This window comes from Diabrotica undecimpunctata, chromosome 9 (assembly GCF_040954645.1).
Source record: "Diabrotica undecimpunctata isolate CICGRU chromosome 9, icDiaUnde3, whole genome shotgun sequence".
Taxonomy (NCBI): Eukaryota; Metazoa; Arthropoda; class Insecta; order Coleoptera; family Chrysomelidae; genus Diabrotica; species Diabrotica undecimpunctata.
The window spans coordinates 42912570-42984658 of NC_092811.1; the positions used below are offsets into that span (position 1 = coordinate 42912570).

A 72089-nucleotide genomic window follows, 5' to 3' on the forward strand; every position below is an offset into this window, starting at 1 on the left:
GCTGCTGCTAATAGCTTGAAGAAATATGTTTATTACGACCAATTATCATTTTTTTAAAAAAACTGCCCATCCAAATAAAACAGAAAATAGTTTAGGTGACACTCTCAACCAAGAACAAGTGTCTGTTGACAATAATACAACACCAACAACTAAAAAACGTAAACTTGAAGAGCCACAAATACAATCGGGTTCCAAAAAAAGGATGACTGCATTTGAAGAACGAATAATTGCAGCACTGGAAATACCTCCACCACCAGCACATCAAACTTTTACAGATCGACATATGGCATTTTTCGCTGGAATAGTACCTTCTTTAAACAATTTTAACGACGATCAAATTTGTGAATTCTAAATTGGAGTACTACAATTAATTCAGTCTCTAAAGCGAAACGATTTTTCAAATTCAGAAAATCGAACGCATGCAGGTAATCCCAACTTTGATTTAGGACAAGCAGCAGTTCCCACGCAATCTAGAATGACACACTACTTGCCTTCTGAACACACAGCAATGCAAATATCGCCAATACCATCAATACTGTCAATACCATTAGATTCTCATGGAACAACATCCAACTTTCGTAATGGAAAAGGATCTTCGCAAAGCACCGCACTGCAGAATAATTCTGAAAGAACTTATACCCTTTTGCTACCTTCAGGCACGCTTCAGGAAAAAATAGCGCTGCCGCTGAATTAACAGATGAAACAAATGTATTTTCCACATCGTATTCAACCGTTTCATCTGACGGCTCACAAGGTATTAATTTGTTTGATTAATGATAGGTATATACTGAAATTGCATTATGTATTTCTAGTTTACATTTCTTTGTTGTTGTTTTTTTCGTACAGAATAAAATCATATGCATTTATTAGAATGTTATTACTTACCTTAGAGTAACTGCGAGCATCTCGATTGGTGTTATGCAATTTCGCATATTTTTGTCCTGTTTCTGTAAATCACCCTGTATCTTTATACTTAATTCATCGAAACTTGCAACAGACATTCGAAAGTAATTAAAAAATTTGATGTTGTCTTCTCGCAGATCTTGAAATAATGTGACAAATTCGCCCACTAAATACCTATTTTCAAGAAGCGGATGAGTCCAATATTTTCTTATTTTTCGAGCGTTTCGGCGACAATGCCATAATGCCAACACTATTAAACGCTTTCTTTTTCTTTTATTAATCATACAAGACAACAGTTCACAGCACGACTACGGCAGAAATAGAAAGCAACCAAACTTTTTTTCACGACACGACAACGACAAAATGTCGTCCGTCTGAAAGAAGCCATAACTTGATAGTTATTTAGATCTTATCCAATATTAACAAATTAACAAGTAAGGATTAGTCTAGATTATTTATTATGTTTTTTTTTTCGAAAACTAATTTTTAATTGCAAATTGTTTTTGCAGTTAATGTTTGAATCCAAGAAACACGATTAGCTCACAAATTAAAGCAAGTATAAATAGGGAATGCTTAACCCAGCGTCACATACGTGGATTTTTCTGTCATTAGTACATATGTGGGGTGTGACAAACCCTAATTTCTAAGAAAATCAGAATTTTTTCTGGAAGTTTTTTTATGTTTTCTAATTTCATGGTCTGAAGTGATCATCTAAGGACTATTTAAGCAAAAAAGAAATAATCAGAACACCTTTATTCAAAAGAAATTAAAAATAAACTAATAATAGGCAATTCTCTATAAGCAAAAACCACAACTTAACTGAACAATATTATCAAAAAATATAAACACCATATGATCAAAAATACAATAGTAAATGAAAATCTAATAGTAAGATAATACAAGGAAAAACTCTGCCCGGTTGTACAGTGAAAGAAAAAAAATTAATCGCTATTTGAATTCATGCAATTTGACAGTTTATGACAGCATGCTCTAGGCACAGTAATGATTCACAGTTTGAACAGAAATATTTAGTTTTCTGATCTCGGCTTCTTGGACATACTCAATATCTTCCCATGAGTTTTGGAATCTTGGCAGGTGGCACTGCAGGGGCATCTTGGCCAAAATGTGCAATGTTTTGACGAATAGTCCTTGGTATTCTTGGATTATTTTTTCTTTCAGATATGTGGTCCTGGATCAATTCAAAGCCCAACATTTTAATAAACAATCTTCTGGCAAGTTTGAAATCTTGATTGTTTTCTCTGTATATCACCAAAGCATTTATGGCGGTTGTATTCAAGAGAGAAAACACGATCGTAAGAGGCCATCTCCGTGAGTTTCTAGATACGTTATATGATGCAGACAGTTCATCCACTACATCTACTCCACTTTTAGTAAAGTTGTAGAAGCTTATTATTTCTGGTAAATTTTTATCGCCAGTTGCTTCATCAATAGCTCCATCATGGTGCATGGTGGACAACAGTAGGGCGTTTTTATTTTTTTTTCGACACATACGATAAAAGTGTAATATCTTTCTGAAAGCCAAATAAAGATGTCATTGTTCTCTGTCCTGGACTGTCAAAAATTGTGCTGGGATGCATCGTTTGTTCTTTCTCAGCGTGCCTACTGACGTAAGTTTATGCTCGTTCAGCAATGTTATTATTAATTCATAACTAGTGTACCAGTTGTCAAAGGTCACATTTCGGTTGGAACCAGAAATAAGTTGTATTAGCCTCTCTACTATATCTATTGGGGAATTACTAACACTGTAGGGACCTTCTGGATGTTTTCCTGCTTACACTTCCAAATTTAACACGTTGTACGAACGGGCATCAACTAGGGCTTGCACTTTGATCCCATACTTTGCAGGCTTGTTGGGCATGTACTGTTTGAAAGCACATCTTCCACGAAAAGACTCCAACTTCTCATCTATCGTCACATATTGAGAAGGAGTGTAGGCCTGCTTACAATTTTCAATAAATTTGTCCAGAATTCCACGAACTGGAGCTAATCTGTCAATCGCCAATCTGTCTTTACGATTCTCGATGTTATCAGACCATCAGGAATTGAAAACGATTTATAGACATAGTATTGCGGAATATATCGACACCAGTCCCATCTGTTTGCCATAAGTCTCTCAAATTCTGAAGATTAGAATGAAACATACCTGCTAAATAAAGAAGTCCGATAAATGCTTTAATTTCACATTCATTGGTTGGTTTCACCATGCATTTATTTTGATATGCAATTGATTTTTGTTGAATTTTGAGATTGGTCCAGCGCACTATGTCTTCGATCATTTGTCGGTCAAAAAACAATTGCCAACAATCTAAAGCACGTTTAGCATTTTTTGCATAATGCTTCACGGCCGGAAAATGAGTAATATTGTTCTCTGATATTGTTCGAACCCGTTTATTATTTGAAGCAAGTTTGTTCCATTGTGTTCCGTCTTTTACGAGATATATTTCTTCGTTTCTTGGAGGTCCGTCAGTGCTTTTATTTTCCGTCTCATTCTGAAGTTCTGTTTTTAATGTCTCCATGTCTGAATCTCCGTCAGAAACTACATCTTCTATTGCGATATCCTGCTCCTAGTAGTGGGGTCGACGTGCGCATAAGTCTGCGTTTGATTTATTTTAAGAGCGATATTTGGGAGCTGGGTTTTGTGAAACCCCTCATATGTAGTGCCGGGTTTAGAAATAATAAAGTACCATAAAACAACATTGGTCATTTTAGAGGTCATAGTCATCTCTTTGGAGGTTATATCAATATTACTGTGTTTAAATTTCCACGAATGTGATTAGCAAAAAATAGATTCAATCCACAAAGTTTGGGATATAGCCTTCTGATATAACTTTGTTATTATTATCGAAATGTAAACGAATAAAAAATCCTACGAGATGCTATTGTCAAGTCATAACTGTATAATATATATTTAATTAATTAATAATTATTGCGTACTTTGCGCAATGATCACTTTGAAATAGCTTAAACAATTTTAGTGCTCCCAAAACAAAAAAGAAATAGTTACTTTAAATAAACCTACAATTATTGTTTAATTTGGTTTTTATGAGATCCATAAAAGTACATTTTTATATTCTTTTATTTCATGTGAAATTTTTTACACATATAAGTATAGAAATGTTCATTAGGATAGCAGTTTAAGTGTATGTGTTCTACTTAGTAATATACAACTAGTAAGTTGACTAAATTTTAATTCTACAACTTTTTGTAAACCGGCTGATTTTTGATTTGTCTGGTATTTATCACTTTTTTATAATTCTATTGGCCAACTTATTCTAAATTTACTTATTCCATCTTCCATTCCATTCCATCTATACTATATATACTTCCTCAGGGATACCATCTGATCCAAATGCTATACTTTGTACATAATATTTTAAACTTTTAAAATATGGTTATTTGGGTAACCATTCGATGGCTTAACTTGCAAAGCGGGTAACTCCATTTTGTACTGAAATACAGGTTTTGACGTTGTCGACTGGGTCCAATTGTCACTCACAATATGTTCAATAAAATATTTCCCTAGCTTTTAACATTACGGAGAAAACGGTGAACACGTAAAACGGTCAACTCCTAACACTAACATAACAACACGGAAACGTGGCTAACTCCAAGGTCAACCGCCGTTTTATTTGTACTTGACGGTGAGTGCCACGTTTAGGTACGCGGCCTGTTTTAGAAAACTATGAATTAACAAATAAAATAAAGCTGATTAGATAACGATACAGTGTATAAGAATGGTGGTAAGTACTTTTAATGAAAAAATATACCTTTTTGTGAGAAATATCCAGCTCCAGTTACAGCGTACCATGGTACAGCAGGAAGACAACAATACTAACTTGATTGACAAATATTTAATTAATGATAGCGACTGCATGAATGCACAGCTTGTACCTTATTCTGAGCACTCTGATTCTAACAGTGAAGAAGAACCAAAGATAATTAAGAGAAGAAAAAGGTGTAAGGTAAATAAAGCTACATGGAAAGATCAAATGAACAAGCTTCACAGGGAAAAGGTGCAACAGTATTCTGGGTGTAAAAAATTGAAAGGAAATGGGAAAGAACACAAAAAACGAGTTCTTAAACCTCGATGCAAGTATAGGACAACTGATAAAAGTGATTTAAAATGTAGCGAAGTTTCAGAAGAAGAAAGGAAAACTATATTTGAGATGTTTTGGGGAGGAGGACTTGGGTTTTCGTGAATGGTTTGCAAAACGATCTTTCAAAACACTTTGTTTTTTACCAAAATGACTATCGGGAACTGACCAAAAGGCAAAGAGAATATTTCTCATAAAACAAATCAACACGCAACAAAAAATCCCTTTGAAGTAGAAGTGGAATCACTTAAAGAGGTTTTGAACAACATTCGAAAAATGGAATCCCATTATTGCCGCAAAAATTCGTCCAAGCTTTATTTGTGACCAGAATGGACGTCAAAAAAAGTCTTGTACAATTTCTACACATTAGACTGGTGCGCGCCGAGGAATACCAATCCTCTCTCAATTGCTAAATTTAGTAGAAATTGAAAATATATCACTGTTTAGGCAAAAAATATGAATGCGAAAAGTGCCTCTCTCACAACCTCGGAAATATACCTGACACAGAACATAAGGAGCACATAGAAAAAAAATAATGAACCCCGTCTTGAAAAAGAATAGGATAAAAATACAGAAGAATTTGTATTCACAATGGACACGCAAGCTGTGTTATTAGGACCCAAATCTAAACTCTATATTATAAAACCGAGATATGCACTCACAATGTCTGTGTATTCCATATAAAAAGTAAAGACAGATTTTATAGTTTATTCGTCTTCCGGGTTTGGACCGTGTCATTTGTGAGTGACCCAAAAGTGGGTTCATCTCGACGTTTCGCTACAATTGTATGTAGCTTCTTCAGGAGAACAAAAAAGAAAAGAAACAAAAGACAAGAAGATGGGTAGTTAGCAACGGTAACTCAGTTACTCAACGCAACCAGAGGCGAATACTAACTACCAAGATGGGCATTTGGTCACAGTAACTCAACTACTCAACGCAGCCAGAGGTGAAAACCAAATGCCAGGACAGGGATTCACGTCCAACAGCTCAGAACACTAACGCGTCGAGAGGCAGGGAGTGAATCCCATAGCAGGATTCACTCCCTGCCTCTCGACGCGTTAGTGTTCTGAGCTGTTGGACGTGAATCCCTGTCCTGGCATTTGGTTTTCACCTCTGGCTGCGTTGAGTAGTTGAGTTACTGTGACCAAATGCCCATCTTGGTAGTTAGTATTCGCCTCTGGTTGCGTTGAGTAACTGAGTTACCGTTGCTAACTACCCATCTTCTTGTCTTTTGTTTCTTTTCTTTTTTGTTCTCCTGAAGAAGCTACATACAATTGTAGCGAAACGTCGAGATGAACCCACTTTTGGGTCACTCACAAATGACACGGTCCAAACCCGGAAGACGAATAAACTATAATTCTGACTCTGGCCGTGGAAGCCTACGATTTCATAAGACAGATTTTGTTATCCGTGTAACGAGACCGAAAGAGGGTCGCTCTTACGCTACCATAATTGTCAAGTTTATCACGGAAAAACTTTTGCTGAGATTTTTGTTTTCTCCACAAATCCCTGGACGGGATACTAAAATTATATTGTATAGTGATGGATATACAGCGCAAAATAGAAACGTGATATTGGCAAATGCGTTACTAAACGTGGCAACATTCAACAACGTCACAATTCAGCAAACGTATCTGGAAGTTAGCCATCCTCAGATGGAACCGGACTCAATGCATGCCACCATAGAGATGAAACTGAAAATGGGCTTAGAATAACTAGTCGTAAATTCAAAGACTTACAACAACTAAAAAGTACCTTGCCAGTGGACTACAGGGACTACTACGACAATGTGCCACATGAAAACTGATAAATATAAACTCTATGGTATAATAAAAATAAAATACTTTATTATAAAATAAAAATAAACAAAAATATGATTACAGATTGATTTGATTTTAATATAGAGCTTCCATAATACGATGCAGAGAAAAGTGGGCAACTCCGATTATTTACTATTTTCTTTTAATTACAATCAGGGTAAATATTTTTTTATGCTTTTTAGTAACTTCAAAGTACATAGTAAATAGGCAATAAATAGATTTTTGAAATATTGATATTCTAAATATCAATTTTTTTAAGAAGTTTTTTTGTGTTCCTGTAAAATTTTAAAAAACGTAGTTAGCTACTGTGCAAGTTAAGCCATCGTATTGTTAATTAGTTAGTTCTATAGTCATAATCTGTTAGTTCAACTGGGCTAGTTTTACTGGAAGTTTCGTTAGTTCAATTGGAATTCTATAAAATTTTTATTTTTTTTTTGTTATTTTCATCTCTGACACATTTAACCTGTTTAATGAAAATTTGTTAATTTTTTTTTTGCTATATATTTGGCTATTTTACATATCTTTGTTCCACATTCCCTGGTAATAAGATAGTTGTGTGATGTGTATACTTTTCTGTTTTAGTGCTTGCTACTCGTCCTTTCGCTTTCTTTTTGACGACCGTATAGTTTTGAAGATGAGTATCTGTCCTATTTTTTCCATGGTTTGTATAATTTTTTCCTTTATTTTAGTTTTTTCTTAAACTTGGCTGAATAACCACCAGATATGATTAGTCTGCTTTTTTGTAGTTTCTTTGTTGGTATATGATATCCTGTGTTTTCTCCGGGTTAAATGTTATTTTTCACTGCACAAACCATGGATGAAATTGTACATGAAAATCGGGATATGTACTACTGACTGCTATTGCTGTCTTATCTCCATATGAGCTTATCAACGATCTGGGTTCGGTTGGGTTGTCTGCCGTTTATATGTTGTATATGTATAGCGACAAAACCGGTCCCTGCGGTAATATATCCTCCATAGTCCTGACGCCGGACAGGTTTGGCCCTATCCGAACTCTGAACGTCCTGTGAGCTATGTACGACGAGAGAAGCCATAACATCGCCTTACTATATCAATATTGTTTTATTTTATACAGCAATCCTTCGTGCAAAACTCTATCAAAATCTTTACTGATCGAGAAAGGCGGCTGCTGTATATCTCTTGTCATTGAACCCGCTCATGATGTATGCAGCTAATCGCAGTACCTAAAGTTTACATGACTGTTCGGTTCTAAATCCGAACTGTCTCCTTTTCTTTGTCAACCATTTTTCATCTACTCCTGAATGTAGGTCTCTCCCAATTGCTTCCATCTTTCTCTGTCTTGCGTCAATCGAATCCACTGTTTGCCTGCCACTGCTCTTATGTCATCTACTTATCTTTTTGAGGTCTTCCCATGCTTCTTGTTGTCGTCCTTGGTCTGAATTATAGAATTCTCCGTGTCCACCTGTTGTCATTATATCGGGCTACGTGACCTGCCCAGCGCCATTTCATTTTTGTAATTTCTTCCACAATATCCCTAATCTTCGTTCCACGTCTTATTTCGGTGTTTCTAATCTTGTCTCTTAGTGATATTCCAAGCATGATTCGTTCCATTGCTCTTTGCGTTGTTTCTAATTTTTTAGCAGATTTTTTGGTAAGGGCTACTGTCTCTGTATCCGAACTGTAGTTCAGGGATAGTTGCAAGAGCCTTGTATCCTTCTTTTAGTCTTATAAGTATTATTTGCTTTGCAAATTTGCTTAGTGCTAGTAAGAAGCTTATCGGTCGATATTCTCTTAGAAATGTACCGTTTTCGCTGTTTTTTTTATTATTATGACATAAGCTTCTTTCCATCTTAATTTTAGGATGTTGTTAATTAAGTTTGTTAGGTGTACTATCGCTTCAGCTGGCAGATTTCTCAGAGCTCTATTCATCATGTTTTCTGGTCTTGGTGCTTTCTTGACGTTGGTGAGTTTAATGAATTGTCCGATGTCTTTGGGGGAGGTGTAGGTTACGACTATAATACACCTTCTTTATTTTAGAATTCTACAGCTTCTCTACACTTCTGCTGTGTTTTATTGGGGTGGTATTTATTCCTAAATAATTCTTCAAGCATGTTTTTATAACTTGCGCTTTGTCTTCCTTTTTTGTATACACAATTCCATTTCCTGCGCAAAAAGGTATAATTGGTTTCTTGTCCTTTCGTAGGATTTTCAAAGCTTTCAGAACGCAGTTTTATTTGGGTTCATTGCTAAATATAGCTGTCTCTGCTTTCAGTCCTGTATGTTTCTAGTTGTTTTTTCAACTTTTTTATTTAACACATTGGCAATTCTTTTGTGATTTTTATCTCTTATTTGGCTGGCTTCCATTTTTTTCCTGTTTTTTCTTTTATCAATTCTTTTAACTCCCTGACTCTCCTTTGATTAATGGAGTTTCTTGTTTTGTGGTGCTGGCATCCATAGTTTTGTTTACCTTTTTCTATATTTAAAACACGTTCTTCTGGTTCTTTTTTGTGCTTATTGTGGGTACTGTTTTATTTGTTTCACTTAAAATTCGTTTCTAGTTAAACCAACTTGTTCGTTTTTCTTGTGGGTTTATAAGTAGTTTTTTCTACTGCTCCCGGGTCAATAAAATTGGATTGTGTATTGCTTTAGACTTGTTTTCTGAATGTATCTAAATATTCATTGTTTTCAAGATAAGATAAAGTTTTCTAATTGTTTTAAGATTTAATAATGTTTTTCCTAAAATAGTCTACACCCGAAAATCCGAACGGAATCTCCGTTAATTTTTGAAACATTTTAGTATAACTTTTGTTACATTAAATAGTTGTATACTAGTTATATACTAAATTAAATAATCGTGTCCAGTACAATTTATCTAAAATATTACCTGTGAATCCAAAGTAGCAGGTTACCTCACCCTTACCTATACAATGGATCATATTGCCTTAAAACGAAGTGTCTTCCAACAGAAAATTTGACCCCCCACAAACTTAGAAACCAAGCGTTTCTTCAAAATTAAAAAAAAACACGCCAATTTGTATTGGGAGGGACACTATTTGCATGCAAAATATATACTCTTAAATATATCCCCCTACTGCCCCGCATCAACCACTCGTTTTTTTTTTTTTAATTTTCGGAATAACTTTGAAGATAATTTTGAATTTAACTAAGTTATTGGTTCAACACAGTAATAACAAAAACATAAAATTTCATCAAATTAACTAATTAAATGTTCGAAGTGCCCTCCTGTGATCTTCAAACAAAAATTCAGTATATTTTCAAAGCCTCTTCGTATATTTGGAAATACCTCCGATGTCAATAATAAGCATTCTGTCGGAGTGGCGTATATTTTTGATTTCAGGTATACTCACAAAAAAAATCCAAAGGCAAAAGATCCGGTGATCTGGCCGGCCACTCTATTGGACTCCCTTTGTCAATGCAACGCCATGGAAACGTTGATTCAAAAATTGTCTTTCAGGTTAAGCATAATGTGGGGGTGCTTCGTCCTATTGCAAAGTCAGTTTATTTTCTAAAAGATTATAATCAGATTCCAATGTGTTAGAGATGAGTGGCTTAATAATGTCTTCTAACAAATTTAAATAAGTTGTTTCGTTGAGATTCATTTCATACAATAATGATCCAATAACGTAATTTCCTGAATTGGAGGTGTTTGTGTATGTCACCATGAATAAATGAGGATTACTTTTACTCCAATATGGACAATTAAGGTTATTTACTTCACCATTTAAGGTCAATACGAACATTTAACTGGTTAATTTGGTGAAATTTTAGGTTGTTCTTGTTATTACTGATTTACAACTAATAAATTAGTTAAACCCAAAATTACCTTCAATTTTATTACGTAAATTAAACAAAAAGTAAAGTGTAGTTTAGAGAAAAAAATTACCTTTCAAAATATGTGCCACTCGACCACACTTGCTATTTAGAAAAAAGTAGGGGTTGATGCGGGCCGTAGGGATTTACATTTGAGGGTATAAATTTTGCATAAAAATTCGTCCTTCCCAAATTGAAGTGTTTTCTTAAATTTTGAAGAAATTCTTGGTTTCTGAGTTTCTGGGAGGTCAAATTTTCATTCGACCACACTGTATATCTTTGTACAGAATATTGTAAGGATTGTCTTATTAGCCAATGTATTGTTGCTGGTATCCGGCCACTATAAGATACGTAATTTATATGGGGGCCACCCTAAAAATGCATATATTTGCTCAATCTCTAAGAGCTTGAAATACTATTCATGGAAAATAATATATGTTTGAAACCTAGCTTTTCTGTTTTCTAAAAAGCTTCTTACCACAACTAAATACCAATTCTTTATTTCATATACGACGACCTACTGCGTCTCATACTGCGTCCCTTACTTTAAAGAATTATTCTGCCAACTACTTGATTTGTTTACAATATAGGTTGGCAACTTACGTCGATTACACTTCATTAATAAAGTAAAAAAAAAGTGATCTACACATAGCAATTGTTTGATTTCATAACAAAGGAATATATTCCATGAGCTGTATGCTTAAGGAGATTGCAAATATGAGAAATTCAGTTCATATAGAACAGGTTTCCAAAAACAAAATGCCAAATGTATTATTTTTAGCCAAAAAAACATAAACAAACTTATTTCATTTTCAAATTATTTAAATTTTTTTTTCTTTTTTTCAGCAAAGATGGTTTTTAAACTAGCTGCTTTTCTTTCAATGTGCATATATCTTCAAGTATCAAATTGTGCACTTAACAAGCAGGTTAGTAATATATACTCAACACTTAGTAATATATAAATATTATATATATATAATATATATATATATATATATATATATATATATATTTATATTATTTATATATATATATATATATATATATCGCTCTTCCGGAAGAACAGTGTCACAAGTCAAAAAATCAAAAAACATCATTTTTCAGGAGAGACAAAAATAGATTTTTTTCGATCTTAATTTTGCTGTCAGTTTTAAACGGTAATCGCTAAAATTTTCAAATCAAAAACAAAGAATATGGATAAGTGAATGTTTTTAATTATGTAAGAAGCAAAACCAAAAAAATATATCTGATTTAACAAAGAAAAAAAGATGAAAATTTTGACTTCTGGCACTTTTCTTTTAAAATGTTGGTCACTTTTTTAAAAATTAAAATGAAAGTATTAACTTGAGAAATGAAATTTTATTTATAATAATATGGAAATTATGTTACTAGTATAAAAAAATATTATTAAACATATAAAAGAAAATAATAAATTTATGTCTAACACTTGATAAAACGAAAATACTTGAATATAACAGGTAAATAGTAGGTAATCTACAAAGACTCATAAAATGGGAAATAGCTCTTGGGGATACAATTTTTTTTAATTATGATGTCAGCCCTTTCTTCTTTTTTTTATATCCCTACTTTATTTTTGTAAACCTTTTTCAATTTTGGTTTGATATTTTTTTTTCTTTGATTCAATATTAACACACTATCAAAATGTTCTTGCTGGTAAGTGGTTTTATAAAACAATTTCCAGTGAATTCTTTTGTGATTTTTAAAACTTTTATATCAGAAACTTTTACGGGTCTGCCATTAGTATTCTTGGAAAAAGAGTTTCAAGTCATAATATCAGCTGCTAATTGCTTCAGATCAAAAATGTCTTGATCACAAATTTCATCAACTTCGCATGGTTCTCCAGATTTTTTAGTAGTGCGTACAAGCGTCGCATACTGATCAGGGATATATACAGGTCCTAACCTTTTTGATCTTTTAATTTGGCGTTCTATAACTGAATGAGCACTATCTCACTCATTCTGACTGTGTGCTGTAACCAAAAACTTATGTTATGCTCTGTAGCTCATCGATATTCAAAATGGCGTATAAGTATGCAGCTATCATAAAACGGTGTTTTCGGTGGCCTGCACAGTTATTAGAAAAAAAAAATATTTCTATTTTTCTCTTTTGTATCGTTTTCCTTTTCTTTACGAGATAAATCTGTTTCTACACGATGCACGTCATACATGATCTGTAGACTATTTATTTCTCCTCTTCCGTAGCTTTATTATAGTCAACACATACTTCGCACTGGTCTTTCTTTGGGACAAACAAAGACAGATTAAATTCTTCGTTAAAAATACAATCGCACAAGATGTGGTTTTCAAACGGTTGATTTTTCTCTTCACAAATTTTGGTATAATCCCCATGGAGCTCTGCAATTATTTCACCTCTTTCTATATATTGTTTTTCAGTTTTTTTCACGGTAATAGTGGCTTTCCACTTTGGGTATTGATTTAATGTGTTCTCTGATATCATTTTTTATGTTTTCGTCTACTATAAACAGATCTTTTGTTTGAAGGACAGTTCGTAACGACCTGTCTGTAATGAAAAAATTTATAAAAGATTTAAAAAATAATTTACATACACAACTTCTTAGCCCGTTTACTTCAAAGAAAAATGCATTGTTGGGGCGCGATATAGGAGAAAAAAGTCATTTCTCTAAATATTTTAACAGTGACGATAAATAGTAAATCTATTTTTTCAAGAAAAATGTCATATGCACAATATATTTTATCAAATACTTCATGCATAATTACATAACTCAAAGTATGACTATATTTTATTAAAAATGTAATAAGAAACCTACTCACCTTTTCAAGAAAAACGACACAAATCTAAATATCCCACTTTTCCGTCGAAACGCCGAAAAATACTAGGACACTTCTCAAAATATAACGGTTTTCTTGGTAAAAATCGATACGTTTACTTCGAACATCAGACCCCAACAGAAAAGTGTCATTCTTCCGGAATAAAAGTATTCATTTTACCACTAAAGGAATAATGACACTACCGCCAACTTTTAAAGTTGGTAGTAGATATCTATGTGACATTTTTCCTGGTAAAAGTAGTAAATATTTGGAGTCAATTTAACTAGATAACTGGAATTATGCATTTTTTGAGTTGTGTCACTTTTCTTCCGGATGAGCGAAATTTTCATAGAATATATAAAAACGCCCCTCATATAAGAATAATTTATACCGAAACGTTTCAGGTATATATCAAAATTTAAGTTTAACCTTAGAAAACGTAAACGTGACATCTTTACCTCGTTTTCTTTAAAGAAAGTTCTAAAAAAATCTTTTCATATACCAAATAAAAATCAGAAGATCTATTAAAATAAACTATATTGAAAAAAACAATGAGAAACTACAAGAAATAATGGTCCCTAGTGATTTAATACTATGGATATAATGAAGAAAAATCAACAAACTATTGCTTCTGGTGAAACAAACCCAAAATCTTGGCAAGGACGACTAATACTAAAACCTAGGTTCTTCCTGGCTGTCACCAAGTGAACCCCTGAGAACAAGTCAATCCATTTAATAGTCTATTTCTTCTTTCTTGGCTCAACAACTGGATAAATTTCTGTAAGAAATGTATCCAAGTGTTGCTACGCCACTGGTAGCAATTAACTTATACTTCTTAAAATCTACCGAGGTAAATTCTCCAGAAAATTCTCATGAACGCCGATATAGTTTACCTGATAATGTATTCAGAAGATATATTTACCCACAGATTAACTTTCTCCAACCAATTCCCAAAATTTTCCTGTTAGAAAGCATTCAAAAGGTGGTTTTTACCTACCTCTGTATAAAAATCTCAAAGATGTTCCCCGCAAACCTCTTGGCAATAGTTAGGCATTGCAATCGTATCATTGTAGTATTTGACCAAGTGGGTCGACGCATTCCTTGGTTATAGATTCTATAACTCACGCGTAGCATTCAGTGTCACCTTGTAGTTAAAAGATAAACGCTCATTCGTAATCAATTATATTAGTATTGAAGAGAACATCCTTAGTTGAAGGTGTAATTGTTAGTAACATTTTAATCTGTGTCAGTGCTCGTGTAGTGTGTCGCGGACTTGTCTAAGGTGGACGTGGACAGTGATCAGCGGTTTCAATAAAAGAATTTTGCGCTAAAACTGTGGCTAGATATTAACTTAGTTGTAGTAACATTCAATCATTTAATTACGTATTGTTTAAAATGCTTGTGTTCTTATTTCTCACGTTAGTGGGTGGTCCTTTGATTTAGAAATAATTACATGATTTAGTACGCTCTAAATGCTAGAAAGATCGCCATCCTAATTTCTTGAACAAATATTTGTTTATCCCTTAACTACAGACATTCCACTATTACCACGTAACAACAGAGCCCTGGTATTTTTTACCGGTAATTATAAAAAATTGAGTCAAATATAAAGTCAAATATAAAGTTAATAAAAAAAATGCATTATGTATTTTTCTTGTAGTGTCTAGATATGGGAGAACTGGTGAAATGAGTAATTTTAATTATAAAATACAAGATTTTTAAAGAATAATCTATTAAAGGATAATTTTGGTAACATTTTTGGTCTATTGAAACAAACAGCCATAAATGCTATGAAAAAAAATTTAGATTTTTTTTAAACAAATAAACCTAATATAGAATCATAAAAGAAACATAAAATAGAATTTACGAAAATCTATAAAATCTATACATCTATGAGAAAGAATCTGCAAGAGGTATGTAAAATTGTCAAATAAATTAAGTGGCACATTCCTTGCAAACTCTTGCCGTGCATTGCAAACATATCGGAGTCTTGCACATTATGCAAATATGAGTGGTTTTTCTTTCTTCAGTGATTCAGTATCATGGTTTGTTGGTACATACCCTGCATCTGAGTCCACATCACTTGCGCCAGAATCAATTTGCTCATTCCATTTTGCAAAATTTCCTCAAAAATGTTATCACCAAATTTAACCCTCTTTGAAGGTCCAGGATGACTCCCAGAGTCCATTTCTTTACTCTTTTCCTAAAAACCCAAAAATATTATAAACAGTTAACATTTTGCCCATATAAGACTCATTAAAAATACTTACTTAAAAACAGACGTCCGGTAAATTTTACCGGTTAAGATTTTTGATGTGAGCTACGAAAGAAAATATTCACAATACACGCCGACCGCTTTGATTAGCACTGTAATACAAACTGCCCGAAAGGTACTGAGACACATGAAATTGTAAGTGGTGCGGATACCACGAAATCCGCGTTTTGGGATCGCCCACAGGTAAAAAATACCAGATCTCTTTAGGTAAGGGTTAATTCTATCAACAACTCTAAGTACGTTTTGGCAGCGTTTACTAATTTCCTTCACTCTTGTCGGTATTGTACAGTAATTTTACATTTCTGCACCCTCATCTTAGAGCTAAAGCGCACTACAGCGTCTATGTCCATGACCACTGGCTCTAAGATGGGAGGGCAGAAATGGAAGATTACTTTACAACACCGGCAAGAGTGGAGAAAATTAGTAAACGCTGCCAAGACTTAGACTTGTAGAGCCAAGAAAGAAAAAGTCTATGTAAGCATCTGGAAAACTTTTTTAACCTTCGTTGTAGTTGACACCGACGTAGTAGATTTTTCGCGCTAAAACTCAAATGCGCATATTGTTTTGTCCGCGCGGCCAGGTAGCTTTCGAATCCTCATCACGCTATTCAGTCTTGAAAAATCTGTGGCCGAGTGCGGATAATTCATATGTTATTTGACTTGACGCACAGTATGAGCGACCGAGGTTACCATTTGTGTTATACTCAACAGTAATTTTTTGTCGTTTTTTGGTCCATAGTCAGTTTAAATAATAAATATTCATTTTAGGAGTTATAAGTGAATATGGCTTACGAAAGAGAACAAATCAGGTTGCAACAACTTTTTGACGAAATTGTTGTTAATTCCGAACCGGAACCAGAAGATGACGACGCAAGTTTGTAAAATGATTGTTTAGAAGAATATGATACCAATTCAGACGAGGATTTCTGTGATGAAGAATATGTCGAAACTCATGTACCAGTAGAAGCAAAAAACCGCGCAAACCACGTTTGTTTGGAAAAAATGGAACATACTGAAAATCTTCTAACCAATCTGGCAAAACCAAAAGGTGATATTAGGCGAAAATTAGTGATAAGAGAGATTTGGAAATGTTTTTTCACTACAGATATTCTAGAAAAAATAGTAGAATGCACCAATAAGTTCATAGCATTGAAACGTTATGACACAGTCAATAACAGAACGGCTAGGCCAATTGATCTTATAGAATTAAAAGCTCTATTTGGGCTGTTGTACATATCTGGCGCTAACAAAAGCAATCACCAGAATGCTGATGATTTCTTTAGAACAGATCGAAGGTCAATGGAAATTTATCGCCTTACGATGTCGCTAAAGAGGTTCTAGTTGGCCGCTAATTCGACAAGTTGGCCGCGATACGTGATATTTTTGAAGCTTTTTATTCTAATCTATCAAAGCATTACAATCTTTCGGCATATACTACGATAGATGAAAAGTTAAATGCCTTTCGCTGCAAATGTTTATTCAGGGTTTACATACCAAATAAACCAAGTCGTTGCGGTATAAAAATATATGCTTTAGCAGACGTTGAGATGTAGTATACGTCCAAGATGGAAGTATATGTTCATACACAGCCAGCAGGATAATATTTTGTTGATACGTCAAGTATGTCACTTGTACCTCGTCTGTGTGAACCGATTTGGGGAACGGGAAGGAACGTTACCATGGATATTTTTTTCACAAGCGTTCAGCTCGCGCGATTAATTTAACGTGAACATCGTCTAACTGTTATGGGAACGTTACGAAAGAATAAACCTCAAATTCCTCTAGTGCTAACACAACAAAGGCTAAAAAAACCAGTATGTTCGTATTTCAAGAGAAGTGTACCCCTGTATCGTATGTATGTACCTCGAAAAGATAAAAATATTTTATTGTTATCTACTATGCATTACGACAACATTGATAATGCAACAGGTAAACCAGAAATAATCATAGATTACAATAAGAAGACTAAAGGAGGCGTGGATGTCGTGGACAAACTCTGCGCGGCATACAATTGTGCTAGAGCAACCCGTCGCTGGCCAATGATAATTTTTTCAGTTATTTGAATGTCGCTGGGATAAATTCCTACATTATATACAATAAGTTCGACTCGAGTAGTCGAACAGTGCCGACGTGCTTTAGTAGGAGCAACTGACCTGACGTCAACGGGGCTTTTCAGCTCCACGGTGGGTAAGACACCGTTAGTGGCGCAGGCACTTGACTTTTATTAAGGCAAAAAGCGTATAATATTTTATTACTAGCTTAAACCGCAGAGAGGTTGTATTTATAGGCCTCTCTCGGAGGGCTATAATAAATAGCATTTGCGAAGAATCGGGATCTCTGTATTGTGTCGACAGGACTGACACTGTAAGGCCTAGTTTTTTAATCTAGGTCGGACAGCAACGGCCCCTGCGCTTGCAGAGTGAGAAACATCAAGAGGCACCCTCCTGGAGACAGGAGTGAACAACCGCGTCAGGGCCTGGGAAGACACCCAGAATCCACACGACACGTGTAGGGTGGACAAACAAAAAACTACAGTCTTCAAAGTAGACAGATCTGAAATGTTTCTTATGAGATCACCGAGCTCTCCGCTCAATCTGTGAATCCCTCACAACCCATCCCAAACCCCGAATCGGAGTATGTATCTCAAGATACAGCACCGTATTCAATCCCAGCATCCCCAACCATCTCAGAGATGGACACCCTGATTGAAGGCCCCTTGTCGGACAATGAATATAGCAACGATGCCTCTGACCATCAGTCAGTAGCATCAAACTTTGATGATAGATCATCTGCGGATTTTCAATCCAAACGACAAATATTTGACGCGAACATCGTCTATATTGCTCGCCGCAGCGAGGACATGATAAGAAAAAGGCCATGCTCCAGTCCAGGGAAAAACCCTGAGACAGACACTAAGAAGCATAGAGAAGAGGAATCTACGCTGCATATTCTCATCCAGAAAATGGATGATATGCAACGTAACCATAACAAGCAAATCGAGGCACTACTTGATCAACTCAACGAGTGGAGACAAGAAAACAAAAAGTTAATTGCACAAATAGTGCACTTAACTGAGGAGAAGGAGGCGACAAAAGTCCCCACTAAGCGCATGCGCGAGGCAAATCATGACATAAGGGTAGAACAACCCGAACAAATCCCAAAAAATCAGCTCGATAAGGTTGAAAAACCGACAACTGCTGTGTATAACACCGAAGCATTTGAGAAGTCCTGGCAAAAAGTAGCCAAAAAACAAAGAAAGCAGGAAACCACTGCTAAAAACACCGTCGAAGCCACGCCCACAGAAACTGTGAGTGTTGCGCAGAAACAACGAGAAATCGTTGAAAAAAGACAGAAAAAGATAATGGATGACGTGATTAGATCACGCCAATCCAAAAAAGCCCAAAAAAACAATAATAAAGAGACAGCAAAAACAAGCAACAACAACGAAACAGTGGTACCTGCTGAAAACACAGTAAAAATGCCGAAACCTCCGGCAATTATACTAAAGACGGTCAACGAAAGTCAAAATATCCTGCGGAAAGCCGCAGAGAATTCCATCCAGTCGGACAACAAGTTCGCAAAGTCAGGGCGGTCTGTTATTATTCAGACTAAAAGCAGAGAGGGATACTTAGGGATGGTTAAAATCCTAGAGGAACATCGACCTGCTATAAACTTTATAGCCTATCCTATCGACGTACCAAAAAATAAGAGATTTGTAATCAGAGGATTGCAAACCAATGTCGAATTGCGAACAATCGCAATCGAACTTGAGAACAAAGGCATCGATGTCATTAAAGTAGAGACTGTCTCAGCAATAAGAGATGGGAGAAAAGTACAACTCCCACTATTTAAAATCACGGTTCCGGAAGAGGAAGCCGAAAACATAAGGAAAATAAACAACCTCTGCTATCTTCGAGTAAGAATCGAAGATGAGTATAAACAAAAACGGGATGTGGTTCAATGCTACAATTGCCAGGACTTCTACCATGGCTCTAGTGCCTGCCATTGCGCCTCGCGATGCGTTAAATGCGGAGACTACCATAGGTCATCAGACTATCCAAAAGACACGGAAACACCGGCCAAATGTGCGAACTGCGACGGAGCCCATACAGCCAGCTACAGGGGGTGCACAAAAGCACCCAAAAAGAAGACAAGCACGACAGTACAACCAAAGTACAAGGATGCACTAAGTGCACCAACCACACGGTCTAACATTAGTTATGCCGCAGCGACAAAAGCAGCAGAACAACCAAAAGTTGCCCCAGCAAACACATATATAACAACCGACGACCTCATGGAAATCATGAATAGCAAACTGAAGCACATCACAGACCACTTCACGGGTTTGTTTGAAAAATTCACCCATGCCCTCGATGCGATGAGCAAATGTAGACCGGAATAATGACAGTACAGTTGGACGAGCTAAAGATCGGATCGTGGAATTCGGGCGGGATTCGTTCGAAAATTAACATCCTTGACCAGATTACCAACAGACTCGCTATTGATGTCATAGCCTTACAAGAGACTAGACTAGTCGAGAGAATTAAGACAAAAATTCCTGGTTATGTCATCCATAGGGAAGATCGCACTTCGCGCTCAGGTGGCACGGCCATTATGGTAAGAGGGCAAATAGACCACCATCTAGTGCCCACACCACTTGTCCTGGTCACAATGGAAGCGACAATAGTCCGAATCGCCATGGCTAACGAGACGCTGAAAATAGTTTCGGCGTACGTTAGACCACACGACCCGGTACTAAACGAAGACCTCGATCTCATATTAGATTCCGACGATAATTATCGGCGATCTGAACGCTAGGTCGCCCAACTGGTACGACCGACGTACAAATGCAAACGGTAGACGACTCTGTGCCTATCTCGAAAACAAAAACAACACCATAGTAACGGGTCCCACAGACCCAACATGCTTCCACGGAGAACTTCCCTCACACATAGACATAGCAATTCTGCACAACATAGGGCAACATAGTAAGTGAAAATATTGGAGCAATTCCAACAATCAACAATACAGAAGAGCTAGAAGAAAGTATAATTAAACTAGAACAAACAATGCTAAATGCCATCGATGCCAGCACAAAAACGGAAAATAAAATAACACAAAAAGACAGATTCAAAGAAATATCAAATGAGCTAAAAGATCTCATTAAAGAAAAGAATAGGAAAAGAAGAAGAGCTCAAAGAACAAGAAACCAAGAAGACAAAAGAATTGCTAATGAATTAGACAGAGAAGTTAAAAGAAGATTAAATGAGCACAGAAGCGAGCTCTGGGACAAATTTATCCAAGAGCTAAATCCAAATCAATCCGCATTCTGGAAAGTATCTAAAATACTGAGAAAAGATAAAAAACCTATACCGTCCTTACACGGAACAAACGGTAGGGTATTTACCGAACAGAAAAAAGCTGAAGTAATGAGAGAAACACTCGAAATGAACAACATGCAAAACTTTCACCCGGCAGAAGATCTAGACTTCACGGAGGAAGTAGAAAGAAGCGCTAGACGCTTAAGAAGGAGAAAAGGCATAATAGGCCTAGAACATACAAGTCCGGAAGAAATCAAAGAACTAATCAAACTACTAAATCCAAAGAAAGCAGCTGGACCTGATAAAATCACAAACAGGGCAATTAAAAATGTACCAAACAAGATCATAGTGTACATTGCAAACATAATAAATGGAATATTACGTCCGAGATACTTTCCAGACAGGTGGAAAGAAGCTGAAGTTATAATGATTGGAAAACCGGGAAAAGACGGGAGCTTTCCACAAAACTATCGACCTATAAGTCTACTATCATGTCTAAGTAAAATAGCCGAGAGAGTAATCTTAAAAAGACTCCAAACAGAGTCCGAAACAATCGGAATGATTCCAGAAGCACAGTTCGGTTTTAGATCCAGATACTCTTGTGAATTACAAGTACTCAGGCTAACGGAATTCATTACCAAAGGATACAACGAGAAAATGTACACCGCTACAGCTTTTCTAGACGTTAGTAAGGCATTTGACAGAGTATGGCACGAAGGCCTACTCTACAAAATGAGTCAAAATGGATACAGTGAGGCGATGACATGTCTCCTTGCGTCATACCTGACAAACCGGAGATTCAGAGTTCGAATAGGGCCTGCCTTCCTTTAAATATTTAAAATTTAAAAAATTTATTTAAAATTTAAAACCCGGCTTCCAAATCTACTGAAATAATTATTTAAAACCCAGGTGAGCAATTAAATCATTTAGTTTTATAGGCCTACTATCATTTTATTGATATTTTCATTTTCTTTTGAAATATTAAAAATGTAAAATCCGAGTTTTCTCATATGTATCATGTGGCCTTGAGCCTAGATCATAAATTTATCGGACACCTAATTAGTTTTTTCTGTTTTTTTTGTATACCTACTCGGTATAAAAACTTTCATGCTTAATTTACTAGATATTCTTTAAATGCGCAGACGCAATAAATAGACAGGATGACAGTCAGCTGATGAAATAAAATGGTTGTTTACTGTGGTAATTCGATGTAAGAGTATGTGTTGACAGTCATCTTTGGGTGCCTTGATGTTTCTCTAAATGTTATTTTTTGTAGATTTCACCCGATTATGATAACGTTTAATATTAGAATTAGTTTAACCGAAAAGTTTAACCGAACAATTACTTCAACCCATTGGTAACCAGGAACCGATTGTCTCCAGAACCACAGCGTTCTTCTTCATTTGTTTTTCGGAGCCTCAAGGACCGTCAGAGTCTTAAGGGGACCTAACCAGGACAGCTGTAGTGTTGTGACAGACATTAATAACAAGTTTCTCAGGGTTAAGGTTTTTTCTTGTAATTTACAACTTTGTATATGCATATACCAAGGTTAGTACTTATTACAGTTTTTGTAACATCTATAAAAAGTTAGGTAAATAGTTATTAATTAATTAAATTAGATTCATTGTTAGGGAAGGGGTTCATGATTTTTGTATAGCGGTTTTTAAAAGGGAAGGGAAGAAATTTATGTATCAGGGTTTTTAAAAATTATATATATATATATATGTATATATATATCTTTCCGAGTCTGTTGACCATACTTTTGTTCCACCATCAGTTTTGTTAGTTGTTAATATTATAAATATATTTGTTACAAATAGTTTTGCTTTTATTTCAGTTCCTGCTTACAGTTATAATATAGCAGAACAAGGTCAATAGTGTCTTTTCGGTTTTTAAACATTATTACAGGATATTAAATCAATAGTACTTTATTCCTTGTTGTTCATAACTTCATTTATTTTTTTTTTTGTTAATTTCCTTCAGAAATTAGCTGGCGCCCATTTTAGTATTTTCCTAGGCATCTCCGTATATTCTCTTATCTTACCCCTTTTATAGTTCCAGATTTTCCGGTGCATTATTATATTGTATTCTTTTGGTTAAAAGATCTCTTTTCCCCTTATCTCAAAGCCAAATTCTAGTGTAGTGAGGCTAGCCCGAATTCGTGCTTGAGGTTTTGTGTCTCTGTGTTCTTTTGAGCTAAGCCATTCTTTTTATTATAACTTCTTTGCTAGTTCTTCTCTAATTGATCATCTCCTTCTCCATATACCACCCCTAAATTTTATTTAGGTTTCATTTGGCGCTTTTGCGTTTGCAATTTGATTAGGTTTCAATATTCCTAGTAAAAAGTTCTGCGTATTTTAAAACCTAAGATATATAATCATTAGATATACAATTTTATTAGTCTTATACGAAATATGTCAAAAAATGTGATGTTTGTTTAAGAGTTAAGTAACTTTATTTTTGACAATCTCAAAAATTATTAAAAAGAAAAGGTATTTAGGAAAAAAAATAACTTTAAAATGTTCAACATTTTTACTTTAACAAAAAACTTTACAAAAAACTCTATGTTCAAAATTTTTTCTGCGGTAAAATTGAAAATTCAACTGTTCGCAATAATGCAATGAAATGATTCTAAATAAATTTTAATCTATAACTATTATCAAAATATAGGTTTGAGAATTAAATATCGAAAATTAAAAATCTAGAAATACAGTTTCTCAACATATTTATACTTTTACACCCAATATTAGCAAAACCTTAATTTTCTCTTCCAGACGTAGGATGTTGCTGGTATTTCTACCTTCTCATAAACAAATACTCCTTTAAACATGAAACTGTTTTGACAGTTCTCAAGTTCTACACGCCAGTGCAACCTGAGTTAATTATGCATTGGTGAACAAACTTTTAACGTTTACAGAGGAAAGGTAGACAAAAAATAGTTTTGTTAATATAAATAAAAAATAATGAATTTTTAAAAGTGGTCTTAAAATTTATTTTTAATTTTAATCTTCTTTTCTTTGCAATAATTTTCGACACTTTTAAAAATAAAGATAGATTCGGAGTCGATACGTGTACCTGAACGAGTAAACATCGTTTTTGCCGTTGTTGTAAATTACCGCGTTTATAAATAATAACTTTTAAACTTGTTTTATGATTTATACTTGTTACGGACAATAACAAAATGCAATGTAACTATATACCTGTATTTTCGAGGGTGAATACAATCTCTAAATTTGAATAAACAATATTTTATTAAGTAAATATAACCTTACAAGAAAACAAGAAAATATATCAACAATTTTGGACATTAAACTAGTTGTCCTATATCTAGGCAACTTTCATCACTATGATGTATAATAAGTTGCCGCCTTCAACTTTCGGCAACTTTCGTTTTTCCTTGTTGATTAACTTAACATTTACTTAACTTATACTTAACCCTTTCACGGACAAGACGGTCCTGGCCGTCGGTTTATTATCGGTATTCTGGGACAAGACGGTCATAGCAGTCGCTATTTGAATCGCTATCAGATTCAAGATAGTCTCGACCAACGATGTATATATAAGTATTTTCATATATATGAGAATGCCGTATCCTATACTATAAGATTACTTCTAATTTTGTGAAACAGGTGTAAATCGGTGGACGACGATACTCGATAGGAATATTGTGATTGTAACTCCCTATTTTCGTTCATGATTGCAAAGGTGATGCCTCGTTAGCACAATAATTGCAGAATAAATAAGTTTTAAAAAAGTGAATTTAGAAAAAAATGAACTCATCTGCATTTATCAGAAAGTAGTGGCAGTTTTGGAATATATATGTAAAAGGGCAAAACTGAGCGACAAGGGCATAAACATAAACGGAGAAAAGCTTAGCCATCTAAGGTTTGCAGATGATATTGTACTAATAGCTGATAGGATAGATGAGGCCAAAGAATTTTTAAATCAGCTCTACCTTTTCTCGCTAGAAGGGGGATTGAAAATAAATATGTCTAAAACCCAGATGATGACAAATCTTGTAGTCAGCGAAGATATATGCGTATGAACAAGATCCATAGACCAGGTAATGGCCTATAAATACCTAGGTCATGAGATTCGCATAGGAAAAGATAACCAAACCGTTGAGCATCTCCGTCGTATAAGACTGACTTGGGCAGCCTTCGGCAAGCTGAACCATATTTTCAAATCGTCTGATATACCAATATGCCTCAAAAGAAAAACGTTTAATCAGTGTGTTTTGCCAGTGTTAACTTACGGTGAGGAAACCTTGACAAGGGAAACAGTTCAAAAGATCCGTGTGTGTCAAAGGGCGATGGATCGTGCTATGTTGGGCGTTTCACTACGAGACAAGATCCCAAATCGCCAGCTACGACAAAGAACAGGAGGGGCTGATGCAGTAGAGAGAGTAGCAACACTAAAATGGAACTGGGCAGGTCACGTGGCTCGAATGACAGATAATAGATGGACAAAGCGGATAATGGAATGGAGACCAAGAGATGATGCCTACCAAAGCAGAGGTCGTCCACCAACACGTTGGACTGACGATCTAAAACGTTGTCATAAGAATTGGATGCAAGAGGCATAAGATCGAAATAGATGGAAACTTATGAGGGAGATCTATGTCCAGCAGTGGATAAGCGAAGATTGAATGATGATGAGTGGCAGTTCTGATGATAGTGAGGGAAGTAATAAGGAACAAAATGCTAATATGTTTGGAAATAGTGACAGTTCAGATGAGTATACTCCCAATACCAAAACAGATGAGAGTATTGGCAAGTATAAAATATTTACATGAGTACCCATATAGCAATAGCAAATAACAAAATCTTATCTACATATATGTATAATTGGTAAAATAGGAATATCACTTCTCAAATGAGCATGAAATAACAGGTATCATTCTGAAGCAAAGTTATGCATGCATTTTCTGAATTAATATTTTATTTTATCAAAATCAGACCTCAGATTTCTCAGGCTGTCAGGGTACAATGACTAAGGTATAGTTGGTTTTATGAAAAAACATTTAGTATTTCATTGAATATTGATAGTGCTGATGTTAATGGTGATGGAGTAAGGTAATTACAAACAATACAAAATTCCAGTAGCTCTGAAGAGATTAAAAATACAGATGAGGAATGTAATGATGGAAATGATGTGAAAAATTGGGTTGAAAAGGTGATACCAATTCCCGAATTTGATTTCGTTAGAGATTTAGCGGGTGTTAAACTCCATTTACCAGAAAATACCACACCTGTTCAAATTTTTAAAATACTTTGGACCGAGGAAATCATGAATATGATATTAGAATCCACCAAGAGATATGCCAACAAACTTACAAGAGAATCCAGACCTCACAGAAAATATAGTAGAAAATGTGTGTGGAAAAACGTGAACCTAACGGAGCTAAAAAAATTTTTGGGTCTATGTATGTTGCAAGGACAAATAAAAATGCCATCTATAAGAAATCTTTTTACATATGAGACAGAAAATAGAAACGGTAGGCTACATAAATTGGAACAGTTACTAAATGGCCTACTTACAAATTTTCAGAGGGCGTTATCTCCTGTAGAAAATTTATGTTTAGACGAGTCGTTATTACTATTCAAAGGTAGATTAGTTTTTCGACAATATTTGAAGAACAAGAGGGCCAAATATGGAATTAAATTCTATGAATTATGTACACCGGATGGCTTTGTCCTAAATATCGAAATTTAGAGAAAAAATTTTGACAGCAACTGATCGTGGTAGTGACCCTACTTCTTTACAGCTCCATAATTTAGTTCTTCAACTGATTACTCCACTGATTACTCCATATGTAAATAAAGGGCACCACATATTCATGGATAATTTTTATAACAGGCTACATTATGCAAAAAATTATTAGAGAGACAAACACATTGCACAGGAACCTTACGTTCTAATAGACGAGACAATCCAAAAAGAAGAACAGTATATGAAGAAGACAAGACCGTGTTAAAGTATCTAAATGGAAGGATAAGAGAGATGTCTGTAGTTTATCCACTCGTTACCATCCGACAATGATATAAACAACTAACAGATTTAACCAGCTCAAAGTAAAACCAAAAGATATAACCGAATATAATCACAATATGTCTGGTGTTGATCGAACACTGGTCAACTAACTTCATATTACTCATGTCCACTAAGGACCATTCGCTGGTATAAAAAAGTGTTATTTCATTTGTTGAACGTAACAATTGCCAACGCCTACTTTATTTATCAAAACGGAAAAGAAAACCGCCAAGAACAATATATTATGAGTAGCTTAGATTTTAGAAATTATCTTATAAAAAGTTTTATTGATATACCTCTTGACCAGACTGACGACAGGAGTTATGTAAAAGTGGGTCCTATACATGGAGGTAAACGTAAGAAAATGACTCGGAGAAATGATGAACAAATTGGGCATCCTCATTATCAAGAAATGATTCCTGTACCTGAAGGATATAGACGCAAGAATTATTATTTACGATGTCCTCCATATTCTAAAAATAAAATTCAAAAAGAAAAGTCTTGGCGATGTAAGGATTGTAATGAAAATCCATCATTATGTCCTGGATTATGTTTTCAAACGTGGCATCACTTCACGTATCACTTAGACTAGCAAATATATTTATAAATTACACATCTGTAATAGATTTTGCGTGTAGTGAAACCAAAAATTCCTCTTACAAAGAGAATAAAACAGCCATTTCAATTAAAAATAAATCAATAGAAAACAACATAGTGTTCACAAAAGCAGACAAAGGTAACACTACTATTGCTATAGATAAAATAGAATATAATAACAAAACAATAGAATTTTTAAATAATCAAAACATTGAAACGTTACACAAAGATCCAACAGAAAAGTATCAAAAACAAATTAAGCTAGCTTTAGAAAATTCAAAATCAATAGTAAATCCAATAGAACAGAAATACCTCAGTATCATGAACCCACAGCCTCCTAAATTATACTCTTTCATTAAACTACACAAACCGGATCACCCAATAAGACCTGTAGTGTCTTTTTATACAGCTCCGTCATATAAACTTTCAAAAAAACTGTTAGAGATTATTTTAGAACACACTAAATTTTCACCTAAATTTACCATAAAAAATACAATAGAACTAGTTAATAAAATACAACATTTTCAGTTACCTAACAACTCCAGATTAATTTCATTTGACGTAAAAAATCTTTTTCCTAGTATCCCTCCTACAGAAACTTTTATTCTAGTAAAAAACCTTTTAGACCAAAATAGTACAAATCCAATCATTACATCTGAAATTTTATATCTTCTTGAAGTTTGCATAAACCAAGACTACTTTGAATTTAATAATGAATTATATACAAATAACAGTGCAGGACTTATAATGGGCAATCCTCTAAGCCCATTGCTATCAGATATTTTTATGGATCATCTAGAGACAAAGATTTCAAAACATCCCATATTCAAACAGTTTTTATATTGGTGGAGATACGTAGACGACGTACTGGTATGTTTCACAGGAACTAACAGGCAACTCGACCAATTTTTATCGTATATTAATTCTCTTCATAGTGATATTGAATTTACAATAGAAACAGAACAAAATGAATATATAAATTTTTTAGATTTAAAAATTACCAGACTTAAAAACAAACATGACCTCTCCATATTTCATAAACCTACCCATACTGACACGACTATTCACAATTCATCATCCCATCCCACACAACATAAACTGGCAGCCTATCATAGTATGTTACATAGATTAACAGCAATTCCTATGTCAAAATACAATTTTGAGACACAATTAAATATCATTAAGCAAATAGCAGTAAACAATGGATACAACGAACAAACAATTAATAAAATGTTAAATCAAAAACTACACAAGAAAGCCCTGAATTTAGTATTTCCACCACCAGAGAAAAAACCCAGTACCTTCTGCTCGATTACATATACAGGCAAAATATCAACAAAAATAGCCAAACACATAAAAAAGAAAGGAATAACACCAGCTTTCAGAACAAATAACAACCTAGGCAAATATATTAAAAACAATAAGAGCCAACATAAAAAACACTTACACAGTGGTGTGTACAAACTTAAATGTGGCGACTGCCCAAAAACTTACATTGGTCAAACAGGTAGAAATTTTAATAAACGAATAGCAGAACATACAAGGGCTTTCAATAATAGAAAAACAGATTCTACATACGCACTTCACCTTCTAGATTATAATCATTCTTTTAATGACGAATTTAAAATTCTACACATTTAAAATAAAGGCCTTAAGCTATCTTTGTTAGAATCTATGGAAATCAACAAGTTAAAAAACACAGATATAATCCTGAATGACCAGCTTGAGACGAACAGTTCTCCCCTCCTCAACCTATTTCATTAGAGACTATAAAGTGTAAACCCATGCCAAAAACAGATCACTTGAGAAAGGCAATCAGCCGAAACAGCTGTAGTGATAAGAATTTAAAATAAATTTTGTGGAAGTTTTGAAAACAAAGTTTTCAGTGTTTTATTGTTACATAAAATGAATTTCCATCAAGTAACGGTCGAATCCATCAATTTTTTTATTTTGTTTTTTACAATTTATTATAGTGTGGGTTGTGTCTGTATTTATTAAATTACTGAAATACCGTATTTCATTCATTTATTATTCGTCGTTTATGTTCAATCAATGCATTTTCATAACATTTAATACGACGGTTATGAAAGTATTGTCCAATAAGACCATTTATATAACTCTAATCGGACAAAACGGCAGTGACCCTCATGTAATTTTTGTCGTAAATATGAGGTATTTTGTACCATTTTGTCCCAATAGGTTAATTTTTAACCACAGTTGACAAAGTACTGATAAATTTGCAAGTGTGTTTGGAGCAGTGTGCAAAATTTTTACGGTGTCCGTCAAAGGATTAACAAAACAATACATTTTTATTTTAGGACTTGGGTGTTCACCTAAGAACTGATAGTGCGAAATGGATCGAGAAATGTCGTGCTATAACTGGAACGACTCAAGATGAAGTAGACGCTGCTGCTCAGGGCATGTTTCCAGAAGAATTTGCGGTAAGTTAATATATTATTTTCTTAACGTTTCTTAATGTTTCTTAACTTTTTAACGAAATTTAATCTTACTACAGCTCATTGGCTTTAATGATACCGATTTCAAAATTCTGAAACTAAGTATCAGCTGGTGTAGGTTTTGCGTAGTATCTTCGAATTATTTAGTAGTCCCCAAAACATGTTTGCCGCCTGCGATCTAGTGCATCATAGTTATGCAAAATACAATTTAATTTTCAGAATCTCTGCTCTGTATATAAAACAGCTCCATTGTAGGTCACTGGACTGCTTTTGTCCACTAGAGACGCCTTTTACGATTCTAACATGGTGTTTGGTTGTTTTCTGCAATCATTTAGTAATATTGGTAAATATCCATGTCATAAATTACACAAGGTATACCACTTTCTTATTCCCAGACGAGGAAATATTTATAAATGAAGAACCACTGAACAAACACAAGATACTTAATGAGACTCTAAAGATGAAGTCAATCTGGTTTTCTTCTTAACGTGCCTTATCAATCCCCTTGACGTGGGCGATTAACACGACAACACTCTCTCTTTCTTAAGTTATTCTGAACAGTTATTAGACTCTTTGTATTTCCATCCATTCTTTGATATGCTTTAACCACGAGAATTGTTTTCTATCAATTCCCCTACGTCCTTTAATCAGGTATCAGAAGTAAACAGTAGGTTCCAGCTTGGGTTTAACATCAGAAAAACAAAATAAATGGCTATAGTTAGTCAAAAATAGGATAACGCATGGACAATTATTCATCATCATCATCCAGCCTCAAGAGTCCACTGCTAAACATAGGCCTCTTCCTGATGTTTCCAACCCCGTCTATCTTGCGCCGCTCTTATCCAGTTTTTATTGAGTCTTCTTAAATCGTCAGTCCATCTTGTAGGTGGTCGACCGACGCTTCTCTTGTCTTCCCTTGGCCTCCATTCCAATAACCTCTTTGTCCATCGCCAATCTGTCATTCTGTCTATGTGTCCTATCCATCTCCATTTTAGTCTGGCTATCTTCTCGATGATGTCAGTCACTCCGGTTCTTCTCCTGATGTCTTCGTTGGTTATTCTGTCTCGCAGAGTTATTCCTACAAGAACATAGACCGCTCCATTCTTCTCTGCGTGACTCTCAGTTTGGTAGCTGCTGTTTTTGTTAAGGTAAGTGTTTCTGCTCCGTACGTCAAGACTGGGAGGACGCACTGATCAAATACCTTTCTCTTTAGGCATGTGGGCAGCTCACCTTTAAAAGTTTCTCTCAGTTTTCCAAATGCTGCCCACCCAAGGCCAATTCTTCTCTTCAGTTCATGAGTCGGGTTATCCCTGCCAATAATAATTTCATGTCCCAGGTATTTATATCTATCTACGAGTTCTATTTCTTTCCCACCAATACTGATGTTTTGGTTGGGTACCAAATTGGTCATGATTTTTGTTTTCGAGATATTTATATTTAAACCTACACTTTCTGTAGCCACAACGAGTTCCTGTACCATCTCTCTTGCCACGCCTAGATCTTCAGCTATTATAAGTATATCATCGGCGAAACGTAAGTTGTTTAGATATTCTCCATCTATTTTTATTCCCTTTGTCATCCAATCCAAATTCTTAAAAGCATGTTCTAGGACCGTATTAAAAAGTTTAGGTGACATTGGGTCTCCTTGTCTAACCCCCCGTTCTATTTTTATGCGATTACTATTAGTATGTAATCTGACAGTGGTTGTTGCCTGCAGGTATATTTTGTATAATAATTTAGTATATCTTTAATCTAGCCTGCATTCTTTAAGCGCCTGTAATATTTTGATTAGCTCATCTGTGTTAAAGGCTTTGTGAAAATCGATAAATATTAGAACTAGAGGTTTATTGTATTCCACTGCTTTCTCTATTAGGGTTTTTATACTTTGTAGATGGTCATTTGTTCCGTAACTTTTTCGGAATCCTGCCTGTTCCCTTGGTTGATAAGTTTCTAATTTTCTTTCCATTCTCTTAACTAGTATTCGCGTAAACAACTTATATATATATATATATATATATATATATATATATATATATATGGCTGAGGAGGCTAATCGGTCTGTAATTCTCTAAATTTGCTTTGTCTCCTGCTTTGTGTAATAGAATCATAGTAGCGTTGTTCCAGTCTGTTGGAATATTGGCGCTGTGAAGGCACATATTGAAAAGTTGTTTAATTTTTTCAAGTAATACATCCCCGCCAACTTTTAGTGCTTCTGATACTATTCTGTCTTCACCCGGGGTTCGATTATTTTTCATTTTCTTCAGGGCTTCTTTAATTTCTGATTTTGTTATATCGGGCATTAAATTTGATCCTTGGTTTAATACCCCAGTTTTTAGTGTAATTGGAGGTTCCGTATTGTTATCTTTTTTTCTTGATCTATATAACTCTGTGTAGAACTCTTCGACTATTCTTATTATTTCATCTCTGTTCGTTGTTTCTTCTCCAGTTCTGTTTCTCAGTTTATTAATTTCTATTTTCCCCTTTTGTACGCTCCTCTTCAAAACTTTCATGTTCTTATTTTGCTCTATTGCCTGTTTTGTTTTTTCTACATTGTAGTTTCTTATGTCTTTTCTTATTGCCTTTGTGATCGTCTTATTTATTTGATTTATTGCTTCTTTGCTTGTAGTGTTATCTCCTTTCATTTGTCGCCTTAGTTCTATAAGGGTTTTCGTGGGTTGACTCAGTTTTTCATCTTTTTTGCTTGTCGGACAATATTTAGTTTGAGCCTGTTGCATTGTGTTGACTATTTGTTTGTTCAATATATTGATGTCTGTTGTTATTGTATCTTTCAATGAATTACCAATATATTTTTCGAACTCCTGAATGTTAGTTGGTTTTGTCCATTTCTTTGGTTGTTTCTTATTTATCATTTTGAGTCTTTCTTTTTCGGTTGATATCGTTATTTTAGCTAATTGATGGATTCGACCGTTACTTGATGGAAATTCATTTTATGTAACAATAAAACACTGAAAACTTTGTTTTCAAACTTCCACAAAAGTAGTAGTGTAGTGATAAGAATTTAAAATAAATTTTGTGGAAATTTGAAAACAAAGTTTTCAGTGTTTTATTGTTATTTTAGCTCTTACTAACCTATGATCACTGCTTGTACTGAACTGGTTTAGCACATTTACGTCTTTAAATAATTCTTTTTTGTTTGTTAAGAAATAGTCAATTATTAGGCAACTAATAACCGGTATTAAAAATCGCCCACTTATGCATTTAGGTGCAAAGTTAAACAATCAGTGGGTACACCCGAAAGAAATTAAGATAGGGACCGAAGAGGCAATGTCAACTTTAAAGTCATGGACCTTAACTGAAGCGTCACTAGAGAGCAAGAAGAAGCGAAATGAAGCATTAGAAATTCGGTGTTAAAGACGCGTATTGGGAATTTTCTGAAAAGATAAAATTATCAACAAACAAGTTCTGCACAGTCTTAATAAAGAGAGCAAACCAGTAATGACCATAAATCATCGCAAACTGGAATACCTTACCTTACCTTACCAATGTAAGGTACATGGAAAAAGAGGTCCAGAAGTAAGACGAATATCCTGGTTGCATACCTTACGAACATTGTAAGTTGGCAACTAGGACACTTTTATCAGCAGCCAATAAAGTCAAAGTATCTATGTCAGCGTCTAACCTCTCTATTGGATAGGCACCATAAGAAGATATCACTTCCCCAGTGGAGGTTATGTTGTGGTTGGAACCAGGATTATTTCGGTCGTAGATGATAATTTTTGTCTGTGCTGAGGCCGCTAGATTATACTTTGCCGTTTATACTGTGAGCAAAAGAAAGGCGCATAAACCACCTATCTGACTAAGAAAAAATGCTCATCTGGAGGAGTTAACCTCTGCATGGGTGACATTTCAATGGAATCAGTCAAGAATATGTAAGCATCAAACTGTTCGACATCAGGAAAGATGGTTTTTAAGGCAGGGGGTTTCCTACTTGCCATTCAGGACCAGATTGTTCCAATTAAAAATTACCTGAAATAAGTTGTCAAAGATCCTTACGTCCAAAACGATAAATGCCAATATAGATGTCAAGCCGAATAATCTATCCAACATCTGACCGGGGGCTGCCAGGCGTTTATCGGTAATGATTCTAAAGAACTTCTGACTCAGCAAGAAGGATTATTTACCATAAACTATCCAGCAAACTGCGACCTTTCCAAACCAACTATATTAATTATTATAAATAGGTTCCTGATAGAATGCTTGAAAACTACAACTACAAGCTATACTGGAACTGCACTGTGCTCACAGACCAGCTAGTGGCGCATACTAGACCGGATCTCATACTAGTTAATAATCTTACTAGACAAACCACACTAATGGATGGGGCGATACCTAACCACTATAGTCTGCTCGTTAAATACAGCGAAAAGAGCACGAAATATAGAGATCTAAAAGTACAAATAAGGAGACAGTGGAAAATGAAAAGTACCCAGACATATATATCTATTACTGGTGTTATTTCGAAAAACCTCCTAGAAAACAAAAAACAGCTGGGTCTAAGTGAACACATAATAAAAACACATGGTATAAAACCATGCAGAGAGCTGTGCTACTCTCGAAGTCCAGACGGGTATGAAAATTTTGGGAGATACCCCAACGTACCAAGTCACCTAGGGCTCGATAACACGGAAAGAGTCCCATCAGAGCTTGATCCTTTTGATACAGTAGGTATCTAAGATGAGTGAATTTTCCTATTATAGGAAATGTGCGCCATTTGACCTTAATCTGTGGATATCAGTTACAGAATCATCATCATCATTGGTGCTACAGCCCTATAAAAGAGCCTCGACCTTCTCAAGTCTATTACGCCAGTCAGTTCAATCCATTGCCAACTGTTGCCAGTTTGCTGCGCCTATTTGTCTACCATCCTCATCTACACCATCCCTCCATCTGAGTTGTGGCCTACCCCTACTTCTACTTTCCACAGGTTGCGACATAAGGATTCTTCTAGGAGGGTTGTTCTGCTGTGATCTTGCCAGATGTCCTGCCCATCTTAGTCTTCCTATTTTTATAAAGGATACTACGTCTTTACCACCAAATATATGTTTATATCTGTGATATATCTCGTAGTTATACCTCCTTTTCCAAACACCATTTTTACAGATGCCACCGAATATTCTTCTCAGGATCCTTCGTTTAAATATAAGCAGGAGATTTTCATCTGCCTTGGAAATGGTCCATGTCTCCGACCCATATGTCAACACTGGTTGTATAAGGGTTTTGTATATGGCTATTTTTGTTTTTTGGCTTAAGTTTCTGCTTCTCATATGTCTACTTAGTCCATAATAGCATTTGTTTGCTAGGATTATTCTTCGCTTGATTTCTTCCGTCATGACGTTCTCCTTGCTGATCAGGGAGCCTAAGTATGTGAATTTGTCCACCACTTCAAAGGTAGAATTATCAACCGTGAATTGGTGGCCGATGTTTCTGGCTCTATTGTTGGGTGTTGATGCCATTATCTTAGTTTTATCTTCATTTACTTGCAGGTCCATATTTTTTGAGACGTTTGACAAGGTGGTATACATTTATTCTAGCTTGCGTGTTGTGCGGGCAACTAGGTAGACATCATCTGCATATGCCAAAATTTGGGATGATTTATTAAAAATATTTCCTCTGTTGTCTATTTGGGCATCCCTGACCGCCTTTTCCATCTCCCTACCTTCACGGCTTCATGGCTTCATACAATTAATTTCTTAGAACACTATCATAGGCCGATTTGAAGTCTACGAAAAGATGGTATGTGTCGATATTGAATTCATTGGTTTTTTCCAGTATTTGCCTTAGCACAAAGATCTGGTCTGTTGTTGATCGACCAGGCCTAAAACCACTTTGATATTCGCCAAAGCTCCTCTGAATATGCACTCAGGCGACCATATAAAATACTCGAAAATATTTTGTATGCTTTATTAAGGAGGGTTATTCCCCTATAGTTTCTGCATTCTTATATCAGTTACAGAAGACTTGATTAAATGTTGATTTTTTCAGGAAAAAAATTTATCTTTGCTTTTTTTTATTTGACCACGTAGTTATTAAAGGCCTTCATCATCATCAGTAGCTCGACAACCCTTTCTGGGTCCTGGCTTGTTCTAGGATTTTCCGCCATTCTGTTCTGTTCCTTGCTTTGTTTTTCCAGTTGGTAATCTTAAGTTTTTTCAGATCTTATTCCACTTGTTCCATGTATCTAAGTTTGGGTCTTCCCTTTAACCTTCTTCCTACTGGTGTTTGCCTCATAATATGTTTTGGTGTTTCAGTCTCCAACATTCGTTCAACATGGCCTATCCAGCGCAGACGTCCGATCTTTATGGATGTTATGATCTCAAGTTCATTGTATGCTGTGTACAGTTCAAAGTTATATCTTCGGCGCCATATGTCATTTTCCTTTACCCCCTTATATATGTGTCTAAGGATTTTTCATTCAAATGTGCCTAATAGGTTTTCATCGCTTTTCGATAGTGTCCATGTCTCTGATCCATATACAAGGACCGGTTTTATCAAGGTCTTGTATATTTTGCATATGGTTTTTCTTGTGATGTTAGATCTTAGATGTTTAATTAGTCCATTATATGTTTTATTAGCGATATGTATTCTTCTCTTAACTTCTTCACTGACATTGTTATCTGCGGTAACTAGTGAACCTAGGTATGTAAAATTTTTCACGCTTTCGATGTTATAGTCTCCTATTGTCAGATTCTGTAGCTTTCTTTGGCCTGTCGATTTACTGGCCTTCATGTATTTAGTTTTTATTTCATTAATGTTTAGGCCACTGTTTTGTGCCGCTCTTTCTATCGCATTAAATGCTTTTATCATCTCTCTTTCGCTTCTGGCTATGATATCAACATCATCTGCAAATGCCAATATTTGTACACTTTTTGTTATTATTGTTCCTCTGGTGTTGACTTTTGACTCCCTAATTATTTTCTCTAATGTGATGTTGAATAGAATTAAAGACCTTATGGAAACTATATAGACTGCGAGGGATAAGTTGATAGCTAAATATTAAATAAACAATAATAAAATAATTATACAAGTTCAAAAATCAATTAAGTCACTTATCTATATCAACAATAAACACTAGTTTTTTATAATAAAGTAAGCGGTTCTTTGTGTTTTAGTGTTATTTTTGTAAAAAAGTAGTTAAAAACTAAAATATAAATAAAAAAGAAACATACTTTTATATATTCAGAATACTGAAATCTACATTTAAACTTCGAAAGTGAGTCAAAGTCACCCGAAATTGCGGTACGTGCAGGTGATTATTTATTTAAAAACCAATATTTTTAACACTATTTTTTAGTTAATACAATTTTTCTTCGTTATTCTTTTTTATTGTAATCAGATCATTATTGAACACGTTTACGTGAGGCTGAATACCAGTTTGAGTCCAACAACTGTCTAAACTAGAACTTTTTCTTTTCTTTCTGTGTTTCTCGAATTTTTCTTTACTTTTTTTATTTTTACTGCAACTACTTTTAGTTTCACAATTCCTTTTTAATTTTGAGGTACCTTGTTTGTCTATGTTGTGCGAAGATGTTTCATCAGAATCAGAATTAACTATAATAACTTCAATTGGTGGTGGTGGTACAAAAATAACGTCATCATCTCTCTCTGGAGGAGGATCGCCATTAGCTTCGTCGTATTTTTTTGGAAAGTGTGTATTTATATTTACTGTTCCGATAATGGATTCATCATATTCTAGACCATAGTCAATACCATACTCTGAATCTATGTCTGACATGAATTTTGCTGAAGAATGTCACTAGCACCCAAAAATTATTATATTTTTACTAGTTTTTTCATTTATTAAAAAAACTTTAAAAAGTTCTTTGTAAATAATAATAAAATATGTAACAAAATGTCAAAGCTGACAATATAAATATTGATTTACCTTATTTATAACATACTCTGTTACTCGTTTGAATTAACGTCATTGGTTATTTCAAACGAATTAAATCAAAACACTTAACCCTATAACTTTGGAATCTATCTAAAGCTCTTTGTAGGTAGCTGGTAGATAGGTTAGGACCTCTACTGCTAGCTGCGATGGTTGTGTCGTCCGCATACAGACTTACCAGTGTTCTGGGGTCTGTTGGAGTATCAGCCGTGTATATAGTACGGACACCGTGAGATTTTTGAGGGCTCTGTTTGTGATATGGTTTGGTCTTGTTGCTTTTTTTGTGTTTGACATCTTTATTAGTCATTTGATTTCTTCGAGGGAGGTGTGTGTTAAACTTATTTTTCCCTTCTTTCTTTTTAGTCTTCTGGCTGCATTTTAACTTCTTACGCGAAGTCTATATCTTCATAGGGGTCTTAGTTTTTTCCACATGCTTTTTCTATTTCATCTTTTAATACCACCGCTTTTTCTTATTGGGTGTATACAATTCCGTTTTTCCCGTGTAGTGATGGTATGGGTTTTTTGTCTTTACGTAATATTTTGGATAGCTTCCAAAACGCGGATTTATTTGGATTTAATTCCTGGATATAGGTGTCCCAGCTTTCATTATTGTGATTTTGTAGCTGTTTTTTAACTTCTCTATTTAGCTCGTTTGTAATCCTTTGATCTTGCTGGGCCCTTGTACGATAAGCTCTTCTTCTTCTCCTGTTCTTTTCCCTGATCAGGTTTTTCAGTTCAGCACTCATGTCCCTGAATTTTTTTTTGTTTTTATTTTTTCTTCTTTTGAGCTGACATCGATGACATTTATTATAGTTTGTTCTAGTCTCTCCACACAGTCTTCAAGTTCTGTGATGTTGTTTTTTGTAGGTATTGCACCAATGTTTTCGCTCACGATTCTTTTGAAGTTTGGCCAACTGGTTTTTTGCTTTTTGTGGGGCTGAAAATAGTTTATATCTACTGCGCTCAGAATCGCTACGATTAGATTGTGTGTTGACTCGCCTTCGTTTAATGAATTTATTTCGTATTGTTGAACCACGTTGTAAAGGATTGCAATGTCGAGATGAGTAGATGGAGAAAGCCGATTGCAAACGTTGGATCCATTGGGCCAATTACAGTATTATTTCTTACTTCGAGATAGCCGCAGAGCAGTCTTTCATTTCTATTGGTAGCACGGTTATACCAATTCGGTGATCTCGCATTTAGGTCACCAATAATAATTGTGGGTTCTTCTGGAATCCAAGATTAGGCTTATGTCTTCGTCGAAGATTGGGCCATTTAATAATGATAATAATAATAATAATAATTTATTCAACAATAATACAAAATTTGTTTCAATAATTAAAAATATGTGAATAAATTAACCCGAAGGTCTCCTAGAGGTGTGGGAACACCTGTTTCGGTAAATGTAACATACAATAAATAAAAATACAATATACTATACTAAACTATAAATATATATAAGATAAAATTTAACCATAAAAAACAAGCAGGTTGAAAATTTAGATACAACAATCAAAGATGTATAATAAAATTAAACTTAGATACTAATAAGTATTTGACGAGATCTGCAAATACACAAATTATGTTATGGTAAATATGCTAAGTAAAATAAACAATACAATGTATACAATACAATAAAATATACTGCTTTTTGAATTATAAATAACCATAATTAAAATTTTAGTAGAAACCCTTGGTATGAATACAGTACTTATGTATTAATCAATGAGTTAACAAGATTTTTGAAAGGACAAAAGTGTAAACACAGATGCTTCAGTAAATTATGATAAACACATTAAATAAAACAATAAAAACAGCATGATATATTACATTTCTAATTCATCTTTAAAAGTAGTAGATTTAAAATTAAGGTTTTTTTTTAAAGAAAGTTTAAGTGAATATGGCTTTATAACTTATGCTACTATAATGATATTACAAAAATGTCTTGTCTGTTCCATGAGATATGATCTTAATTTATTTTTAAAGAGAAAGACATTCTTCATATTTTTAATATCAAGGGGAATATGATTGTATATTTTAGGGGCTAAAAATAAGAAAGATCGTTGACAGAAAGATTTCGTCATTTTTTGAGCCATATAGAGGCGCTTGCCTCTAGTATGATATCCATGTGAAGGTAAGTTGCTTTTAACTTTCTGATGTGATATTTTACAGATATACAAAGAAAGTATAACTGCTTTAAGTCAAATATTTTGCCCTCCTTATATAGTCTATCTGTAGAACAAGTGTAGGGTTTAGCCATCATGATACTCAGAAATCTTCTTTGCATGATTTCTAGTGGGAGAATGTGAGTTTTTAAAGCGCTTCCCCAAGCCAGTATACCATAACGGAGATGACTTTCTACTAATCCGTGTGCGAAGGTATATATCCGGTATGTGTTTTTTTAGGTGCTTAAATTTATAGAGGATAAACTGTAACTTTTTAATAACGTATTTAATGTGACCATCCCATTTTAAGTCTGTGTCTATTTTAACACCTAAATATTTAACATTCGTTACTGGTTTCATGCAAAAATTGTTTTTATGATGTGCTATTCGAAGAGGTTCGAATAGATCAATATTCGGGGTATAGTTAGAAATTGGTAAATAAACAGTTTTTTAAAATTTATTGTAAGTATTTTATAATCAAACCAGTCTTTTATGAATTGTAGATCAGTTTCTGCTTTTATTTTTAAGTCATACCAGTTATAGCTTCATAAACAATAGCCGTGTCATCGGCAAACCCAATTATATGCCCTGTACTTTGCAATGAAAATAAACCATTTATATATAGAAAAAATAAGACAGGTCCTAACACTGTTCCCTGTGGCACTTCATACGTTATACCTCTTTGTCCGCTTGTTGTTTCGGAAACCCTTACTACCTGCTGCCTCTCAGAGAGGTAACTTCTGAATAGTTGAAGACAGTTGCCTCTTATACCAACTTTCTCTAAGGTTTGTAAGAGTTTACTATGACTGACAGTATCAAAAGCTTTGGCCAAATCTAGAAATACACATAAGCAAACTTTATTATTGTTGAGAGCTTCATACACTTTTGATGTTAGATTCAAAACGGCATCTTGTGTGGAAGTATTTAGCTTAAAACCAAATTGGTTAGCAGAAATTAAATTATACTTTTTGATGTACGCTGTAAGTCTATTATTCAGTAATAATTCAAATATTTTAGACATGTGTGGAATAAGCGATATAGGTCGGTAGTTTAAAGCAAGAGTTTTGTCTTCACTTTTGTATATTGATATGACTACTGCTGTTTTGAAGGCTTTGGGCCATATTCCTTCTTCCATACATATATTGAAAATGTGAACCAATGGTTCGAGTATGTATGGTGAAATTGTTTTTAAACATTCTGAATTAATATCGTCAATGCCAGTTGCTTTTTTACTTTTTAGTTGATTTATTATTGTTTTCATTTCAAATGTATTTGTAGGTAGTAAAACCATTGAGATTGTCAAGGAGGTATTATCATACACCTGGCGGGAGTTGCTAATGATTTGTTCAGCCAATATTTTGCCCATCTCCGAAAACGTTTTATTAAATTCATTTGCAATATCGGAGGGATGAGTCAATATATTTCCCATTTGGTTTTTAAGACTGTCAATAGTCATTTTTCCTTTTTTGGTACCACTAATATCTTGCACTACACTCCACAATTGTTTATTGCTATTTGAATTCTCTAAAATCTTATTTTTATAATAATTCCGTTTTGTTTTGTTCATAAGTGAATGCAGTTTATTTCTATATGCTTTATATTTTAGCAGTAAATCATGGTGATTCGGATTAAGCTTTGTTAGTCGATTTGGTCTTACGTACGCTGAGACGATTTTAAGTGTCTCGTTTTCTGTGGAAAGCCGGACTATCGTGGCTTCCATTGTAAAAAAGCCATTTGATGTTGGGGTGACTTGATATTTAATTCTTTTTTCACCATAATGCCATTACTCCTGAGCTCTATGATCTGTTCTGTAGATGTCATAGCCTAGAAATTTCGTTTTTTCTTTCTACTGGTTTAATTTCTTAAAATGCTATGATATCTAGTTTCAGTCTGTTAGAAAATTCATCCAGAAGATTGATTTTTTGAAAAAGCCCACCTGAGTTTCAAGACCCTATACGAAGCTCCTCCGATTGGTGTGCTAGCATGTTTGTCCTATGCTATTTATCGCTGTCATCACCTGTGTCATTTTCTTCAACATATTGAAGAATTGGGCCATTTTAGCATTGAAGTCTGTGTTAAAGCTGGCGTTAAGTGCAGCGGCTTAGTTCGTGGATAGCATTGCTCCTGAATTCTCGTTTGCAGGTTTTTTGGTTGCCTACTCGCAGCTAACACTTTTGTTGGTAGTGTTGCTATTTATGGCTCTGCCTTTTGGTTATTGTAGGGCAGCTTTTTTTTTTGGTGCCTTCGAGCATCCTCTGTAGTTTGCTGTGTGGGCCTCTCCGCAGTTAGCGTATTTTAGGTCGCTGTCCCTATCCTTGCCGCATTCGTGATAAGATGATTTTCTCCACATTTTACGCACAGTAAAATTATCGAAAATATACCAGTAGAAGTAAACAACTGGACATGTACACTTTGGTCGGTACAGTCTGCGACAGTTTTCTTAAAGAACAGTGACAGTGACATGAAATGGAATTTCGATCAAAATTGAATCGAAAAGTTTTGACCGGTAAAGCCGAGAAATTACAGCGAATGTTATGAATTTAATGCAACAAAAAGCAAGGGACAACGTGCCTTTAATAGATTTAAGACAAATGCAAAAACTTGTTGTAACAGCCACAGGTGCAAGTTTAAGCAGCATACAAGCAATTTCGAGGGAAATAAAGTGCATCGAAGAAGGTATGGCATCATCATTTAGTACTCCAAATAAAAAAGATATAGGTTAGCTTTAAAATCTAAGTGGGATGAGTGCGACAAAGGCGTGCTTTGTTGATTTATAATTATTTTTGTCCTATCGAACAAAAAGTTTCAACTTTACGACAAATACATAGAATATTTGTTACTGAATGCAACTACAATAGATCTCATAAATATTGATGAAGGATCTATGGTTTTGTTGGAGGAAAACAAAAAAGAATAGAAAACTTTAATAGAGAAATCCGAAATCCAACAATTGAGAAGAGACTTCTCGTCGAGATGTTAAAAAATACCGTAAAGAGAACCAACCTACCATATACATGAACGGAACCTACATTCATTCTTCCCGTACTCACTCGAAAAGTTGGAGCGACAACTTCAATGAGGGATTACGTGGAAGGTGGAGAAAATGGTTTTGTGAATAACGCTTGTTTACTTTCACAGTAAAATGAATTACTAAAATTATAAAAATGGCTTCAGTGAATGCTTATTCCCAATCTTCCTGCACATAGTCTACTAGTTGTTGCCAACGCTACTTACCAAAACGTCTTTTTATTCTTTTGTTGCCTATTTGTTTAGAATATTGGTGATCATTCTGGCCATAATTATTTTATTAACTGATGCTTTAAATAGATTAGTTGTTATTGTGGAGAACTATTTCCTCAGGTTTTTTAACCATGATATTCTTCTCCTCCCAATTCCTTGCTTTCCGAATAATTTGCCTTGAAGGATAATTTTCTGTAATCTGTATTTCAATGTGCAAGCTGAAAAATGTCCTAATATGAGTCCAACGAAAAATGTAATAGATCAGTTACTGAGGGTTTTTACCTCCGAATTCTTTATAACTGAATCGATTCATTTGAAATTTTGTGTGTTGGTAAATAATTACTCAAGGAACAAAAGTTATATAGTGCCGATGTGTTTCCATCCTGGGGGTGTTTGCCACCCCTTTTCGAGTGTGAAAGTTTTTATACTCGAAATAACTACGCTATTCGATAGAAGGACAAATTTTAAACAAAAAATGTAGTAAACATTTTTTTCGCTAGATCAATACTTTTTGAGTTATTCGCTGTTGAAAAGTGTCATTTTTCGTTAAAAAAAAAACATGTTTTTCAAAGGTTTTTTAAAAATAGCTCTGAAACTAAGAGTTTTGTCAAAAAAAGTGTAACGACTAAAATTAAAGCCTGTATAAAAACAAAAAGATTGGCTTTTCAATGAATATTTTCAGTCCAATATTAACCCATGAAGGACAAAGTTTTCGAAAATCTTTATTTTACATAAAGAATACAAATAACTCTTATGAATGGACAAAACTTACTTAGAAAAAGACAAAAATAATTATTAAATATATTAAAACCTAAAAATATTGCCTGTTGCCAAATGGCAACGCTAGGTTCCTATGGCTACATTAACCGAATGAAATAAAAGTAAAAAATATTCTATGAAATTGAGAGATAATCGGCAAAAAACTTTCTATAGCTGTGTATGAAATTTAACATTACACTTTGTGCACAAACCTACTTCACATTTGGCGCATCTTGTTCTCATGATCGACCTGCATTCTTCACCTGCACACCTAATTTTCTTTTTATTTGGTACTGGTTCCAGTAAACGCCCAACTCCATCGTATCTAATATCATCAGATACTCTATGAAAGGAACGACTTGAGAGTGAACTAGACGGTCGGCCACCTTGTTTTGCAGGCACTCCGTATTTGGTCAGATAGGCTTGCACAATTTCACGCCTAAACTCTAACTGTGTCAACTTGTTGCCGGATTTTTTACGTAGCACCCACGCATTTTGTATAGTCGCATCTAGCATCCAGGTAAATAAGCTCCAGTACCATTTTTTTGCCCTCATTCCTATTCTAAAGCGGTTTATATTTTCGTCCATTAGGTCGGTGCCCCCCATTGCATTATTATATTTACCAATAAGGCATGGACTTTGAACCTGGATGATTTTCTTTTCAGCTTGTGAATATCTTTTCACGAGCGGTTGTGGTTCCACCCCATAACATGTTGACGCTACACTTACGACGCTGTTATCCAACCATCTTACAACTATAATACCAGTTTCTCTCTCGAGAATCGACTCTACATCACCCCTTTTGCGTTTCTGTATATTAGCTTTCGATTCTATAGGGCAGTTTTTGGGAATGCGATTTTCCCGTATTGTTCCGGTAAGGCTATAGCCACGATCCTTTATATGTTTCAAAAGGTGGAGGCTCGTAAATAAATTGTCGCAGAAAAATTTGTAGGGTAATCTTGATTTATCATTGGGCAGTTCATCGAGCATTGTGACGAATGGAGCCGCACATGCTCCAAAAACTTTATAATAATGATTATTTGCTTTGGGATCGGTTCCTTGGTACATGTTGAAGCTTACAAGATACCCACTTTTAGTGTTGAGGCACCAAACTTTGTATCCGAAACGAATCGGCTTTCCTTTTATGAACTGTTTACATGAGTGGCGTCCAAAGTATTTCACCATAGATTCGTCGTAATTTAATTCGCCTTCAGGGACGTAATATTCTTTATATTTTTTCTGTAAATAGTCAGCTAAGGGTCTGATCTTGTAATATTTGTCCCTTTCATCGATGGCTTCATTATTTGCAAGGTGGAAAAAACGCCAAATTGTAAGGAACCGATCTCTTCGCATAGCGTTCATGACCATTGCATTACCCATATCGCCTTTCGTATCCCAGTAAAATTTTTTTATGCGAATTTTCGAATAACGTTATTCCTTTATTAAATAAATGTATTTATTTAATAAATATTTGTTCATCAATTTATAAACCACTGGATAAATAGTGTGACTTGTCGTCCTTGCCTTTTATATAGATAGATTTTAACTTCTTATTATTTTTCTTTTTTAGCCTTACATAACATGCCTTTGGTTAGAATCAGGAGTGGTAAGTATTCAAACTAGTAACCAATTTGATTTTTATTTTTTCGTTTTCATTTATCAAATAATAGAAATATCTAACTGTTTGACGAGAATATCTATCTAGAATTGCAGGATGTTAAGCACTAGGAAAATTGGAGAGGGAAATAATAGAAGCACTGATAGTTGCAAATTTTAACCAAGAGGACACAAGAAATGCCAATTTGTACTAAAGTCAACAGGGGTTTAATTGATTTCCCTATTGGGTCTTAAATACATAAAAAGTAGACAAGCAGATACATTGATTGTGCTTATTTTTGAGATACACTAGGATTAACCTTTGAACCGAACTTTGGTATAATTGACTGTAGCTAGAAAATAACATTAATGATACAAAAATCATCGATGTTACTATTAAGAACCTGTGATAAGCAGATTACACTTGGTGCTAGTAGCAATTAATAATATACAGGGCGAGTCATAACTATTGGGACATAGACTAAGGACAGGTTATTTGGACCAAAATATGGCTATTGGGCCAAATATGCCTTAATAAAATGTTGCTGAGAAAAAAGATACAGGGTGTTAAAGTTAATTTTTGTTTTTCGTTTTTTGCTAATAGTTTCCCTGTATATTTATAAATTGCTATCAAAATTGGCACAGAGGCATAATCTTAGACAAGAAATAGTATTTTATTTACAATTTTACGTTTTGTCATAGAGAGCGCCACGTGGATCATTTCTAATGATCAAAATTGAGTCTAAACTTTTTTTGATGAAACTTTTTAGTAATTTTTATTAGAAAATATGACGTAAACATCATTTTTACGTAAAATTGGTACTTTTGTTTAAACATGATAATTTCAACCGTTTTCGATAAAAACGCAGTCGAACTGCTTAGAGTCTTAAAAAAGGATTTCAAATATTATTTCATTTATGAAAAGTATGCTTTGGACTGTCAGATAATTGTTGTTGGTAAATGTTATTTGTTCAGAGTAAATTATTTTTGATGTGACAGTGTAGTGTAATGTTGCATTTTTTAAAAGTAATCATTACTTTTTTTGATTGAAATGCCTAGTCACAATCATTTTACTAATGAAGAAATGCGAGATATGATTTGAGTATACGCACAAGAAAATTTTTGCGGTCGCTCGGTAGCCAGAAGGTATGGAATGTTATACGCAAACAGAAGGCAACCAAATCACAAAACTTTTGCAAGATTATATCGTAGTTTAGGTGAAACTGGGTCATTTCACAGTAAAAATCGGGGTGGTCGACCGAAACAAATCACACCTAATCAAGAAGATGAACTTTTGGTTTAAGTAGATGAAAATCCTGAAATAAGTTCACGACATCTATCAGCAGCAACAGGAGTAAGTCAGTCGTCTATTGTTAGAATTCTAAAAAAAGAGAACCTCCATCCTAATCACTTCACTCCTGTTCAAAATTTACTTCCAACAGATCTTTCACGACGGTTACATTTTTGCCAACGTATTCTGAATAAACATCGCAATGAAAGACACTTTATTAAGAATATTATGTTCACCGACGAAGCAACTTTTACCAGACGAGGGTTTTTAATTGGCGAAATAGTCATTATTGGGAAGAAGAAAACCCGCATGCTATTAAAGCTAGAGATTTTCAGCATGAGTTTAAATTGAATATTTGGTGTGGCATTATAGGCGACCAACTACTAGGGCCTTATGTTCTTTCTCCGAATTTAAATGGAGATTCTTATTTATTCTTTTTGGAAAATACTCTTAGTGATATTTTAGATGATCTGTAACTGGATGTAAGAAGGAAAATGTGGTTTATGCAGGATGGAGCAACACCTCATTTTTCATTAGCTGTTAGAAATCATCTTAATGACGTATTTCCTCACCGATGGATTGACAGAGGCAGTGATTTTCAACGGCCACCAAGAAGTCCTGAGTACAACCCGCTAGATTTTTATTTTTGAAGACATATGAAGTCCTTAGTTTATGCCAATGAAATTAATACACGAGACGAACATTGGAGATACATTCAAAATGCAGCTAATCTTATAAGGGGACAGAATAATATTTTTTTTAACGTCCGAAAATCCTTTATAAAAAGAATTAGAAAAAGCATAGAAATCGGAGGAGACCATGTAGAACATTTAGTTTGAGTTATTGTGAGTTCTTTTAAGTTAAAGTGTGTTTAGTTTTGATTTATCGTCAAAACGGAAACCTTACGTTAGTTACAACTTTGTTTATTAGTTTGGTATTTGATAGTGGAATTGTAAATAAAATACTATTTCTTGTCTAAGATTATGCATCTGTGCCAATTTTGATAGCAATTTATAAATATACAGGGAAATTAATAGCAAAAAACGAAAAACAAAGATTAACTTTAACACGATGCATCTTTTTTCTCAGCAACATTTTATTAAGGCATATTTGGCCCAATAGCCATATTTTGGTCCAAATAACCTGTCCTTAGTCTATGTCTCAATAGTTATGACCCACTCTGTATAATAAACAAAGTATTAATACAACAAATCTAGGTTAAATGTGTTTTTATTATTTATTAAATTAACAATGCACCTAATCTTAGAACTAATCACCATTTTATATAACCTAATCTTCTACTTTACTGTCCTAAATATTCCCAACGGTTCATCCTAGAATCTAATAATTATTGTTGCATATTTCACTGTTATAGCTAGATTTGAGCCTACTGAATAGGTGATCTTGATTAACTAACACTTCAATATTTATATGATTGTGAAGACGGCGTTCGTAACACTTGGAAATCTTCTTTATTTCTTGTTTAATTGTTGCTATACGAAATTTTCAATGTATATCTTTGTTGTAGCAATATTACGAAGCATTGATGATATTTCTTGATATTCGATTATTAGACGATTAATTACAATTAAGCCGGTGGTCTCCAATAAACCTAGTACACCGCCTAGACCGTTTTGCCATAATGGGTGCAGTATCTTATTGTACGAATGGTTACGCCATTTATTTTTCTGGAAATCAAGACCATATGCATCGAAATGGAGTAGCAATAATTATCAAACAGCATATTAATAAGTATGTCACTAACTTCATCCCAATATTAGACAGAGTAATTTTAATACAGCTGAATGCTAAGCCTGTAAATATAAATATCATCCAAGTTTATGCTCCCACTGCTGACGCAGATGAGCAGAATATTGAAGAATTCTACCATCAAATAGAAGAAGTGCTAAAAATAACAAAAAAACACGAAGCAATAATAATTATGGGTGACTTTAACGCTAAAGTTGGACAGAAGATGACGCAGGGCATCACCGGAAAGTTTGACTTGGGAAAGAGAAATCAAAGAGGTGAACGTCTAATAGAATTCTGCCAAGAAAATGACTTCGCCATTACAGATACCTAGTTTCAACTTCCAGAAAGACGTCTCTACACGTGGAAATCCCCTCAAGATGGACATCAAGGCAGAATAGTACTGAATCAAATAGACTACATCCTAATAAACCACCGATTTCGAAACAATATTAAAGATGTAAAAACTTACCCCGGCGCTGACATAAATTAACAAAGAAATTAACAAAGCCAACTAAGCCTTGTAAGATATATCTCGACTGCCTGAAAAACCCTCAAACGCGCAAATACATATCACAGCAGATATATAGTAAAACACACATAATATCAAATATACCAAATGAAAACAGAACCAATACGAATGCTGGTATGATATTCAAAACTCGATTTTAGAGAACGTACAAGAGTCTTTGAAAACACCTACCATGTTGGCAAAAAATGAGTGGATGACACAAGAAATTCTAGACCTGATGAAAGTTCGACGGCAACACAAAAATAGAAATATTATCGAATACCGTGAAATCAATAAACGCATAAAAAGAAAAATTAAGCAAGCCAAAGAATCCTGGCTTAAGAATTTATGTAAAGAAATAGAAGACCTTCAAAAAAAAGCATGACAATTTCAACCTCCACAAGAAACTTAAATATACTGCCAGAATTAGAAAGCAGAAAAATGCTCACATACTTAAAAGCGCGGACGGAAAAATTTGTGATCACAAACAACAGTGCAAAGAATGGGAGAGATACATCACTGACCTTTTTGATGATGCTTCTAGAGAAAATGCTCCAAATACTGCCTGTGATAACCAGTTAGACAGAGGTCCCAGTATACTGAATTCGGAAGTCAAAAAGACAATACAGCAAGCCAAAAACAATAAAGCACCTGGACCAGATCAAATCCCTGCTGAGTTTCTTAAACTTTTGGATGAGGAAAGCATTGCCTTCTTAACCACTTTCTTCAACAAAATTTACAACGAAGGAAAAATACCAGATGATTTGTTAGAGTCACTGTTTATAACATTACCAAAGAAAAGCAGGCCCACCAAATGCAGCGATTTTAGACTAATCAGTTTGATGAGTTACACACTGAAGATACTCTTACAAATTATAAAAAACCGAGTATTCCTTCTATGCGAAAGTAGGATGGGTGATCAGCAATTTGGATTTAGAAACGGTCTAGGAACTAGAGAGGCACTATTTTGTATGCGCGTTCTATTACAAAAAAGTTGTGAATTCCGAAAGAATGTTTATGTTTGTTTCATCGACTTCGAGAAGGCGTTCGACAGAGTACAACACGATACACTTTTCGATTGCCTACGGGCAGCAGGACTTGGCCACTATGATATAAGATTGCTGACATACTTATATTACAATCAAGTAGCCTCCATCCAAATTAAAGACAGTCCGACTGAAAAAATATCCATCAAACGTGGAGTACAGCAGGGTTGTGTTTTGTCACCCACTCTTTTTAATCTGTACTCTAAAGAAATCTTTAGGGAGGCTTTGGATGACTCTGGCTTTTGGAATACCTCAGCGGTTAATAGAAGCCGTAAAAAACCTTTACAACAACAACAAGGTAAGAGTTAAAACCGGCAATAAATACTCCAACGAATTTAAGACCACAAAAGGTTTATTGCAGGGATGCTCTACATCTCCGACACTGTTCAAGATATTCCTCGAACAAATATTAAAACCATGGAAAAGGAAATGTGAAGGGATGGGAATACCAATCCGGGACAACTTCTTGTACACATTAAGCTTTGCAGATGAAGTGGTAACGGCTCAAGATGAAGAAGATCTGTGATATGCTCCGAAAATTAGAAAAGGAATACACAAAAAATGGAGTGGAAATAAATCTAGAAAAGACCGAATATTTAACAACAGAGCAAGAACCAGTGAGAAACTTGGAAATGGACGATAATAGGGAAATTAACGGCACTGTCAAATTCAAATATTTAGGATTCATACTCTCAAAAAATGGAACCACCGAGCAAGAGATAACCAGCAGATTAGCACAGACAAGAACATGTAATAAACAAATGAACGGGGTACGGTGGGATAGACAGATTACCAGAAATACAAAGAAGAGAATTTATAACACCTTGGTACGCAGTATAATGACCTATAGAGCAGAGAATTGAGTAATAAATAAACTAAACAGGTCCAAAATCACAGCAACTGAAATGGAGTTAATGAGAAGAAGCTGCAGAGTGACCCAAATGGATCGCATTATAAATGAGAAGATTAAACAAAGAATGGCAGTAGAACAAGACATACTCAACTACATCGAATAAAAACGTTTAATTTGGTATGAGCATGTGAGAAAAACAGATCATAAACGGTGGATAGCAAAGATTTCGAATTGGAGCCCAATAGGAAGGAGGAAAAGAGGTAGACCCCGAAGATCATGGAGGGATGAAGTGGACGAGGCCATGGAAAGACGAGACGAGATGGAGATTGGCAGAACCGAAAGGACTGGACGTTGGCCGAAAGAAGGAAGGCGGCGACAGCTGTAAAAATCCTTGTATAAGTAGATAGATAGATTAGTTTCTTAGAAATAGTTGTTCTGTATTTGTTTTATTTGGATTTTTCTGTTTTATAGTACTCAAAATGTAAAAAAGATATATCTGTTGATATATTGTCTATTTTAATTATATGTTTAAAGAATCGACAAGTTCTTAGACCGTTTTTCCAAAAATATTTGTTTTTTGGACGTTTTTTAGATTTGCTGACTGCTAATCCGACGTAACATTTTATGTCCCATCATGTCACGTTATCCCTAAAAGGTTAACATTGTATACTGAGAAAGTGAAGTTGCTGGCAATCGAAAAACGCTGTATGTGACTTATGGCTTTACACTGTACTCGGCGTACAGCGTTTATTAGAGACCATAGCCTAAGCAAATAATGCGCGAGGAGATAAGAAATTTTTTTGTCTAATAAGTGATTACTAATAACTTAGAGCACGATTACTAAGTACAATGTCAGGAAAAATAACTGGAGGAGCTAAAAGATATTGGTAAAAACACTTGTATTCTCCTTCTTCTACGGCACTACAGCCCAAAATGAGCCTTGGCCTCCTTTATTTTTTTGCCTCCACCCTTGTCTGTCTGTGGCTGCTCTTCTCCATACACGGACTCCTAAAAGTGCTTGTGCGTCGCTGCTTACTGTGTGTTCCCAGCGCTTTCTTGGCTTTCCAACTGGTCTCTTTCCCTGCATTCTGGCGTTCAGTGCTCGTTTTGGTAGCCTAGCCTCTCCCAACACTTGTATTAGTATTTCAATAATAATACCAATAATCATCTCGTATTTTAGAAAAAGACAAAAAATACGCATGACTTTAAAAATTGACACCTTCCAGAAAGAGGACGATACTTTCCTACTAAAATTTCCACGAACCTCTTCTACTACTTTTTTAAGGAGTATTTAATGAGTGTTTATAGTGTTTATAGTAACTTCTATAAATTTTTAACTAATGCATTATTAATCTTTCTCCACTACTATTTTATCTATTTTTTTACACTATACTGACTATTTTAGTTGAAACCCAACTTGGAAGCAGTACCTGAAAAACTGAAGCATTATTGGCCTGTTAGAGTAGTTAAACCAGAGGAACTCAGCCAATATATACCATGTGCCAAAACTGCAAGAGAATTAGGTGAGGATACTTTTAGCTTTTTTACACATTCATTCTAACTTTTCAAAGTGAATTTGCTATAGCTATTATTTAAGAATGAAATTATTTTTTATATAATACTTTTGGGCTAATCTCTATTGCTAGAACAAATTCATATACGATGTGCTTCTTTTTATAATCAAAGTCTACACAATACCATAAAAAATCTTCTTAATGCATTGTTCATGCAATATTGTTAATTAACATTGTTAATGCATGTAATCATGAACAGCCAATTCAAACTACCAGCTAGAAGGCTATATACCTGGAGGTCTCCCGCCGATAGTCCGCAACAAATAATTTAGAAATCAAATAGATTATTTTTTAATAAATAAAAGGTTTCGTATTGCGGTTACTTCAATAAAAACCTATCCTGGAGCAGATATCAACTCCGACCATAACTAATTGCTTGCTGAACTGAGAGTAAGGATGAAAAAAACTCGAAAGTCGGGCGTTATAAGAACAGTGGACATACAAAAACTAAAACAAAGCAACGTAAAACAACAAATGCAAGAAGAAATAAACACAAAATTTAACGACATTGCAACACATAATAGGAAAGATATAGATACAATGTGGAACGAGATCAAAGATGTATTAGTACCAACAACAATAAACAACATCAAACAGGAGAGACGAATAAAACAATCATGGATGACACATAAGATTTTAGAGCTTATGGAGCAAAGAAGAGAGTTTAAGAATAAAGATCCAGAAAAGTACAAGGAACATCACAAAAAGGTACTTAAAGAAATAAAATTAGCAAAAGAATCCTGGCTGTTAGAGAAATGCTTAGAAATAAAGATCCTACAGAAAAAACATGATATACTCAATATGCACAGGAAGATCAAAGAAATGACAGAAATATATAGAACAACCATGCCAACTGCACTGTTTGATAAAGATGAAGACGTACTATTCAATACACAAGAAAAAATGGACAGATGGCAGGAATATATAGCAGAACTGTTCAGTGACAACCAACACATTGAAGTATATGACAACGTCGAGAATGAACCAACATTAACAAAATCAGAAGTAAGATCTGCTATAAGTCATCTAAAAAATAACAAAGCGCCAGGGCCTAATAGAATATATGCTGAGGTATTGAAATTGATAGAAGATAATCAACTTGAAATTATGACAGAATTATTTAACCGTATATATGAAACAGGAACTTTAGCAAAAGATTGGTACATGTCCATGTCCATATTTATACCACTGCCAAAAAAAAGCAAATACTAAGAAATGTGAAGAACACCGAATCATTAGCCTCATGAACCACTCACTCAAAATATTCTTAAACATCATCCATGCTCGCATATACAAGAAATTGGAGGAAGGTACTGCTGATGTACAATTTGGATTTCGCAGCGGTCTTGGCACAAGAAAAGCACTTTTTAGCATACAAATATTGATATAACGAGCAAGAGATGTTAATACAGATGTCTTTGCATGTCTTTGCCTGTTTCATTGACTTCGAAAAGGCATTTGACAAAGTACAGCATGAGAGGCTTATTGAAACTTTGCGAATCGCAAACATCGATGACAAGGATATAAGAATTATAGCCAATCTCTATAGGAAACAAGTAGCCAAGATTCGAGTAGACAATTAATTATCCGATGAAGTCCCAATACAAAAAGGAGTACGACAAGGTAGCGTACTCCTTTTTGCGTACAAGGTTGGGAGAAACGACTGATGAAGTGATTGTTAACGGTGAAGTAATAAATAATCTAAGATATGCAGACGACACTGTCCTTGTTGCGGATAGTGCTGAAGGATTACAAAGACTGATAGTAGTTAACATCGATAGAAAATATGGAATGAAACTTAATAAAAAGAAGACGAAAATTATGATCATAAGCAAAAACCAAGATACAGATGCAAAGTTTATGGCAGACAATGAGGTATTGGATAGAACAGAAAAAATAACATACCTAGGATGCAACATAACAGACAGCTGGGATCACTCATACGAGATTAAATGTAGGATCGAAAAAGCAAGGAGTGCCTTCCAACAGATGAAGGAAGTTCTCTGCAATTTAACCGTGAACTCCGACTCAAAATCCTTAATATTTATGTGTTTTCTGTTCTTATGTATGAAGCAGAGGCATGGACACTCACTGATGTGTCCTGCAGACGGTTGCAGTCTTTCGAGATGTGGTGCTATCGTCGCATGCTCAGAATATTATATGTATATCATATAACTAACGACGCAGTAATGCAACGTTTACAAAAAGGAACCTGAAGTCTTAAAATTTATTTAAGAAAGAAAGTTAGCATACTTCGGACATATAGTGAGAAATGAAAATAAATATAAAATCCTACTATCGATATTAGAAGGGAAAATAGAAGAAAATAGAGGACCAGGACGCCGCCGAATATCCTGGCTTAAGAATTTGAGACAGTGGGCAGGTATGACCACCACAGACCTATTTCGAACAGCTGCTAATAAAATACGATAGGCCATTGTGGTAGCCAACATCCATAGAGGATAGGCACTAGCAGAAGAAGAAGAATGCATTGTTATAAAGTAATCTTAAGTTGCGTTTTTAATATTTTAGGGGACATTCCTGCAGAGCCTTCTATCCAGTTTTTTGTGTCGATGTAGCTTAATCCATTTTTATTTGCTACATGTTTTTAACATAATGAGTCAATACGGTGTATTCTCTTTTTCTTTTTCTTTTTCTTTTTGTAGAAATACTCTTTTAGAACATAGCGAAATATTTCATTTTGATATAGAGGATTTCTTAAGATGTAGAATGAGTATTTCCTAAGATTATTTAAATAAATTATCCTATATTTTAGCTTTAGTTTAAGGTTTAGTCATGATTTCTCAATATCCAAACAATAATTTCTTCAAAAATTAGGTGAAGTTTTATTAGGTTGGCTTTAAAAAAACATACTTATCAAGACCTATTCTTAATTTGTTACAGATGAGATATTAATACCTAAGTAGTTAGGATTTTTGGTGTAAAAAAATATAAATAAAAACATACATTAGATACATCAGCTAAGACCTTGACAATTAGACTATCAAGATCATAGGTCTTTTGTATGACTGTAGAAGAGTACTCGGACTTTTACTTTTTTTACCTTGGTAAACATGTTACTGTTTTTCATGGAGAAAATTGTCCCTACTGTAAGCTGCTGAGACAATGGTCAAAGCTGGAATTCAAGATAATAATATAATTGTGTACTCTGATACAGAGGTAGCCGCTAATATCTGAATTCCTATCAAATAACAGAGTTGCATAATAACCAGTTGTAAAGTTTTGAATGAGTTGTAGGCTAAAAACAACAAAGCAGCTATTAGTTAGATGTGTGCCTTGTTATGTCGGTATTAGGGTAATGAGGCAGCGGATGTTGCAGCGGAAGTACAGAGAAGGTGTGTTTTGCACTTGCAACCTTTTAGCATTTTAGTATCAGAAATGTAAAACTGATATATGAAAGTGGTCCCTAGATCAACACCTGGCAAGATGGAATAGAAAAACCGATTATCCTCAGACTAAGGAGGTTGTCAGCTCAGTCTTGTTAGAAAACCAACTGTTTTAAGTAGAAACTGAATTTGGGAGGTGGTGCAGGTCTTCACAGGTCCGCTAACCTTGCGAGACAGCAAAACATCTGTGAACTCAGTTAATCAGGAATGTGTCCTTGATGTGACAATAGGGAAGGGACAGCCGAATACTTTGCGGGGGACTGTCCCGCCTTTGCTAGCGTGACGCAGCAATGGTTTCACTTTTGCCAAACAACTCTCAAAGAGGTAGTCTTCATATAGCTTAGTGGGAAGAAACAGATAGTGCCAGGACATTGGGTTCAAGACATTGGTCCAGCCACCGACCTGGCACCCTGCCGCACCTTGTATATAAATCGCTATAATTTGTGTTCACATTGCGCAACTGACGATTAAGGAGTTAAACCTTGTTCAAAACTACCGAATTCAGTTAGTAAAACGCGTTTTCAACCATGTGAAGTAATTTATCTACAGTTGCTAATTTGTTCCTGAACTGACTGAAACTTAGCTCAAATAAATCACATTTTTGTAGTGACTATTAGAAGACTGATAATTTTAATTTTAAATTTAGGGGGTTAGATATATTTGCGTAGTTGGCATCCCCGATATATTCAAAACAAAATTGTTTTGAATAATTTACGGCTTCGTCTTCATTAACAAAACTGTCGATTGATTTAAAATATATCAGATTACCTAGTAACAACTGTTATATATGGAGTTAATTTTGTTAACATCAACATTTTTCGCCTCCAAAATTGCGCGCTCACTCAAAATATGGAAATTTATTCATTTTATTTAAGGAAATATTAAGTAATATGATATTTCAGCTCTCCGCAATGCTTAGAACAACTGTATGTTTAGTTGTCTACATGTCTACAAGTTGTCTAAATTGGGCGCAACTCAACGACTGTAAATTATTAAACATTTTTTTATAAAATATACTTTTTAAAAGATAGTACAGCTTACTTTCTTCATATGTACGATAAAAATGTAATACGCAAAATTTTATGAATTTAGTATGTATTAGATCAATTAGATTTTAACATTTTTTATCATTCTCAATATATTTTACAATTTAAGTTTATTTAGAATTGTTTTTTTAGAAAATAGAACCAGTGCTTTTACTATTTTCTTTATAATTTTATCATATTTTCTCATCTATTAAACCTTCTTAGGTCTTTAAATAAACGTATCAAAACCAAAATTAGACAAATCAATTCTCGATTGATTCTCGATCTAATATAGAAACAGTTATTTAAATATAAAATTAGGTTTTTAAATGACAGTTTTTGATATTTTACAATCACATGGATCAAATAAACTAAAAGTGTAAAGGTGAAGTCGTACCTATGGATTTCTTTCGGTCATAGCTTATCTGGTGCCGTTGGGCCATGTCTTTCTCAGGCTTTCATATTGCAATTCTATCTACATCATAGTCAATATTCTGTATATGTTTTTCGGCCATGTTTTTAACTGCATTGTTATGAGTAAGATTAACGTATAATTGTTGCATTCTGTGATAAAATTTGTTAATGCAAAGGAACAATTACGGAGAATGTCTTACTCTGATTTAAAGGTTTTGAATATGAGTTGAAATAAGTAGTGTATGTCTTCTTTACAATTTTTACCACTTCAGATAGAAATACATTTACAGCAGGAGATTTATGTTGTGCTTTTTTCTTTATAGTAGCTTTAATTTCTTCCAACTCAAGAAGAAATAGGTTTTCCCGATTTTTTAAAAAATATAAAAATCAGGTGAATCTAGACTAAATTTTCGTATTTACTAGATTTTTCGGAGGTCGTACTAACTAAACGAGTTAATTTGTACTCTACCATATTAACCAAATTTTGTTTTAGGACCTGACGTACCAACAAATAAAAAGATTCTGGAAATGACTAAATGCCATTACAAAATCAATCCAGAGGTAAATTTTTATTACTATTATTATTTTTCAATACTGAAATTTTATTTATTTTCAGAAATATATCATTTTTTAATAAAACGAAAGGAATAATAAAAAGAAGAGGAAGATGACTTTGTGAACTTTAAAATATAATTAAGTATAATTATTTGTATATTGTTAATATAATATTAAATAAAAATTCCCCACATCAATGCCACGTGTTTAATTTAGCATAGTCGATATATAAATAGATGTGATGAGGAGGACTGTCGAGAGGGTACATTAAAGTCTTACCGAGATGAATATTTTCACAAAGAAGTCAAAAGCCACATTCAGAAACACCCGAAGACAAAAACGGAATAATCACACCAACATCTTTAAGGGAAATCTTCTTTAGGTGCCGTCTTCTTAGCGAAGGTTGGCGATGACCTCTGCAAAGTCTTACCTATTTTGGGCTTTCCCTATTAAACTTTGAAAGTCTAATCCTGTGCAATCTTTGATGTTGCGCAGCCAAGTCATTTGTCGTCTACCCGGGCCGCGTCTGCCTTCTATTTTCCCTTCTATAATAAGCTGAAGGAAGTTATACCTGTCGTGTCTAAATATGTGTCCAAAATAAGACGTTTTACGCTTCTTAACAATTTCTGTGAGTTCACGTTCTCTATTCATACGCCTTAAAAATTCTTCATTTCTAATGCGGTCGGTCCATGGAATTTTCAGTATACGACGAAATACCCACATCTCAAAGCTCTCTAAACGTCGTAACGAGCTGACTGTTAACGTCCAAGCTTCCACGCCGTGTAATAGTACACTATATACATAACACTTTATGATGCGGTATCGTAGGGAAAAATTAAAATTACAGGTAGTGAGTAACTGTCTCATCTTTAAGAAGGTGTTTCTTGCCTGTTCTATTCTACATTTAACCTCTTGTTCTTGGTCTAAGATTTCATGTATCCAACAGCCTAGTATATTTATAACCGGTGTGTTTTTTTGAAATTAAGGGAAATAAGCGAATTAAGGGAAATAAGCGAGTTAATCATGAAAAGCTCGCCAAAAAGGACTCAAAGCCATAGTTTATTTAACAAATACCACAAAAATGCATATTGAGGTACAGGCTCTGTTCATATCGGGAAGAACAGAATTTTTTCGCACAATTACAGGCCGATAAGCTTACTTCCTGCAGTCAGCAAAATCGTAAAAAGAGTCATACAAACCAGACTCCGAACAGAGACAGACCAGCTTAAAATAACTCCTGAAGCTCAGTTTGGCTTCAGAGCACAGCAGGTCAGAGAACATAATTACTTCGACTAACCAAATATCAAATAACTAATTGATAGCTGAATTTAATGATAAAAACATCCAGAATCTGCCTTTATAAATATAAGCAATACAAGCCTTTGACAGAGTATGGCATCAAGCACTAGTATAAATAATGAGAGAATGTGGATACAGCGGCGCCATGACAAGACTAGTAACCTTGTATCTTGGCAACTGGAGATTCAGGGTCTCAATACAACGAAATAAGCCCTGTCCGAACACGAAGCCCCGGAAGCCGGACTAATACAGGGGGCAGTATTTTAACCCCTACTGTACAGCATATACACCAGCCGACGTGCTAAGAATACCCGAAACTCTATTTAGCCTATATGCAAACGACATTGCTCTAGTGGCAAAAAAGCTATAAACGGCAATGAATGCTTTAGAAAACTGGTGTATTCAACGAAAAAAATCAATAAATATATATAAGTGCTACGTAAAAAAAACTTAATAAGACCATAATTATTAGGACAGTACTTAAAGCTTTAAAGTCGATTTATACATATGCGTGATGTATCAAATCCATGTCAGTGCCGAGTCCTGGTATTTTTAATATTATATTTACAATCAACTGCGTCGTAGCAGGGTGCGTACCAGGCAGAATGGAGAAGATAACATTATTACATATTTCTGTGTAAAACAAAGTTAAAAATATGGATAAAAGATCTCACCGTGTTGGTATTATTACTTGATGAAAAGGAAGAGCAAGAGCAGAAAAGGAAAGGTGGAAATAAAGAAGATAGAGTGTGCATCCTAGGTGGAAAAAAAACAAACCAAAGAAAAATTCAAAATATACAGAGAACTTTTGGACGACGAAACAAAATTTCACGAATATTTTTCTTTAATACATTCACCAAACTATAAAATCATGTTTCTACAAGTCCGTGCAGTACGTGTCGTTTTCGAGCATCCCTAGTGCCAAAAACAAAAATATCGTTGGGATTAATTTCAGGCCGGGCACGGACGGACCCGTCCGAAAAACGCCAATATATACTAATAAGAGTACATTCTTGTTTTTTTGCCGGGCACTGTCATAGCACGAGTTACAGTACAATGACCGCTACCATCCAGTAAGTTCCACCACGTGGATTCCAACACGGGGCTACCGCTTGAACATTCTGGACTAAATTGCGACGTATTGAACAGCAAGATCAGCAATTAATAAATTATAAAAACACCATGTTAAAATCAATATTTTTCAGTCTGATTTAAAATATAGTCTGATTTAAATTATTATTGTTGTTACTAAAATCTTTGTAAGTCGAAATAAAAGTTTTAATTGTGAAGTTCAGTTTTTAAAAAAGTGTTTTTCCCAAGAACATTCATAATTGGCGCAGAGTCAGTATGGAAGTGGAAGAGTCTTTATAGATCCTCGTCACTTTTAAGTGTTTGTCCACTGTTCCAAGAACCAGCCCCAGGGAAACCGTCTGCAGAGTTCACCCGAGGGAATTAGAGAATTAGAATTTAGAAGAAGTCTTCAGGAGCAAAGGAATGCACATCGGCATCGTCTTTATCCTGTAAGCGATTTTATTATTCCTTAGAATTAAGAAAATTAGATTTTGAAAGAATTTTTAATAAATCAGACTCCTCTGAGTCCTTAGATTGAATCAGAGCTAAATTAGAAGGTAAATAAAACAAAGATTTGAATAGATTAACAAAGATTAAAGTAATTTAAAAATATCTCCTCTAAGTCCTTAGATTGACTTTAGAGTCAGATTTAGACAAAATTGAATAGCTTAATAAATACTATATATTAATAAACATAGAGATTAATAGATAGAAAATAAGTAGAGTAAGATTGATATATTTATATATTGATTATTGAAAATTACTATACCGATTTGACTATTGACTATATATTATATTGAAAATTTTTAAAATATGGCAGTTCCACAATTTGACGTTAAAAATTTATGCATTCTTCCAAATTTTGACGGAAATCCAAATGAATTACATGAATTTATTAAAGTTTCTACAATAGTTCTAAACCATTATTATGACAGACTTAATGCAGCTAGTATACAAAACAAATTTTTGCTTCATGGTATTATCAGTAAATTAACAGGTAGAGCCAAAGAAGTTATATCTGTATATGGATGCAAAACTTGGGATGAAATAAAAAACGCAATAATTCAAAATTTTGGAGACCAGAGAGACGAAAATTCGCTTACAAGGGATCTAGTAAATTTAAGACAAGGCTCAACAGAATCTATTATGCATTTTTACGAAAAAATCATGGGACTTTTAAGCTGTATTAATAATTACCTAGAATTACATACCATAAATGCCGATATTAAAAGGAGCAAACAAGAATTTTTCCGTCAACAAGCTCTTACAACATTCTTAGCAGGCCTACGAGAACCAATGGGCTCTGTTATCAGAGCAATGAGACCAGGAAGTTTAGCCACGGCAATACAATACGTACAGGAAGAAAATAATGTTCGATATCTTCAAAAAAATCAAATAAGTCAACCTTCAACATCAGGAAGAAGTGAAAATTATCAAGAACGCCGACCTCAGAGACAGCAGATGCCTGTACAAATCCAGAAACCATTGTACCAACAGACAAATTTTGCACCTCCACGATGGCAGCAACCAATGAGACAATTCTATCCGCAGAATCTGTTTCTGCAACCACATCGGCAACAAAACTTTGATCAACTTAGACAAAATTCAAACCCTCCAACATTCAGGACCCAGAACCAATCAAATGTATGGGCACCCAAACCTGGACAGTCAAAACAGTCTAGACCAACACCTATGAGTGGAATATCAGAAACCACAACCAGAGGCCGTCAAAATTTTACACCAAATTACCGAGCACAGCCAAAATTCACCGTAGAAGAACTTTACAATATACAATGCCACGGAGATGAGCAAAAAGAGAATGCCAACTACAATGATTACTACGAACCTGAATACGACAATTTTCTACAAGATACATACGAAAATCAACCAACCAAATACGAAGAAAACGTAAATTTTCGAGAGGACCCACCAGAAGCAATTGGAACGTAATTGAACTTCATTCATTTCCCGACAAGAAGGAGCTACCCTACATCGAAATTTCTAAGCCTTCTTTACGACTTTTAATCGATACAGAATCTACTTCCCAAAAATATTGTGCCGAAATTCCTTCATTTTCAGAATTTAATTCTGACAGCAAAATGAAATTTTACCTCTTTAAGTTTCACAAAACTTTCGATGGTCTTATTGGCCTCGACAATCTAAAACTCTTCGAAGCCCAATTAAGCTTCCCTAAATCGCTTCTAGTTACAAAAGATTCTACAATCCCCATTAAATATTACGAAACAAATAAAACACAATTTTATTCCATTCATTTGGAAGCAAATTCTATTAGCCAAGTGAAAATTCCTGTCAAAGAAGAAAAAGGAACCATCATTATTCCTACCCAAAAAGTACAAGGCGTCGTAGTACGAGAAGCCCTTACTAACGCCGAGAACCACCTCGCCTGGACCGAAATTGCCAACTTCACGTCAGAACCCATTCATCTCTCTCTTATGGAACCACTCGAAAGCAATAAAATAGACATTCAAGATTTCCATATATATTCCATGGAAACAACCTCCGGACCAGACTACAGACAAGATATCGACGACTTAATTAAAACCGAACATCTTAACGAAGAAGAAGAGGAACAAGTTCACCACCTATGTCGAAAATTCTCCGATATATTTCACCAACCAGACACTCCTCTCAGCTTTACTAACGAAGTTAAACACCACATCAGAACCAAGGATGAAGAGCCTGTATATACGAAATCATACCGGTATCCGTATGTACACAAGGAAGAAGTAAAGAAACAAACTCTTCAATGTTAGAGCAAGGGATCATTCGACCAAGTCAATCGCCATGGTCCTCGCCCATTTGGGTCGTGGCAAAGAAACCCGATTCATCCGGTAAAATAAAGTGGAGGATAGTAGTAGATTATAGAAAGGTCAACGAGAAAACAATTGACGACCGATACAGAATCCCTCACATTAGCGATATTTTGGACAAATTGGGAAGATGTCAATATTTTACGACCCTCGACTTAGCAAGCGGATTTCACCAAATCGAGATGGCTGAAGAAGACATTCCCAAAACAGCATTTAATGTGGAAAATGGACACTATGAATATTTAAGAATGCCTTTTGGACTTAAGAACGCTCCGTCCACGTTCCAACGTATGATGGACAATGTATTGAAGGGACTTCAAGGAGAAATATGCATCGTCTATATGGACGACGTAATAGTATATTCAACATCACTACAGGAACACATAGTAAATCTCACAAAAGTATTTCAACGATTAAGGGAAGCCCGACTAAAAATCCAAGTTGACAAATGCGAATTCTTAAAGAAGCAAGTTAAGTTTCTAGGACACGTAGTCACACAAGAAGGCATAAAACCGAATCCAGCGAAAATTGAAGCAATAGAAAAATTCCCAATACCGAAAACAGCAAAAAAAATAAGAGGATTTCTTGGACTACTGGGATATTACAGAAAGTTTATTCGAGACTTCGCAAAAATCACGAAACCTCTAACAAGATGCCTGAAAAAAGATGCAAAGATCGAACATACACCCGAATTCGTAGAATGCTTTGAAACGTGCAGGAAATTATTAATGAATGAGCCGTTATTGCAATATCCAGATTTTTCCAAACCGTTTAACCTCACAACAGATGCCAGTAACTTCGCTATCGGTGCAGTTCTTTCCCAAGGACCAGTTGGCAATGATAAACCAATTGCCTTTGCTTCCAGGACACTAAATGAAACCGAAACCAAGTACTCTACAATAGAAAAGGAAATGTTAGCAATGGTGTGGGCAACTAAGTATTTTCGACCTTACCTATTTGGAAGAAAATTTAAAATACTTTCAGACCACCGTCCTTTGCAATATCTATTCTCCCTAAAGGAACCCAACTCCAAGCTAGTACGTTGGAGATTAAAATTAGAAGAATTTGACTACGAAGTAATTTACAAAAAAGGCAAATCTAATACAAACGCGGACGCACTGCCTCGAATCGAAATACACACAAAGGAAACTAAGGACATTGATTCACAAATTAAGGAAGTCTTTGATGATTTAGTAGACATGGAAGACGATGGATGGTCAACGACTAATAATCCAGATGCAGATCGAATAATCGACGAGATTGTAGAAGAAAAAGCAACAGAATTAATTCCAGAAAACATCCCAGAAGATACTGTTGAAAACGAAGATCAAAACATCACAGAAGGCACTGTCGAAAACGAAGATCAAAACATGGACGAAGACGGAAATGAAACAATACATACAGCAGTAGAAAACCCAATTCTTGGTATACCTATTTCGGAAAAACCACTTAACTTCTACAATAACCAAATTATAGTCAAAATCGTCAACTACAATCCGCGACCTCCAGCAATTATACAAACCTTTCCGAATAAAAGACGTTATCATATCCAGCTGTCGAAAGATCAGTTAAAAGCTAATACCATAAAAATTTTTAAGGAACACCTCAACCCGAAAAAGAAGTATGCAATTGTATTTGAAGCAGAAGAAGAAATTTTTGCAGAAATTTGCGAAATTATCAGGAAAACTTTTAAACACAACGCATATGACTTAGTAAAGTGCAATCTTTTATTGGAAGATGTTAACCTAGAAGAACAACAAAAAGAGATTATAAAAAACTATCATGAAGGAAAAACGAACCATAGAGGAATAGCTGAAACAGAAAGTCAAATAAGAAAACGATATTACTGGCCTAATATGAAGAAGGACATAGAAGATATCATAAACTTTTGCGATATATGTCAAGAAAATAAATACGACAGACTTCCTCCCAAACCAAAATTTATGGTTACACCAACCTCCACTAAACCACTGGAAATAGTTCACATTGATTTATTCCAGGCTGATGGACAGAAGTTTCTAACTATAATAGACGCATTTTCGAAGTATGGGCAAGCCTACCCAATAAATGGAGGAAATGCAATCAATGTACTCAACGCCCTATTGATTTTTATAACACATCATGGACTCCCAACAATGATAGTAGCCGATAATGGTACGGAATTTAAAAATGGAGTAATACAAGAATTTGTAGACTCTCATAAAATCTCAATCCAGTATACAACACCAGAGAATCCGCAATCCAACGGGATGATTGAGAGATTTCATTCTACGTTAATCGAACATCTTCGAATCCTAAGGAACACCAAAGCAAAGCTCTCGATTAAAGAACAAATGCTATACGCTATAATTGGGTACAATAATTCCATACATTCAGCAACGAAGTTAAGACCCATCGACATATTAAACGGACATATCGACGCAAAAGATCCCTTTGACGTTGACATACAGAAAGTAATACTGAACAATTATATCCAAAATCATAGAGAGATAACAAAGGAATTATACAAGGAAGTAAACCAGCAAATACAAGAGAATAAAAATAAAGTCATTGAAAATAGAAATAAATCGAGACAAGACCCTATTACGTATAAACCGAGCACAATAATCTATACACGAAAAACAGTTACCAGAAATAAATTACTTCCGCGATATTCCGCAAAACATATAAAAAGAAATAACGAAGTGACTGTAAAAACATCAAAAACTAGAGTTCACAAGAAAAACATAAAACATCAACCTAAATCAAAAACTAATTCTAAACTGTCCGCACAGGATCACCCTGACGATGAGAGAAGAAGAGAAGATCAAGGACCTGAAAGACAACCCAGGATTAATTCCCCTCAACCTGGGACAAGCAAAGATTCATACTAGTACACACGATTTCATATACTTTTTCAAACTACTACCAATAAAAGAAGAATTTGACAGAATTGAAACCAGTACGACGCAAAGACCACAGCAGTTCAAAATGGAATTAGCCATTACCTTTTTCGTGTATTATATTTATCCTTCATTTTCTTGTCCTATCTTATTAATCTTAACTTATCCGTCCAAACTTATCTCATCAATCTTCCGCCCAGATACAAATTCAAAACCCCAATCCAGAGTTACATAAATTCAAGGACAACCATCCCAGAGCAACCGCTAATGCTTCCCAAAATAAGGACCACAGATATTCAAACAGCGATTAAATTCAAATCATTAAGGATTTGAATCATCAATTCTCTAAGGAAGATGAACATCTAGAGACAATTAATCCGAAATTATGGAACCATAGCCATAACTATTTTTGGATGACTCCTTTATATATCTTTATTACAATAATCTGCCTCTATATATGTTACAGGTATAAAACAAATAACAAAAAAACCCAACTCTAGCGACGAAACTCCAGAAGAGGCCAACTCAACAGTTCTGTTCGTCCCTCACAAAACTTCTTCAGGGGATGGAGTAGTTACAGTACAATGACCGCTACCATCCAGTAAGTTCCACCACGTGGATTCTAACACGGGGCTACCGCTTGAACATTCTGGACTAAATTGCGACGTATTGAACAGCAAGATCAGCAATTAATAAATTATAAAAACACCATGTTAAAATCAATATTTTTCAGTCTGATTTAAAATATAGTCTGATTTAAATTATTATTGTTGTTACTAAAATCTTTGTAAGTCGAAATAAAAGTTTTAATTGTGAAGTTCAGTTTTTAAAAAAGTGTTTTTCCCAAGAACATTCATAATTCACGGAACGGACACGGCACGGATATGTATAAATTTATTAAGAACCCTTAATCTCCAAGGGGAGTATTCTCTGAGGAAAATTGTTTCCACCTTTTAGAGGTTTAAAAAGGAATCCACCATCCAATAAACATTCCTTATGGACGCCAGGTATTCATCTATTAACCTGTGAATACCTCCAGATACTTAACTACGTCCTCGATCTGAAGACACAAAAAAAAACCGAAAGAATATTTATGCTTAATGGATCGCCCTTCAACAAAATACATCCTAAGGTTAACTAAATGTTAAGTGATAAAGATAAAACAATATACCTTCAAATAAACTGAACAGTTTGTTACGAAAAATCTAATTTTATATTAATACCTGGACAGAAAATACAAATTTTAACAATAAATTTCGTCAGAACAATTTGACTGAAAATTAACAAAATGTTTTCACATTTGAAATAAATTAATTACGAGGTTTGTATTGCAACCTTGACAAATGAAAAGAATTAGACAAATAATTATCAAACAATTTTTTGTATGATCTCTCAAAAACTCAACTCAACAAAAAAATACCATGTGTTTCATACCAAACTAAAATTATATTATTAAAATAAACGAACTTTTTAAATTAATTACAGCAAACTGACTCTAAAATTAATTCATTGATGTTGTACTTAACTTATTGTTGAACCTTTCCATGTAACCAGCCGTCTATAGGTGAAAGCCAACCACAGAAACCGTCTTCAATCAATACTAAAAAACCCATACAAATCAAATATTCCTTCAAGACACTTCCTCGATACCGGAATAACAGGAATAAAAAAATATCCTTAGAGAGGATTCTTAACCTCGAATTTCTCAAAATCTAAAATTTACCGGTAGCAGGTAATATAAAAAAAAACATCAAGGCGACTTAAAAGGCCTGTATGAAAAACACAGACATTCGTCCTGGATCTCACTAAGATGTTCTACAAGAGAAAAAGAAAACTCAATATTTATAGATAATATATTATATTAAAAAAAAAATTAAAAACAATAGTTACCAACGTCTTGTTGGTTTAAACTCAACTGAATTCAAAAATCAGAATATTTGTCAATTTATATCGACGACAATTCGACTTGGCTGCTGCTCCCATAAAAATCGAATGTCTCTTTAAAAATAAACTCAAAATATTTCAAAAAAAATATATAATTAAATTTGACGGCAAATACAGCATATTACATTCATTTTAACAAAGGACCAAAGCGGTTATCTTCAAAAAGAAGTGATAATCCAGAAGAACAACTAATAATACAAGACAAACCCATTAAATGGAAAAAAGGAAGCCAGATACCTAGGAGTCATGCTGGATAAAGGCCTACCGTTTACACTACATTTAAACGCAACAATTCAAACGGAAGCAGAAAGAGTTCCTATAAGAAGACTCACAGGAAGACAAACCAAACTAAAAACAAAAACAAAAATCAGATAGCATCATACTACCTTTAATCACATACGCATCGTTCGCATGGGGACATACGTGCAAAACAAACAGAAAAAAGATAATCTAAGCCTACAACAAATGCTAAAGAAATAGCCAAAGTACCCAGATACCTAGCTAAACGCTTCCTATTTGGAGATCTAAAACAAGAGATACTGGAGATACTAAAAAAAAAGTTAGGGAAAAATTCGCAGAGCTTGAAAATCATCCAAACCAGATCCTGCTAGAATAAATCGGGTATAATGTTCTGCATACATAAAAATACAAAAGACATAATAAAAAAAACTGCAAATGCTTAAACAAATAATAAGATTAATTACTATTTAACTGGGAATAAGCCACAATTAAAGGTTAAATACGTTTATTGACGTTTCAATTTCCACTTCGGAAATCGTTCTCAAAATACAAACATTAGTAAATTAAACAAATTTTGTTTTTGTTACTTAGTGAAAAATTCTTCTAATAATTTAATTTTATCTGACTCATCTATATTGACAATTCAGACATACATTATACATTTTAAAGTAGACGACTTTAAAATGATATTGCCAATATTGTTGAGTTGCGTTCCTGGGACGACTTTACTAATAAGATAGTTCATTCGATTACATGAAATCAACTTTAACTTGAGAATATCCGTCAGAAAAGATCATAACATGTAATTCGTCTTTAAAAAGACAAATACATGCCATGATGACAGTAAAATTCTCCTGTTAGTGATTCCATAGTAAATTATGAGGGAAAAACCAGGAAAAAAACCTCACAATACTATCCCGACATGGTAAGTATTTGGTCGTGCATTTAATTTACCCTCAATAAACACCAAATTCTGATTTTATATCTTTGTTATTTAAAAAACATAAATGATGTATCCTCTATATGTCACTGACTTACCAATACTGGTATTTTCTTTTTAATAACTTCCTCTTTCAATATGGGTAACCAGATCCTACTACATTCTGCCGAGGAATTCGCGACACAATTGGTCTCATTTAGCATAATTAGAGCCGCTTCTTTGATTTTTCTCTTTTTACCATCCGTTTCTTTTAGGACTATATTTGAATCATTTTAAGTAACAAACATATAAAGTCGGAATTTGGTATTTATTGAAGGTAAACTAAATGCACGATCAGATACTTACCATGTCGGGATAGTATTGTGAGGTTTTTTTCCTGGTTTTTTCCCTCATAATTTACTATGGAATCACTAACAGAAGAATTTTACTGTCATCATGGCATGTATTTGTCTTTTTAAAGACGAATTACATGTTATGATCTTTTCTGACGGATATTCTCAAGTTAAAGTTGATTTCATGTAATCGAATGAACTATCTTATAAGTAAAGTCGTCCCAGGAACGCAACTCAACAATATTGGCAATATCATTTTAAAGTCGTCTACTTTAAAATGTATAATATATGTCTGATTTGTCAATATAGATGAGTCAGATAAAATTAAATTATTAGAAGAATTTTTCACTAAGTAACAAAAACAAAATTTGTTTAATTTACTAATGTTTGTATTTTGAGAACGATTTCCGAAGTGGAAATTGGAACGTCAATAAACGTATTTAACCTTTAATTGTGGCTTATTCCCAGTTAAATAGTAATTAATTTAAAATGCCACAAGAAAATAGCTTCAGAACAATATTAAGAAACCGTTATGCGCCCAGCGTTATTCAAAATTTTCGGAGATTGGAAATTCTATACAAGAAACTGGCATATTGTCAAAATTCAATCAAATTTTTACGAAGATGTAGAGACAACAACCTAATACCAAAGGGCTTGAAGTTACGTCCAGCATATTCAAGCAGAAGGTTGAACAACATTCTACATAGAGCCAGCTTGTCCATGATCCGCGAAAGGTTACAATATCATAGATCAAATTTATTTTTTGTTGAACAAGATATTGTAAGTATTGAAGATTTGCTTTTCGATGTGATATCAAATTCTGATTTTGATCAAATTATTTTTAGTTTACATATAGTTTATGAAAATTCATATATTAAACAAAGAGATATACATTTAAATAAATTTAATATTCTATTTGAACAAAACAGTATACACACTTTAGATAACCTAAATAGAAATAATGACATTGTAGCGACAGTTGTCAATCTATCAAATAGACATTTAAATACAACGGAGAATTTAATACTGTCAAAGGGTCTAAACTTTGCTGTTACTCAGCCATCAATACCAAAATTGGACATAATAAGCTCAGTGGAAAAAATATCTCAATGTTTATCAACCCATGAAAAGGAAGAATACAGAGTATTATGTAAGCTTGAATTGGAAAAGTCTACTAAAATTGAACAAAACATAAGCAAAGAGGAACTAAAGTCTATAAGAACTTTAAAAAATGACGACTCCATAATCATCCTACCAGCAGACAAGGGGAATGCAACTGTGGTAATGGATAGAATTCAATATGAAAACAAAATTAAAGATCTAATAATAAACGGACCTTACACAAAATTAACAAAGGATCCAACAAAACCTTTGGAAAACAAAATATATAGAACTTTATTCAAGTTTAAAGATTGTTTACCCAGTTATCAGAGAAGATTAATTACACCTCATTACAGTAAGACCCCTCATTTTTATGGAGTACCGAAAGTTCATAAAACGAATATACCACTTAGACCCATTTGTAGTACCATGAATTCTCCTTGTAGTGAACTATCAAAATTTTTATTAAATATTTTAAAATCAATTGCAAATAAAAATGACACATTTATAAAAAATACACAACATTTTTTAAATAAATTATCAAATATTGAATTTAATTCAAATAATACTTTAGTAAGTTTTGACATAAATAGTTTATTTACGAATGTGCCATTAGATAAGACTTTAAATATAGTCAAGACAAAATTAGAGAGTGATGATACATTGGCAACTAGAACAAGACTAAATATATCAGCTATAATGGAGTTAATAACAGTATGTACTGATAATACATATTTTCAACTAAATAATGAATTCTATAAACAAAGTTTTGGACTAGCAATGGGCTCTAGTTTATCTCCATTATTAGCTGATATATTTATGGAAGATTTTGAAACAAATATTATTTCTAAACAAAATTTAAAACCCTCAGTATGGTGGAGATATGTAGATGATGTATTCTCAATATGGCCTCATGGATCAGAGTTGTTGGACACATTCCTAAATGATATAAACGATAAAGAAGAGACAATAACATTTACCATGGAAAAGGAATATAATAACACATTACCTTTTCTGGATGTTTTAATCTCTAAGAACGATACTGGATACGAAACTCAGGTGTATAGTAAACCAACACACACCAACAGATATTTAAATTTCAAATCAAATCACAATATTAATATTAAAAAGGGAATCATTAAATCCTTATACGATAGAGCCAAAATTACTTGTTCTAACGAAAATTCGTTCTTGGAGGAGAAACATTTGTTAA

General features: G+C 34.3%; 2 protein-coding genes across 2 annotated transcripts; one reads left to right on the forward strand and one right to left on the reverse strand.

The window, feature by feature from the left end:
* Positions 1–1963: 1963 nt before the first annotated feature.
* LOC140450568 (uncharacterized) lies at positions 1964–2371 on the reverse strand. The gene has a single exon (XM_072544223.1). It carries the CDS (start codon positions 2369–2371, stop codon positions 1964–1966), a length of 408 nt encoding a protein of 135 aa, XP_072400324.1.
* A 1684-nt stretch (positions 2372–4055) lies between these two features.
* Positions 4056–58429, forward strand: LOC140449436 (uncharacterized). The gene is made up of 7 exons (XM_072542605.1): positions 4056–4094; positions 11498–11577; positions 30005–30127; positions 45786–45821; positions 52667–52784; positions 58175–58242; positions 58298–58429. Exons 2-7 carry the CDS (start codon positions 11503–11505, stop codon positions 58313–58315), a joined length of 438 nt encoding a protein of 145 aa, XP_072398706.1. The 5' UTR covers positions 4056–4094; positions 11498–11502; the 3' UTR covers positions 58316–58429.
* Positions 58430–72089: the final 13660 nt, after the last annotated feature.

Bases quoted from the DNA above. Each gene is read 5' to 3' on its own strand.
- LOC140450568 (XM_072544223.1), bottom strand. From the start codon at position 2,371: ATGCACCATGATGGAGCTATTGATGAAGCAACTGGCGATAAAAATTTA.
- LOC140449436 (XM_072542605.1), top strand. From the start codon at position 11,503: ATGGTTTTTAAACTAGCTGCTTTTCTTTCAATGTGCATATATCTTCAA. The intron at 11,578-30,004 runs GTTAGTAATATA...TTTTTATTTTAG, and splicing joins ATTGTGCACTTAACAAGCAG to GACTTGGGTGTTCACCTAAG. The intron at 52,785-58,174 runs GTGAGGATACTT...ATTTTGTTTTAG, and splicing joins CAAAACTGCAAGAGAATTAG to GACCTGACGTACCAACAAAT.